Source organism: Coptis chinensis, chromosome 2 (assembly GCF_015680905.1).
Source record: "Coptis chinensis isolate HL-2020 chromosome 2, ASM1568090v1, whole genome shotgun sequence".
In the NCBI taxonomy this organism is placed as follows: Eukaryota; Viridiplantae; Streptophyta; class Magnoliopsida; order Ranunculales; family Ranunculaceae; genus Coptis; species Coptis chinensis.
This window is the reverse complement of record NC_141457.1, coordinates 38,754,793-38,826,881: the sequence shown is the minus strand read 5'-3', so window position 1 is coordinate 38,826,881 and position 72,089 is coordinate 38,754,793. Positions and strand designations below refer to the sequence as shown.

The 72,089-nt window shown below is 38.0% G+C and overlaps 1 protein-coding gene and 2 pseudogenes across 1 annotated transcript; 2 read left to right on the top strand and 1 right to left on the bottom strand.

Moving 5' to 3' along the window:
- Positions 1 to 11,166: 11,166 nt before the first annotated feature.
- On the top strand, positions 11,167 to 11,865 carry LOC147515979 (pentatricopeptide repeat-containing protein At3g51320 pseudogene; annotated as a pseudogene).
- A 29,092-nt stretch (positions 11,866 to 40,957) lies between these two features.
- On the top strand, positions 40,958 to 47,431 carry EMB3142 (nuclear pore complex protein (DUF3414)). Its single transcript, XM_086588702.1, has 3 exons — positions 40,958 to 41,094; positions 41,381 to 41,455; positions 41,599 to 47,431. Exon 3 carries the CDS (start codon positions 41,697 to 41,699, stop codon positions 47,328 to 47,330), a length of 5,634 nt encoding a protein of 1,877 aa, XP_086444828.1. The 5' UTR covers positions 40,958 to 41,094; positions 41,381 to 41,455; positions 41,599 to 41,696; the 3' UTR covers positions 47,331 to 47,431.
- A 777-nt stretch (positions 47,432 to 48,208) lies between these two features.
- LOC147515977 (gibberellin 2-beta-dioxygenase 8 pseudogene) lies at positions 48,209 to 50,766 on the bottom strand (annotated as a pseudogene).
- Positions 50,767 to 72,089: the final 21,323 nt, after the last annotated feature.

Here is a 72,089-nt window from a genome sequence, read left to right as displayed (position 1 = left end):
CTAATCTAGTTCATCTATTAGTCTTAGTATTAGTGTTAGTTTATTTTTATGTTTTGTGCCCTTGAACGCAAAGTTGTTTAATTTTTAAAAACCCGGATTGTGGGCTTTTTAAGTAGGACCTTTTTTGTAACCTAAAATAGAGAACACTCAAACGGTTGGACCTAATTCTCAAATCACGCGCCAACCAATGTCGCCTTCTCCTCAAGCAGCGTGTAAGCACGGCTTGAGAGGTAAATTATAAATCTCCTCGAAGCCCATGTAAGAGGATGCCTTGTGTGTTTAAGCATGCATACGTGATTGTTTGAATTTTAATTTCCGCACTGCAATTCAAATTCACGCATAAGGCTGAACCAGAGCCACATAACAACCATTGAGAAGTCATTCCCCAATGTAGATAATTCGGACGTTGCTTGATTCTTGAAGCACTAGACCAAACAAACAAATTAAATCAATCAACTAAAGCCTAAAGTAGTCACGATCTTCCAAAAAAGGACAAAAATATAGCCACGAGGATTTAGAGTAATCAGTTACCAGATTCTGGTGGACCAACTGCCTTCCTCACTCCCCTCCCCCAGATTCATCGTGAGTGAGATTCTTGGTAGCACACTACTTGGTGAAGTGATTGCTTACTCTTCTGAGCCGTGTAGTAGATCCATCCTAGTCTCACGCCCAATTGTTCCTTTGAACAAGGCATAGTAATTTATAGACCCAGCAAAGATTTTCAAAACTCCAAACTTGCAAAAACGAATTTCGATTGCTTCAGCATACACTGCATAGTTTGCGCATGTTACGATAGTTTTGCTATCTTGCTAAAAGTGCATGATACTACATTCAGGCACTACAAGGTTTAGCGAGAATAAAACTTACTCACGTAAGAGAGCACGTCGTCCTAGACAATCTCCAAATTCTCGTCCTCCACCTACTAATATGGTCGACGAAGTCGTGCAAGCTAAAGAGCCTCTCTCCAACTTCTACACACCGTTGCAAGATAAACCTCCATCTTGTATACGACTCACACCGCTCATGAGTGATTTTCGCATTCCACCAAATGTGTTCAATCTTCTACCCATATTCCACGGGTTTGAACACGAGTTATTATATGAACATCAATGCTGGATACATGAAGTATGCAATACTTTCCACCATCCGGGCGTTACCGACGATCAAATGAAGCTACGAGTGTTTCCTTTCAACCTAGCTGGTAAGAGTCATGCTTGACTTCTTTCTCAGAAGCCAGAATCTTTCGATACATGGGATAATGTTGTGTTCTCCTTCATGAAGAAGTATTTTCCACTGAAAAAAATAGAAGATATAAGAAGTAAGATACAGTTCTTTAGACAGAGTCCAAGTGAGACATTTTCCAAAGCATGGGATAGATTCTCTGACCTACTCCATTCATGTCATCACCATAAACTAGAAAAATCCACTCTTATCCAATGTTTCTTCAAAGGTCTTCTCAAATAACACAAAGTAACCTTGGACATCATGAGTAATGAATTTTTTTTGGATAGAAGTGCAACCGAAGTGTTAACCTTTCTTGAAAACCAAGCTGAAAAGAGTACCCATTGGGGCGATATAAACAATTCTAGAACATCCTAACCAGTACATCTAATGCTAGCGGTATTTTTTAGGTGAAATCCAAACCTGAAATCAAAACTTTAACCAAAACCCCCACAAGAAAGATAGATGCCCTCACAACCAAACAAAAAGACCAAACTCCTCATCCTGTCATGAACATACATACCTCACCATGAAATTTCAATTTAAGCTTAAATCATATAGATACCACCTGCCCCTGATCACAAACCTATCATCACTTCAACCAAAAGAAGTATGTGCTTTCAATGTACCAAATGCACCATGGAGACAACATGCATCCAAACTTCGCATGGACTAATAATCCACAAACCCAACCACCTCTAAGTTTCAATAAACCACCAAATGCATTCAGACAAGGACAAGGTACCTATAACAATCAGAACAGAGCATTGGTTCCATCCTATTTTAACCAGAACTACCAAAACTCACGTATCAACAACTAAAGAGACCTAGTTCCAGTTACACCTGATACCCAGATTTTGATAAGATAAAAATAGTAGTTAAACAATACTAAATCATGCATATCAAGTTATAATTATACTCTCTAAACATGTGTTGAAGAGGAGAGTAGTCGTGTTCGAATCTCTCTTGCTTGTACGTATTTAACACGAATCTAGATTAACTAAACTATTCACTAATAAGAGAGTAATATGTGATGTGAAAATAGTAAATGAGATTACAAAAATAGTATATTTAAAGATTAGAAGGAAGATATAGAGAAGATTAATCCACCATGCAATTCGATTGGTTATCAGTTAGTCATCGAATGATCCCTAGTAGATAACCTACATCTCTATAATCATCGTCTAACTCGCATTAGAGATTAGCACCCCCACAAATCTCTTTGATAGGGTTTCTAATCTTTAGTCCTTTGTTATGAGTTCTATCTCTAGAAACTCACAACAAAAGACTTGAAACTCTATTGCAAAAATAATGAAGAACTAAAAACTAATCATCCTCACATGGCTTTATAAACTTCCTCTAATGGAGGTTTAGCCCTGTTTCATTGGAATCATACTAACTAAATAATAATAGAAAGACATAATATAAAATAAGAGAATTGAATATTAAATAACTAAGCTTTTATTGATGGAGAATAATAGAGGCTTCAATTAAACTACTTAACCTAAACTAAACTAAAACTAAACTAAACTAATTAAAGACTAAGAGGAAGAAGAAGTGAATATTTTTAGCCTTAACCCTCTTTATATAGGAGAGGGTTAGGGTTATATTTTCGTGCATGGGCCAAAAAGGGAGACTTTGTGCCTCTAATGTGAGCCCAAAGTTCAATAGGTTAAGTCTAAAATGGCTAATTATGCTGGAAATTATTTCAGTGCCCTTTTCGTCCACTTTTAGAGCACTGATTGGGGCAAAGTTGGGTCCATTAGAAATCTTATTTCGAGTCGGTCGTTTTAAAGTAAGCCCAATTCTGAGGCCCGAGTCCAAAGATACGCCCATTTGAAGTTCTATTGACTTTTCTGTTCTTTTTCTATCCGAATTGACTTTGACTTCCCAGCTTTTCCTAGGCTTGAAAAAGGCTTTTCTTCATGATTCTTGGGCTTTAAACGTAGAACTTCCTCAACAATCATCTTGACTCGTTTTCCATGCAAAATGACATCTTTAAGCACAAAATCAGCTTCAAGACCTGAAATACACAAAAACACATATACAATATTAACTCTTATTTATTATAAACATAATTGGCCTAAATGTAATACTATTAAGGGGTTTAAACTACACTTTTGGGTGCTTATCACACTACCCCCAAATAGCATTTTGCTTGTCCTCAAGCAAATATGAGAAATAAAAATAGATAAGTGGCCAAAAAATATGGTCCTAACTAATCTCGTTTCGCAGAGTGCAATTGCATTGACCATATACAATAAGGCCTTAAACCAGTAGGAATTCCCTAGTGGACGAGTTATAACCTCGTGAGAGTTTTCCAAGAAAGATACTCACAAACTTTATTTATATTACAACGACTAAGAAATAAAAGTAATTGTCCTCTAATTTTATCTCATAATCTATACATCTTACTAGCAATTAAACAAGGATCATCAATCTAACAATTCTGTTATGTTCAGATAAAGAGGGATATTGTTCGGTGAAAAAGGGTTCTTGGGGTATGTTGGTTTTCCTCTTCGTGGTGCACAACTCTTTTAGAAACTTAGTGTGACCAGGTAGACTTTTTATAGCATATAGAAAACGTAGGTTTATAGTCAAAATTTTAAATACTTCCCTAATCTCATCAAAATTCTCGTCCTTTTTAGACATAACTAGTCTATGGGGAAACGGTGGTTTTTCTCTATATTTAGCATATGGGTCAACATAAGTATTAACCTTGTTTTTATCTTTTGCCATTTTCCAACTAGGTTTCCATATTGGAACCTCTACAGGTATAGGATCATCAATTTTTATTATGGAGTTTTGTAAGGTTTTACCTTTTGGTTATGTTTCAAAAATGTCTTCTGTAACGAACAAAAACCCTCCACCTAACAAAACTAGATGGATCAGTTTCAATGATCTTGTGCAAGCATTTCCTAGAGAACTGCAACTGAAGATATGGACACATATACAAAAAACCATTTCTGGTTTGGATAAGAGTTCATACGCATGTAAGAGATGAGCTATGAGAGAAAGCTGGTGCTCGAACTATCAAACACCAACTTGTCCCAGTCTTCAACCTCATAATGAAAATTCAGTTTTCAAGGTTTTCATGTGCTAGCCACCTGCTCACCGAGCACAACTGAAGAGAGCAATCCAACCATCTAGTTGGGATTGACTCAAGTTTTCAAAAAACTTCAAGGTCTTGGGAATCTGACTTAAAACAACCCACCTTTTAAAATTTCAGTTCAAACATATTCAAAACCCAAAAAAATTAATTTTAAAATTTTTCCTTCTTTTGTTTGTATATATTTCCATTCAGTTCTTTTTTGTTCTTTCCTTTATTTGTTTTTCATCCACCGTTGGATGTAAGCGTACCTTATACCCTTACGTAGCATTTTCGATGTTGATCGTTTTGTTACCTCACGGGTCAATATCAGACAAGTAACAAAGCGCGGATCGGCTGTTGAAGTTGTCAAGGCACTAAGGATATGATCGGAATTACCTGATTCCATTTGGGCTTGGGCCAAAATTTCAAACCAACTAAAAAGGCACGTGCAAGGCATGTGCCATCAAATCCTTTTTAAGCAACGCGACCGCCTAACCGTCTCTCATCTTCCAAAAAATTTCCAAACCCTAGCCGCACTAACCATGAGCGCGCCCACCACCTACCACAGTGCGACAACCCTCTCACCTATACACACCACCATTCTAAATTGTTACAGTAAGCTCCATTTTCAACTCCCATTCCAAATAAAAACCCTAATTTATTTCATCAACTCCTACTCTAAATGGTTCGAGTTCTAAAAATTGTGCCGAAGCAAAATTTTCAAACCCTCTTCAATTCCAATCTATTTGAAGTGCACTTCAAGGCTGAGATTAGAAGAAGAGGTTGGGAGTCGTTGGTTTTGTTGGAAGGTGCGAGTTATTCTCCCTCTCTCACTCTTTCATTTTATAACCACATGCAACGAGTGGAGGATGACCACATCATGGTTGTTAGGGATGGCCACATGTTTGAGCTCACTAAGGAGGTAGTGAGTGAGGCTCTAGGGATTCCTTTGAAGATCTATACTCAGGCGGAACAGTCCCCAGACAACAAGAACAACGATGTTATGATGGCAGAAACGCTTCTCGAGGGTAGAAAAAACCCCACGTCACACTGCGCGTTTCAGAATTCGCTGTGAAGGAATCAGTTAGAAGTATCTCAAAGGATAGCCTTCAACTTGATAGGCTCAGTCAAGCCTTCTGATATCGGTAAGGCGATGCTCCACATCCTATGGATTCTTCAGGAGCAGAAGAACAGCTTCTGCATCGCCACCTTCGTTTGGGAGCAACTATGCAAACCCAGGAGGTCCACCGCCCCTCTACCAGTGTTGGTCACTAGCTAGGATCATGTAGCACTGGGGGTTCGATGCTACAAACGCTCTAGTGGAGGTAAGAGACGTTACTAGAGGTCCTATATATGCCCATTGCATCCAGAAACTCTAGCATCCACCTGCCACCAGAGCCGTCGAGGAAGCACGCCTTACCAAGCTTGTGGACTACTTCAGTGAAGGTGCCACTCGACAATTCACTCAGCCCATGGACGGAATTCATTTCCTCCATGAAGGCCAGAGGATTTTGTGCCAGCACGTCCACCACCTCAAGCAAGGTCAGCAAGTTATTAGAGTGGCTCAGCAAATATTCAAAGAGGAGCAACAGTCTTTCCAGCAAGAGCAACAACGTTTTAAGCACATTGTCACAAAAACACTGCAGAGCATTAGAGATGCACTCCCGCGTAGCAATAGACACCTTAGGACCCGATGTCAGCAAGGATAAGGATCTTCTCGACGTCATGACGAGTCACACACGGATTCGATCTTACTAGGCAGCTCCCTAGTGTCCGTATATGTCACAGCCCGAATTTCTAAACAATTAAAAAAAATGAATATTTGAAATATAAATATCTCAAACATCACTTGGTTCAATTGTCTAAAAACCCAGGCTATGACGGGGTGGATACAACACATGTCAAAACCTAAAACCCACATCATAAACAATCTTAACCACAAATATAATCTCCAAAAATTCTCTTTATTACTTTATGCAAGTCTATCTTCCATCAAAAATCATCAATATAACATTCTAAGAATAACAGGTCCTCAACATCGTATTCTCATGTCATATGAAAAGAAAACTACGTTATTACATCCTTCCAATAAGAATCAGACCTAAAAGAAAACTAACGGACTGCTCCAGGCAAGAATCCCAAATCAAACGCCGCGGTTCCACTGCCTTCCACCTATGTTCCCAAGAACACACCCACGTTGCCAAAACAAAGCAAACATGGGTCAGAAAAAATGGAATTTGCTGGTATGAGTAGACTAACCACATAAGACCATTATCATACTTTAATTATTCAAACAATCACTTTATATTATCCCATAACTTAATCATTCACAGCTTGGAAGACAGGTAGTTCCGTCATTTTAACCGGCATAATTTCTTCCCAAGCAAGACTTCCATTATATAACTCATTATAATAACTCGTTTTAATATCTAAACCATTGAATTAAAACTTACCGATATCCACTGCTGTATAAGGGTAGGACCGCGTCCCTGCACAAAATGTTATTAAGTCCTACCCTCCTGCAAAATAAAGTTATAATTTCTATATAACATATGTAGATATTATGTTAGGTATTCAAAAGTAAACCCAAACACTCGCATAATCAAAGAATACAACTAACCCGCAAGGCGAATACCTTAGTTCCTCTCTAGGACAGTCCAAATAATCTAGTCATTCATGGCACATTGAATGAATACCCCTATATAACGCTAACGGGCCATTTATGGCACATTCAATAAATGCCCTCCTAACATCTCAATCAACAGTCATAAAACTCAATTCCAAAACTTGAGGCGTGGAGAGTTCTAAAAGAGTGTGGTAAATTTGTTTACGCATTATTGAAATTTATTGTATATATTATTTCCGAGAACGAAGGAATATCTTGATTCAAGTAATTTTGGTTTACGCGTTATTAATTTCATGGATATATAAGTGTCATAACGTTGTGTATCGTAAAAGACTGAAAAATCACAAAGCAGTAAATACACGTACATAAGTATATTTAGAAAGGTCCTAGCCTAAAGTCAAACACGTTAATAGTCATAGACTTATCCTAATAGACCGAATCATAATTTTAGGAAAAAGTCAAATTTTGGGTCAACTGGTCAAAGTCAACCCTAGTCAAAAGTCAACTCTGGTCAAAGTCAAAGTCGACCTGCCAAGGGTCAACAGCAGTCAACCAGTCCAAACTTATCTAACCCCAAAAGCCCACAGCCTAAAGCCCAAAGTCTAATACAAAAATCCAAATTTTGAAATCTAAACTAAAGCCCATAACTGAGTTTGGCCCAAGCCCAACTACAAACCAAAAATGCACTGTTCATCTCCTTCCTCCCTCACAGCCTCCACCACCACCAAAACACGCCGGCCACCACCATCTCTCATTTCAACCAGGCGGTTTTTTTTCAAACCCCTACCCATCTATACTAACAAATCTCAATTCCCTTATACGATGAAAACTCGTGATCGACACCATTAATGGCTGCTCAAGCTTCAACAACCCATATCGCGACAACAACAAATCATCACCAACAAACCACCAACAATCTCCCAACCAAATCCAAACAATCAAAAACGCAGGATGGTTTGGTCACCATTGAAGCTCTTCCGGAGCTTCAACAGCACGCCCAAACGCAACCATTTATCACCCTAACAGTTCCAATCTCCCATTCAAACAACAATCCATATCAACTTGATCTACCTCAACACCTCAACCCAAAACCCAATAAAATCGGCTTACCCAAACTCCAACAGAACAAGCTTATTTCCAACGTTTATCAATAATCAAATTTGATTCCAAATCATCTTTTTATTTCTTAAGTTTGTTTACATAGTATAGACTAAGTCGATCACAGTACTGCAAACTAACGAACAGTATGTAGAATAAACAGTATGTAGAATAACATTGACTAATAATTGAACAGAAAGTAATTAACAGATTATCAGATATAAGACATTAAAGTTTTTAAACAGACTTAGAAATATTGGTTCAGTGAAAGATAAAATATCTACTCACCGTTTTAAAACCGAACTGCTTCCCGAAAGCGAAACCCCGAAAGCTCGACGTCTTCATCACAATAAAAAGATAATCTTCCTCGTTCAAAACCTTTTCAGCAAAACTCTCTTCTTTTTTTTTTTATAAACCCTCGCTGTGTTTTTTTTTCCTCCCAGAAACTCTCGTGAGAAAACTCTATTCTGTTTCCTTTCTGTTAAAAACAAAACCCCCGAAATAGGGAAGAAAGTTTATCCCATAAACCCACGTCTCCTATTTCCACTAACATTTATCCTATTTTATTTTATCTATTATATATTATTATTATTATTAGGAAAAATAAAAGAAATAAAACACGGGGTGTTATAGTATACATAGTTTATGTTTTATTTTAGTTGCTTTCTTTTCAGCACTTATGTATAATTATAACTAGTATTGTAATTTTAATATTATCTGCTTGTTTTATTTGTTTCTCTTATGGAATTTGGTATATGAGTAGAAGGTAATACAAATACATCATGCCAAAATTTTCCATTTTTCTTTTCTGCATTACTTATATTTTCAAAAATACAAAAACCCAAAAAGTTCATAGTAGAATAAACCATGAATTTCTCATTTTATATCACACAACCCACGCCCCAAACTTATTTGGGGGTGGCGTATTTTCATCATGAAGAACAGAATACAGGTGTATCACCATTTTTGCTCATGTTTCTATGATAATCTATTTCCTTATCTCTTCATACTTTGAGGACAAAACATATTTCTATTTGGGGGTGGTATAGTAATATTTTGCAAAAACTAGGCATTTCTTATATTAGATATAGTAGTATATTTCTTCCTTTCTAAAAAAAACATTCGAAAAAAGACCAAAAATATTTTTCTGTTTAGTATTAAAAGTCTTCTTTCCTTTTTCTATGATGAATAAAAAGTCAATAAATTGGGCCTAACACCCAATTTTGGAGAAAATGAAGTCTAGAGGACACAGTTTTTGGTGAGTGACTCACACGGACAAATTCTAGCAATTAGTAACTCACGAACCCACGATTTCAAATTTAGTAACCCTCAAGGACAAAAAAGTTGGCCCGACCATTTTACTTTTTTTAAATGCTAGTTATACCCTTTCGTGAAAATAACCCTCAAGGACAAATGGCCCGGATTTAAAATAAATATTTTCCAATTTTACCCTTTTTGTCATTTTACTATGAACAATGAGTGTTCATACCTTCTGTTGGTGTATGAACACTGATTGTTCATATCCAAATAGGTGAATGTACCTTATACAATATATTGATGTATGAACATTGAATGTTCATACCCAAAGGACTATGAACATTGAATGTTCATACCCAATCAATGTTCATACCCAAAGACTATGAACATTGAATGTTTGTACCCAAAGGACCAAGGACTATGAACATCGAATGTTCATACCCAAAGGATTATGAACATTGAATGTTCATACCCAATCAATGTTCATACCCAAGGACTATGAACATTGAATGTTCATATCCAAGGACTATGAACATCGAATGTTCATACCCAATCAACATTCTGTGAACATTGAATGTTCATACCCAAAGGACTATGAACATTGAATGTTCACTATGAACATTGAATGTTCATACCCAATCAATATTCATACCCAAGGACTGTGAACATTGAATGTTCATACCCAAAGGACTATGAACATTGAATGTTCATACCCAATCAATGTTCATACCTAAAGACTATGAACATTCAATGTTCATGCAAAATACACCAAGTCGTTTCGTCTGGGCCAGGCCGTTAATTATTTCGCGTCAGGGGTATACTTGACATTTCATCTACCCGATCCGTTTTTTATTTCGCATCAAGGGTATACTTGAACTTTCATCTACCCGATCCTTGAGAGTTACAAAAATAAAAAGGTGTCCTTGAGAGTTACTTTTTCGGCATTTTTGTCCTTAAGAGTCACTCCCTGATAAAAAGTTTTGAAGTCCCATTATAGCAATATAGTAAGGATTCATTCTTCAAACTTAGACTAATATATGTACAATAGTTTCTACATATTTTCATGAATGGCATGCATAAGCATTTGATTCTATATAGTAGTGAGTTTCTGAGACCAAGGTTAGAACAATTAAGTTCCATATCCAGTGAGAATCTAGCCAAAAGCCTTATCTGAATGATTGTTGAGTGATGACACAAAGGATGTCCAGATAGATAGACCACATGTCCACTTGCTTGATCACCACGCCATATCCTAGGAGAGAATGTAGGCCCTTTTTGAATCAAGAAATAGGGCTGACACCCCTGCTTCCTAGCCTGTTATGTTAAACCTCCCTCATGGCGGCCTAACCCACTTAAACCCCCTATTTTTAACCCCCCCCCCATTAAATTAACTCCCTGTTTTGTGAAACTAATGAATCTCGGTCTATTTTTTATTTCGAAACAAAATTTATTTCCTTTTTTACCCTTTCTCTTTTCAGCCAGACCACTCGTTCGTTTTTGGGTTTGTTCTCAATATTTTTTACCGGCAACAATGGTGAAGAACACGCCGATTTCAACCTTAAATTTTTCGATGCCTTCTACATCAATACTGTACTCAAAGCATACTCTTCTTCTTCCCTTTCCCACCTATTAAATTTGCATCAATACCCACGTCGGACTCATATGTCATTCTCACTCCATTAAATTTGGTTACCACAATGTTGTTCCTGTTCATAATTCTTTGATTCATATGTATGCTTCTTTCGGTTTTATACATTCCGCGTCCCGTTTGTTTGATTCTATGTCTAATAGAGATTCTGTTTCTTGGAACTCAATTATTAATGGTTATGTAAGAGTGGGCGATGTGGATACTACACACCGGATTTTTTATCAAATGCCAATGAAAAATGTGGTTTCTTGGAACATTATGATATCTGGATATTTAAACAAAGCACGCAACCCAGGATGTGGGTTGAGGTTGTTTCGCGAGATGATTAAGATGGGCGTCAGAGGGACTGATACAACTTTTGTTGTTGTGCTTACTGCTTGCGGTCGATCGGCTTGGTTGAAGGAAGGTAAATCTGTTCATGGGTTGATGATCAAGAACTTTGGCATGTCAACTTTGATTATTAAAATAGCTTTGATAGACATGTATAGTAAATGTAGGAGGATGGATGATGCGAGAAGAGTTTTCGATAGTATGTTAGTGAGAAATATGGTTTCTTGGAATGCAATGATATTGGGGTATTGCATTTATGGTTGTCCAGACGATGGCATAAGTCTGTTTCATGAAATGACTGGAATAATGCATTGCGATGATGATTATGGTGGTGGTAGGAAGGAAAGGAAAAGATCAAAGGTAGCAGAGCAACTTGTTATCCCAGATGAGATTACTTTCATCGGTGTTTTATGTGCTTGTGCTCGTGGAGGATTGTTGTCAGATGGAAGAAGTTACTTCAACCAAATGTCATCTGTGTATAATTTGAAGCCCAAGTTTGCCCACTATTAGTGCATGGCGAATCTCTATTTTGGTGCTGGGCTCATTCAAGAAGCAATGCATAATATTTTGATGTTATATAGACACATTTTGTAAAACTATATCTATAGTCACTGAATTTTTATAGCCGTTTTTTTTACATTTGAGTTCAAACCAGGTGACGCGGGTTATGAAAATATGAATTTACATATGAAAATATGAAGTTACATATGTGAATACAAATTTACATATGCAAATATGAAATTTCATAGACGTTTTTTTTTTTACATCTGACAGGTGACACAGGTTATGTAAATATGAATTTTCATATGTAAATATGAATTTACATGTACACATTGATTTTCACATGCATTTTTTTCCTGTCATCTGACTGGTGACACAGGCTATATGAAATGAAAATATGCAAATATGAATTCTAATAAACTGTTTTCTGGCATAGCTATGAAAATTTGACAAACTGACAAACTAATCAGGCTCATTTCTTGCATTACATCCAGAATTCAAAGAGAGTATCCAAAAGTTTCATCCGGAATTCAAAAACAAACTGACATTACATGAAGGATCAAAGATTTACGCCCATAATTCAAACAAAATTAGTATCCCAAAGTGATCCACCAATAAAACGTAACACATCATTTCATGATATTCTTTCTTTGCCTCTTCCTCCCCATTCAACTCAGTCTCTCCAATGTCCTTCAACAAAAACTATAAAAAATTTGTCCAAAAAGAGTTTCTTTCGTCTTGGCGATATGAATATCTCTAATTTTTCATTTGAACTCTTGAAAAAGTGCTAGCATAGGCAAAACAGTATAACAAAACACCTTGGTAGAGCTAGTAGGTTTTACCTCCTGTTGCAATAAAGGGGAAAATAATAAATAAGTCTATTAAACTGACATTTCAAAATTTACTTTCACATATATGAAAATACAAATTTACACAACAAATTCAGCTATGCAAGTAAACATACGAAAATATAAATTTACATAATTATTATTGTAACCAAAACAGTACTGATGAAAGGAAGCATACATATGTAAATTTACATTCACATAGAAATATGAATTTACATTCAAATTTGCACAAGCTATGTAAATTTGATACAAATTCAAATCTTCATATCAACTACAAAGTGTCAACTAATATCAATTTCAGACAACTTAAAATATGATTCTCACCTTAGATTTCGTTTATTTACAAACAAAATTAAAAAAAAAATGATTTTTACCTTCGATTTCTTCTTTTTATCGGTAGTTGCTTTCTTTTTTGTTTGTGACATAAAAACTTTCGATTTTTTTGTTTTGTTGGGTGTTTCTCTCTTATTTTTCAGTTGTTTTGTCATCTTAATTTGGTTTTGCAAGATATCTATGGTTTACAAGAATAAAGGATGCGGCATCATCTTATTTTTCAGTTGTTTTGTCATCTTAATTTGGTTTACAAGATATCTATGGTTTTGTCATCTTAATTTGAGATCTAGGGTTTTATGTGTGGGGGGTATTTTAGTCAGTTTGGGTATCTTAGAAAAATAGGGGGGGTTTTATGGGTTAGTACGTAATGAGGGGGGTTTTATGCTGATTATGTATCAACCAGGGAGATTAAACCCAAAATCTGCTTTTTGAATCAATATAGCCAAAAAAAACATTAAAAACCCAAAAAGATAGTTTTCCTTTAGCTATCTACCACTCTTGAGCCTTCACCAATTTCTAAAAGCCTTTTTATTCTTCACCATAAATCCCTGACCAGTTACAACACAAAATAAAAAGCTTACCCAGCTGACGAGTTGAGAATTGGATGGATATCAAAAAAAAAAAAAAAAAAAAAAAAAAAAAAGACCTTGTACAAAAACAGATCAGTTAGTTGCTTCGAAAAGAAAAAATAAAAAGAATTAGAAAAAATAAAATAAAATAAATAAATAAATAAAGGAAAGACCCATCAAAAACCAAAAGTCCAAAAAAATCAAAGGAGTCAAAAAAATCAAATCTCCAAAAAGTTCAAAATCAAAAGGAGACGATATCATAAACAAAAGCAAAGTTAGAACTCCCAAAATTTCAAATTCATATGGACTCACAAAGCCAAAGGGCTAAAGAATGAATCACAATTCGGAAGCAAAGAACAAAACGAGATTTTTCTCTAGTTACAAGTATCTTGAAGACCCAAGTTCTAAACTTATCAGATTTTTGTTTTGCTTTTCCTTTTTCTTTCTAAACCATCACCCTAGCCCCGTAACTCCTAATACAAGACCTTTAGCTCAATTAGGAATAGGATGGTGTGATAGTAAGTGGCAAGTGTGATCAATTGACCTCAGCTTCCTTTGGACATCATTCGTGTATGTGAGGAATATAAATGTCTGCTGCATTTTAGAGAACGAAACTTTAGTGAATCTATTAGAGAGTTTGTGTTTTAACACATCCCTGTGAGAACCCACCTTAAGGACGCTCTCTAAAAGTTTCAGAAACGACTCTGCTTTTGCATTTCATTACTCATGTTTGCACATTTATTTTTAGATGATTAAATTACTGTACATATGTTATTCTATGTTTAAAGGAGCTTGTCCTTATTCCCCGCTAATGAGATGTATAGACTTCTGAGAATAAATAAGGAGACAAGACCCTTTTGTACTAGATAGAAAAACTTTGTGAGTACCTTCTCTGAAAATCTCTCACGAGGCTTAAAGCTCGTTCACTAGAAAATTTCTAGTGGTTTAAAGCCTTGTTGCATAGAGCCAATGCAATCACACTCTGCGAAAGGAGATTAGTATAATAAATAATAAATCATTCATTTGTGATCTTAGTTTTTTCTCTCATCCTTGCTTGAGGACAAGAAAAATGTTATTTGGGGGTGGTGATCAGCTCACAAATGTGCATTTTATTACATTTACATTACTGTATTACAGCCCTTCTTACGCATAACGAAAAGACAACTCATAGCTTTTATTGTCTTTTTCAGGTTACAAAGCAATTCAGACCACTTATCATAAAAGCTGCATCTTATCACCAAAAGGAGCCTTATTTACACTTATTATGAAGACTCGAAGCTGCTATGAAAAAGTGCTGAAAAAGTCAAAGTCAAAGGTCAAATACTCAAAACCAGATAACTAAAAGTCACGTCCTTAACTCAAAAGACTAAAGATGGATGGCCTTGATACAAAAGAAGGCTTGCTCAAAACCTAGCTTGATCAAGAAGAAATGAAAAAGCAAAACAAAAAACAAAAAGGAAAAGCATAAAGTAACCATGGTGAGGTGTCTTGATTATAGAGGGCAAACCAGACTTTTGTAAAAGTAGGGGTATAAGAACCCAAAAGTAGGAGGAGAGAATACACCTAGACTTATTCTAGTGTCATGTAGGAGTAGTGTAGGATTTATTTTTCAAGTCATTTATATTCAAGTTGTTTTACTTTTTATTCTTCAATTCAATCAAGTTATTTATTTCAAGTTTATGTTTTTCAATTCAATCAAGTTATTTCTTTCAAGTTTATGTTTTCAATCATTCAAATAGCAAGTTCCTTTCAAGTTCTTTTCAATCAATCAAGTTATTTCTTTTCAAAGTTTTCTTTCAATACAAATAGAGTCCATAAAAACAAGTTCTAAAAGCTAAAGAATACTACATTTTCTCATTCAAAACTTCCATTCTATCCAAGTTCTAAATAATTTATGGTGAACCTCAATCAATACTATTGAAAAACTCTCACAACTAAAACTTCGACACACTCTATTTCTTTAGAGTTCCATCATGTTTAATCGTATGTCATCTATGCACCTCTAGGCGTTCTCCATTATCTTTTGTGTCATACAACCACAGATAAAAGCATGTGATATACCGTTGGATAGGATTTTTTGTGCTGGTCGTTTAGATGGCTCGTTTGTCCAATTCTAACTGACAACGAAGTGGGGATTTGCGTTTTACGAGTTATGAGACAGAAAAGGACATCTTGGGTATTTCAGATATTCATTTGGGCTTGGGCTAAAATTTTCAAAACCCTAACACCCAACATCCGATGGTTGTATGTGGGTATAAAATCTAACCACATGAATGCCCAACCTACTTCTTCTTTCTTTCCAAAATCCAGCCCACAAAAACCCGAACTAGGCGTGACCGCGCATACCAAACCCGCGCCCGCCCCTTGATTTTTCACCAAACTTAATTTCCTTCCATCACCTAGTAGCAAATCTTCACCCCTTCTGAACCCAACTTTTAATTTAACAAAACCTCCACTCATGGCTACCGATCGAACGATTGTACCCGAGATGAACGTTTCCTCTCTCTTCGATGCGGGCGCTTATGATGTGTTCTACAAGGCACAGATCTTAATGAGAGATTGGAAACCTCTCATGCTAGACTCTACAGCCCGATACTCCCCTTCTCTCGTTCAAACTTTTTATCGTGGCTTAGCTCGCGGTAACGAGGCTAGTGCGACGGTAGTGGTTGGAGAAGGGTTGTTTGTCTGTTTAAGCTCAACAGAGCAGTGGTTGGAAGAGCAGTGGGCATTTCTACAAGGTACGAGATTCCAGAAAGTCAAGAGTTCTTTGGTTCAGTGTTTGATCTGATGACCGCTATGGTTATTGAGGGGCAATACTCCACCGGTTCTACATGCGCAAAGCAGAGCTCTTTGAGGAAGAACCAGCTGGCAGTAGCTTCATGGATAACCCACAACTTGGTGGGAATGACGAAACCTTCAGATTTAGGTAAGTCGATTCTCCACATTCTTTGGATCTTACAAATCCAAAACAACGGGTTCTGTATTGTTACGTTTCTTTGGGACCAGCTCACACAGTCTAGACGAAGTACTACTCCCCTACCCGTCCTTGTTACCAAGATTATGCTTGCTTGGGGAGCAACAAAACCTACAGACTACGTGACAGTCCAGACTGCCACAGTCATACCTACATAATGTCACTATGTGGCACTCGACTGGTCGCCAATAGAAGAGTGTACCGTAGAGCACGTAGCAAAGGATCTCCCGCCACCACCTCTAGTCGACTACTTCACTCCTGGAGCGATTTCTCAGTTTACGCGCTCGCTGAATGCCATTGCATTCATGTACGAGGTTCAACGACGCCTGCACCAGCATGTCCTTATCATGCATGACAAGCAACACGCTTCCAAAGAGGACCCAGATGCTTTTCAGGATCATGTCACTCGAACTCTAAACAAGTTACGAGATGCGATTATTTCTGAGTACAGATCTCAGTGAGTCCGCCGAGAGCCAGAAGAGGGTAGCTCGAGATAGCCTCGACGTTAGATATCACGCACAGATTCTGACTAGGTAGCTAATCCCTAGTGTCCATATAGATAGTTGGATGTTTATTTTTACTTTTATTTCATTTTGTTTTGTTTTGTTTTTCCTTTTCATCATTTACGTATATAACGTTTAATATTATTTTAATTCTATCTGCTTGTTTAATTTTTCATATGTAGAATTTGGTATATGAGTAGAAGGTAATACAAATACATCATGCCAAAATTTCCATTTTTCTTTTACACTACATATATGTTTTCAAAAATACAAAAATCCAAAAATTTCATGGTAGAATAATTACCATATGTACCTCCCTAGTTTAATAAACCGTGTATTTCTCGTTCTATATCAAACAACCCACGCTCCAAACTTATTTGGGGGTTGGTATATTTTCATCACGAAGAATAGAATACAGGTGTACTGCCGTTTTTGCTCATGCATATTTCTACGGTAATCTCTTTCTTTATCTCTTCATACTTTGAGGACAAAACATATTTCTGTTTGGGGGTGGTATAGTAACATTTATCAAAAACTATGCATTTGTTATATTAGATATAGTAGTATATATCTTTCTTTCTTTCTTAAATTTTTTTTCGAAAAGACCAAAAATATTTTTCTGTTTAATACTAAAAGTCTTGTTTCCTTTTTCTATGATGAATAAATAGTCTAAAAGACTCATTATAGCAATAGAGTAATGATTTGTTCTTCGAACTTAGACTAATATATGTACAATAGTTTCTGCATCTTTTCATAAATGGCATGCATAAGCATTTTATTGTATATAGCAGTGAGTTTCCGATACCAATGTTAGAACAATTAAGTTCCATATATATCCTATGAGAATCTAGCCAAAAGCCTTATCTGAATGATTATTGAGTGATGACACAAAGGATGTCCGGATAGAAAGACCACACGTCCACTTGCTTGATCACCACGCCATATCCTGGGAGAGAATTTAGGTCATTTTTAGATCGATATAGCCAAATAAACATTAAAAATCCAAAAAGATAGTTTTTCCTCTAGTTACTCCTTTTGAGCCTTCAAAAATTTCAAAAAGCCTTTTTATTCTTTGCCATCAATCCCTCACCCATTACAACACAAAATAAAAAGCTTACCCAGCTGATGAGTTGAGAATTAGATGAGTATCAGAAAAAGAGAAGAGAAGACCTTGTACAAAAACATAACAGTTAGAAACTTCGAAAATAAAGAGAGAAAAGAAAAGAAAGACCTATCAAAAACCAAAACTCCAAAAAACTCAAAAGATTCAAAAATCGAATTTCCCAAAAGTTCAAAATCAAAGGAGTCGATATCAAAAGAAACAAAAGCAAAGTTAGAACTCCCAAAATTCAAAATCATATGGAGTCACAGAGCCAAAGAGCTAAAGAATGAATCGCAAATCAAAAGCAAAGAACAAAACAAGGTTCTTCTCTTGTTACAAGAGTATCACGAAGACCCAATTTCTCAACTTATCAGATTTTTTTTTCCCTTCTTTTTTCTTTTTAAACCATCACCCTAGCCCCGTAACTCCTAATAAAATACCTCTAGCTCGATTAGGAATAGGATGGTGTGATAGTAAGTGGCAAGTGTGATTAATCGACCCCGTTTTCCTTTAGACGTCATTCATATATGTGAGGAATATAATGCCCACTACATTTGAAAGAATGAAACTTGAGTGAATCTATCATAGAGTTTGTGTTTTAACACATCCCTGTGAAAACCCACCTTAAGGACGCTATCCAAAAGTTTCGAAAACGACTCTGCTTTTGCATTTCATTGCTCATGTTTGCACATTTATCATTAGATGATTTAATTACTATACATATATATATATATATATATATATATGTTATTATAAGTTCAAAAAAGTTTATCCTTATTCCCCGCTAATGAGATGTATAAACTTTGAGAATAAATAAGGAGACAAGACCATTTGTACTAGATAGAAGAAGTTTGTGAGTACCTTCTCTAGAAAACTCTCACGAGGCTTAAGTTCGTCCACTATGGAATTCCTAGTGGTTTAAGGCCTTGTTGTATATAGGTCAATGCAATCGCACTCCGCAAAATAAGATTTGGATAATAAATCACACAATTGTGATTTTAGTTTTCTCTCTCATCTTTGCTTGAGGAAAAGCAAAATGTTGTTAATTTGGGGGTTGTTGATCAGCTCCCAAATGTGTGTTTTATTACATTTACATTACTGCATTACAACTCTTCTTACGCATAATAAACATACAACTCATAGGTTTTATTGCCTTTTACCGGTTATAGGCCATTTCAGACCACTTATCATAAAAGATGCATTTTAGCGCCAAAATTAGTTTTATTAACACTTCTTATGAAGACTCAAGCTGCTATGAAAAAGTGCTGAAAAAGTCAAAATCTAAAGTCAAGGACTCAAACCCAGAAGACTGAAAATCATGTCCTTAACTCAGAAGACTGGAGATGGATGACCTTGTCACAAAAAAAGTCTTGCCCAAAACCTAGCTTGCTCAAGAAGAAAGATAAAAAGAAAAAGTATAAAGGAAAAAGAAAAAGTAAAAAGTAAAAACCAATTGAGTGAGTTGTCTTGATTGTAGAGAGAGATGGCAAATCAGTCATTGTAAAAGTAGGAGTATAAAAGCAAAAGGTAGGGAGAGAAAACATTATTCAATTTTTGGTTTGGCAACCCAAAAATTGAGATCAATTTTATCATGCTTTCTTAGGTAGATTTACATTATTGCATTTTATTTTCTTGTATTGTTATTTCTTTATTTCAATCTATCTTGTTTCTTTATTGTTACTACTAAAAAAAAGATTTTTAATGACAGCTAAAAGCTGCCATGATACGCTTGTGATGATGGCTTTTGGGTGACAAAAAAACTGTCACTACTGGGGGCATCATAAAAAGTCTACAAAAACCGTCATTGAATTTATGACGGTTACTAGACATTTGTCTTAAAAGGTCATGCTCTAATGACGTTTTTTCATATGAAAATGTCATAATATGGGTGAGTTATTGTGTCACTTTCTCTCTACCCGTCATGATTTCTTAACAAAAAAACGTCAAGAAATGACAGTATTTCCTGACTGATTTTCTTCAATCGTCATAACATTATCTTTTTTTTCCAAAAAAAAATAATAATTTGAATTTTTCAATATATATATATATATAGCCCGACACCTAAAAGGGCCTTAAATAAGGATCTTAAATAAGTACCAAATCTAAAACAACCCATAACTTCACCTACAAAATGATTTAAAACCTAATTTTTTGTGGATATGATCTACTAACCATAAATAACATCTCTACAATAATTCAACTCGTTTGATATCCTCTAACTTAGATAAAAATTGTTGTCCACTTTTGAAAAAATATCTAATGATCCAGAAATGTCTAGTTTTTGCAATCTTCTTTTTCCAATGTTAAAAATTGTCAAACAAGTTGAATTTTTGTAGAGATATTATTTCTGGATAGTAGATCATATCCACTAAAAATATGGTTTTAAATCATTTTGTAGGTGAAGTTGTGGGTTGTTTAGATTTGGTACTTATTTAAGGTCCTTCTAGGAGCTGGGCTATATATATATATATATATATACACACACACACAACACTTGTAGATAATTTATAATAGAAAGCATTTAAGCCTGAACTCCATTGTAGAAACTTGAACCATAACATAATCCATATAAAATTCAAAAACTTTCTCAATTATATAATCTCTTATGCCAAAAGTTGTATGTTAATATATAATTTACATGGTCCAACAAACTCTCATAAACTAATTAAATTTGAACACATCATACAAATATTCTAATAAACTATATATCCATCTAAATGAATCTTCTACCAAGCTCTGATTCTTTCGTTTCTCAACCATACATTGTTCACTCTCTCCTATGCAAAAAGAACTAATGCAAAGATATGAACATTTCATGCATCAACCAGAGTCCACTTCCATTTCCCTGTAACAGAAACATCACCTTTTAGTCTATAATAAGCAATAGAAAAATATACTAACTAGTAGCACTCACATCACCACCTGCACACACTCGCACACTAGCTAGCAGCAGCACCGGGATGTAGTAGTAGCAGCAACAGTACCTGCAGCACTAGTCCACTGCACTACTAGTCACACCACTGCACCACCACACTGCACACCACCAGTCCACTTATCACATACACACCAACTCCCATCACACACTTCACATACACACCACCAGCACACTCACATATATTAAACGAAGATTCATAGTCAAAAGAAAAACTCCCTATATGCATATAATTCTAACAATATTAACAGATTATTAAAAGAAACTAAACTTAAAAAATTCCAGCAAGATTCTAATTTAGATTAAACTATTTACATTATTCAAAATATATCAAGTGCTCCTAACACTTTCAGAGTTGGATTGTCCCAGCAAAACCAGCACATATCTCAATTTTTACCAATAGTATGTGTTACTCGGAACAAGATAACCATACAAATATACAATTAAGTTAATGTGAAACTTTTATTGACGAATGAAAATTTGAGAAAATAGTCAATATACACTTAGGTCATGCATCCATATGCTAGGTTCTTAGACCAAGTAAACAACTCAAAACATATATGTTTAAGGTAATAGGTATCAAGAGTTCAAGGGTGAAATTAATGTAGCAACAAATAAGTAACAAACATAAGATCTATAGTTACCAGAAAAGAGCTATATAGATATTCTAATTGACCAAGCTTGCATCTAAAGTGTTTCACAATCCAATTGCTAGAACTAAGTAGTGGGTGTGACACACATAATTGTGCGTGGCAAGAAAAATTATCATTATTATATGACACTTGGGCAGAGTAGAAATGGATGAAGCTAGCGGCTTAAAAACTTGGTCATGACTTACTAAACCATGGAAGAAATCCTTGTTTAAGAACTGGCATCTAACACCTCATCCCAAACCCATTCTTAAAACGTACACGATATGTAAGAACATGTAGAAGAAATAGCTTACAAGAATGTCGGATTTGTTTGTTCAAAAACTTCAATTTCACATTGTTTCATAAACGAGTTCCTGAATTTCATAACAAAATAAGAAAAATAATTTTTTTTTTTTAAAAAAAACACAAGACAAAAAATCTGTAAATGAGGTAAAAGTGTTGCGCCACAAGGTTTATCCCCAAAAAAAAACAGTAATAAGTTATAATGCTATAGACATAATATTTCAAGATTAAACCATATTTCAACATGTCTATACATCTGATATCTAAAATGTGCCAAGACAATTTCTTATGGACAAGCTTTCTGATATACTAATATAGATCAACAATCAAAATCAAGCCACCGAGAAATTACAATCAAAAATTTCAAATTGGATTGTTAACATAAGAAAAAAAAATCATTTTTTATAAAAAAAAATTTGCCAAGCACTGTAGCAATTAACTAAAAACAAGAGAAAAAATATATGTACCTACCAAATCACACAGTGACTTATCGATGTGCCGAAATTCAGATTGATAAAAACCGACGAATCCTATCACAGACAGACCAATAGCCATTGGAAAAGCAAGCGCTTCGATTCTGCGCCAAATTGAGGCAATAGACCTTGAGGAATTAAAAAAAATAAAAATAAAAAACAAATCATTAGAGACGAATGGATGGTGAGTGAAACAGCTAGAACCTTGTATTTAATCAAGAACCTTTAACTGTACCTGTACCATTGATATTTTAGAATTAAGATGAAGATGAAAGCACTGAACCATCAATTTGGACAGTGGCATCTCATGAAGAGGAAAACGACCTCCTTTGCAGCCTCTCTTGGGGATTCAATAATGGATCCAGTGCATTCATTTGATTAATAGACAAAAACAAATTAATTCAGTTATCGCGCCCCCGAATAAACTAGAGCACTCAAACCAAATTAATTAAAATGTATAGTTGTTAAGACTTGGCTCAGTAACATAGAACCCCTGTGCATAAACAGAAAAGCCACTATAACATGAACCAAGTACAAAGGCATTGTATTGCACAAGTTAACACTTTGTACTACAATGAGATGTTGATAAGAATGTTCATCGCCCTAAATCTTTTCTACTTTTTTACGCAACGGGACAAAATGAACAACCAAAGGTAACTGTGCAACAGACTCATATAGACCTGGTGAACTTGTCTTATAAATCGTGATTGCTTATTGGAAACCCAATCTAGGATATTATCAAACATTTAGTATGCACAAAACAGAACCCCCACATTAGTAAATAATTTCAAACATCTACTCAACAACTCACCAACAATTCTAAGCATCTCACATATGCAATATGTAACAAAGCAAATTTTGTGAAAGTAGATTTTCAATAAATGACCAACTTTTTTCAATCAAAATATTCAAAAGACCAACTTTTCTATATCAAAACATTGATCAACAGATGGAAAACAAGAAGTGACAAACAAAAACTCACTGGTTTGCAAAAAGTTCATCAAATATCGAATTTTCTATTGGAAACGTTGAACTTCAAGACAAGTTGGAGTGATTGAGCAATCTCCCAGATTTTAGCAAGCGGTTTCGAGAATTGAACAAGAGAGACTGAAAGAGATACAAAAGGCTTAGCTAGGTTTTCGAGAGAAGTTGGTTTGAAGAAGAGAGCCAGAAAGGTTTTGCTATGTGTGGGAATATAATTATTTTCTTTTCTTTTCTGGTGACACCTCTGTCTTGACTCATAACGCTTCAATCTTCACTGGGCTTGACTCAAAAAAACAAAAAACTACACAAGTCCAAACGATGCAACCAACCCATTCTACTAACGGTTAACCTAAACCGCGTCATAAATATTCTTGATGCTTGTCGTAATGACATCATAAAATAGGCAAAGTCATCATAACAAAACTGGTCCAACTTGACAATTTTAAAAAACCCGTCATAAAATCATCATATTTTCATGACGCTTGTATCAGACATGACATAATGTTGCAACAATTGTCATAAAAATATCATCCTAACACTTAAAAACCGTCAAGATAGAGAAAAAAAAAACAGCCGTCATAATAAATGATTTTTTTAGTAGTATTGTTTTTTTGTTTTCATTACATTCAATACTTGGTTTCAATATTTGTACGTTGTTTTCAATCTTTTCATTCCAATCAACTTGTCTCTACATTTCTTGTCATTCAATCTCAAGAACACTAGTTGCACTCATTGAAGTCATCAGAGTGCAACTTTGTGATAAAATTATTTCTTTTCCTCTTCATTCTTTCATGTTTTAACCATACACAATTTCATGTTTTCAATGTTTTTATCTCTCAAACACTAGTCTTTTAATACTCATTAGAAATAGAAGAAAAAGATGAATAAAAAAAAGTTAAAAAGTTCTTATTTTCACTCATCAATCATTCCTTCCATCTTAAGATTTAGGATGAACTTCAACTCATAAACACCACACTCATCATATTAATATTTCATTGCTTCAAAAGAAATAGAAAAGAAAATAAATAAGAAAATCAAAGTTAGAACTCCAAAAATAGAATAAAAATGAGTCAAAAGCCAAAACAAAAGGGCTAAGTACGGAACAAAAGTCCAAAATAAAAGCAATAACAAAGGTTTTCTCTAGTAATGTAATTTGAATACCCTATTTTCTCAGACTTGTATATTGTTGTTTATCTATTTCATTTATTCTTAAACCATCACCTAAGTCTTACATAACACCTAATAAAAACCTTTAGCTCAATTATGAATATGTCGGTGTGATAATAAGTGATAGTTGTGTTTGATCAACCTCAGCTCCTTTGAACGTTATTGAGATTGTGAGAAAAAGTGTGCCTACTACACACTTAAGAGAGCAAAACTTGAGTGAAAAAATCAGAGAGACTTGTGTCTTAACACATTCCTTATGAGAACCTACTTAAGGACGCTATTCCAAAAATTTCATAAACGGACCTGCCATTGTCTTTTATAGCATAGTTCATTATATGTATGTTTATTTTTTAGATGATTTGATTATTATACATATATTAATTATTTAGGTTTTGAAATGACTATTCTTTATTCATTACTAATGAGATGTATAAATATCTGAGATTAAATTAAGGGGACATTGCTTTTATTTCTTAGTCATTATAGTATATGTGAAGTTAGTGAATATCATATCTTCTCTGGAAAACTCTCACGAGACTAAACTCGTCCACTAGGGTAAACCTAAAGGTTTGTTACACATGCTAAATGTAATTGTGATTCCTACGAAAATGAGTTAGGATTTTTGTTATTAGTTTAATTAGATTTAGTCTTGCTCAAGGACTAGCAAAATGTAAGTTTGGGGGTATTTGATAAGCACATAAATACTACACATTTATACCCATATTTATATTAAGTTATCCAATTAATTGATATATATTCTTTTGACTAGTTTGTTTCATTGGTTTTACAGAAATCAACATAAACGTAACAAACGGGCTGAGACTTGAGCTTTTAAAAGGATTGCAAAATGATCATAGCTTGGTTACAGAGAGTGTGCTCGATACGAGTACGAAAATATCATATGAAAGATATCCTAAAGCTACTGTACTATAAAAGTCTGAAGTCGTGCAGTCAAATTTAGGCGGTAGCGTTCTCTATTTTTGCCTATTCCCCACTCTTTCTCAATACGCAAACAATAAGTTCTTTTTGCGATCAGATTTCAAACCAAATCACTCAATTAAGATTCCCCCCCACATACAACTTTCCAAAAGGGCTTCCAACACTCACACAACTAGGAGAAAACCAATATAAGCAAAGCAAGACCGAGAGTAAAGGGGATCACATCTTTTGGAGCTATAGTTCAAGTTATTTCTTGCGCAGAGCAGCTAGAGCAGATGAAGTGGAGAAGACGAAAAACCAACATAGTAGTATTGGTTTAGTGATGGCTTTTTCACTTTTAAATTCTATTTGTTTCTAGTATCATGTCTAGCTAAACTACAAGCTAAGCCCTAGATAAACTACAAGCTAGGGCTTAGATGAAGCCCTAGACTTGCATAGGTTGTGCATGTTAGTTAGTTTAATGTTCTCTGACTTAATTTTAATAAAAAAAACTTGTCTGAATACAATGATTTCGATCAGTAGAACCACTTTCATTAATTATATCTTGCGTGTTCAAATTTATGGGTTGACTACTCAATTGTTAGATTAGGTTTTTGTTATATTCAAAGCATCATTTTTATTGTTTAATTGAATTTGTGAGAAGTTGTACTTTAAACAGACAACTTTTGCTAGGGATTTATATGTTAGTGTGTTGAAATTCAATCAAAATTATTTGTTAGAATCATTAGGAAATTCACAATCACATCATTGAGTAAGCAAGGGTTACATTTCCCTCAAGCTTCTCGTATTAAAAAGAGAACTTTAAATTAATTAAACTATAATAATCTACAACGGTCTAGGGTGGATTTGAATGTCTCAGTATTTCACCATTGATAGTATAAACCCGAGTTTTATTATTTCGTAGTTTAATTAAATAGCTTTAGTTAATAGTAAATAAAATCTTTATAAAACAAACCTTGTTCCGATTAGGTTAAGTAGTATTTTTAGTACTCAATTGTCTAAGAAGCAATCCATGTGGAATCAACCCATTTGCCATAACTATTTTCAACGATATCTGTGCGGTTGCGGTCATTATAATTAGGGTTTAATTAGTATATTTGTTTAAACCGGTTAAAATCTTATCAACTCTTCATCCTTATCTTTTTCTTCAGTCTTTATCTTTCATCCTTGTCTTCTTTTGTCTTCTAGAAAGTCCCAAAACCCTAATTAGGTTAGCTAGTAGCCCTAAAAATGATGGGCTTTGTGAGCTAGGGTTTTTAATTTGTGGGCGTGGGAATTTTAATTTGAGAACTATGGTTTCAATTTGGGTAGTCGATTTTGGATTTTGATTGAATAACTTATCTGAGTTCTGAAGTTAGAGAAAAGATGGATATTCGTCTGAACCTTTATATTGGGTTGGGCTTGGTTTTTAATTTGTGGGCGTGAGAATTTTTACTTGAGAACTAGGGTTTCAATTTGGGGGATTTTGGATTTTGATTTCTGAGTTGGTGTTGTCCACTTCCACCTCATCCATTAGGCACGCGCCAAGTAAGAAAAATTATATATGACGTCATCTAAAAAACAAAATACATCATATGTTGCTAACGACATCAAACAAAATAACAATTGCGTCTGGCATTAGCAACTTCAAGGTTTTTTTCACTTAGAGAAACGTTTAGGGGTGTAACTGGTTATCGGGGGCAAGTTCAGGGGTGACTTTTGCCAAAAATCCATTTGTGAAATGAATTGAAAAAGCGAAAAGACCATTATACCCACCATGAATTCCTTTGTTATTGAATAATAGATATTGAATGTTTGATTGGGTTTGATCTAAAGGATGTGGTGTGCTGTCTAGATGCTATGTCATTTGGAGCTGTCATATATATTGGCTACCTTGACAGCTCCAAATGACAGACCATCTAGATATATATATACAGTCTGTTTCTAAAAAGTAAGTAAAACTTTACATAGAAAATAAATTCAATCTTAATTTTTTGTGGATATTGTAGGGGAGTAATATCCTCATTAAGGAATATCACGCACGCGTGAAGCATAAGCGAACTCAGGACATCGACCTCCAAGACCGACCTGTGAGCAGCTCCCTTGTGAAGACATACGCGCGCAGCATAGGTGAACCTAAGACATCGACCTCCAAGACCGATCTGTGAGCAGCTCCTTTCATGTAGGTGGTACGAACAAGGATGTCTCAGTACGAACACACGGCCAGAGACAGAACGCCTCAAATAAAGTCACCACCAGGGGTAATCATTACCAAAATCTTACTTGTACTTCCCACCACTGGGAAATAGGGACTACCGCGCCAACTCCCAATCAGCACACGACTTATACTAAAACCACCCCAACACTCATTCACAATCTCCACCTTACATATGTGCAAGAGACACACGTGGATTGACACTTCCACAAGCCTATAAATACCACCTACTTGAACTACGTGAGACCTGATTCCTCTCTCCCCTAAAAAGAAAAACCAAGAGAGGATACGTAGGCAGCTCGCTCATTAGCGAACTCGGTCTCTCCAGAAAATCTCAACCCATTTCCCTCTCTTCACAATATTTAAAGGGAAACCAAAACGCCCCTTTACATTGGCGCCGTCTGTGGTTTCGATTCCTTGAGAAATCACCTTAAACCAACTCAAAAACCTACAATTCTCAAGCCCACGAAGCATGGTTAGCCTCGAAGCTCATGTTCAAAACCTCGCAGACCAGCTAGGTTTAACAAATGAGAGCATTTCCTTACTCAAACAAGAAAATGCTGCTTTACGAGCACAAGTAGACGCTTACCAACAGCAACCAGTCGGTAACGTTGCGGAGAACGGCATCAACGAGGTTAATCAATAGATTAATGAATTATCACATAGGATAGGCCAGAGTGCAGTCAGAAAGGATGCGACCCAAATTGTTCAAAAGATGCTCAAAACATACCGCGCGTCCCCGTTCAGTGCTGAGGTTCTCAATAAACCCTCTCCTCAAGATTTTATCCAGCCACGCTTCCCAATGTATGATGGCAGCACATGCCCCGGTCAACATGTGGCTCGGTACATTCAAAATCTGGCCCTCTACAGTTCTCCTGAGTTTGATCATCTTCACTGTCGACTATTTCCAGCCAGTCTCAAGGATGGCGCACTTGATTGGTTCTTCTCTCTTGAACCTGATTCTATTAAAACTTTTGAACAGCTTACTGATCTGTTTGCTAGCCAATACGTGCACAACAGACGAAAGAAGGCAGAGATCTTGATTCGATGTTCCAGCTCTCATTCAGGGAAGATGAAACCATTCGCCAATTCTTAGGACGGTTCAAGGCTGAACTGTTGTGTATGGAAAGCGGACTGAAAGAGTCTTTTGCCACATTGGCATTTTCTAACGTCTGTCGAGTGCGTAATACCGACCTCTCCAGATCACTGATGAAAGAGCACCCAGAAACGCTGTCCGAACTGTATGCTCGGGTCGACAAGTATATTAAGTTGCACGAAAGTTTGAAGTCCAGTGGTTTAGCCGAGGTCCAGGAGGTGGCAGCGATCTCTGATCATACCCCGCGTGCCAAAAAGCGATCCAGGTCGCTGGCACCAAAGGCAGGTACCCGGCAGGATAACAACAGAGAGTTCGTTGTCTTGACACGCTCCCCTAGTTACATACTGGACAAGATCCAGCGCGCCTCATACTTCCGACCAGATGTGAGGCAGCCAATAGATCGACCTGACAAGCCCTACTGTGCATTCCACAAAGCAAAATGCCATGAAACCAATGCGTGTTGGGGGCTTAAGCACTATCTCCAGGACCTCGTCGAAGCTGGTCATATTAAACAGTACACCAACATTCCTGACGGTGATTTGCACCATAAACTCATGGCTCGCCGAGTGCGCAGTCGATCTCCACCTCGCCGTCACCACCAAGAGTTTCAAGCTCGCCCCCACAGTAGAGGACGTCCCAGAGACCGTTCTCGTCACGAGCGAAGACAACACTCCTCAGATCGTGACAATGCTAGAATAATTCACATGATTACCTTCCCCGATGATTCCGTCACCTCATCCAGAGAGAAAAGACGTCGTGTCGGCGCTCTTCAGGAAGTGTATCATTTTACTTCTCAAGCAGCACACGCTCCGCGCAGCTCAGGTCGCCATTCAGGAGATATCATTTTCACAGAGGCCGACCTCAACAAGGTCTGCCTTCCTCACAACGACGCACTGGTCGTCCACGTCAAGATTAGCGACTGGACAGTAAAGCGCGTCTTGATCGACCCGGGGAGTTCGTGCGACATTTTATTCTATCACACCGTCCAAGAAATGAGTTTACCCAAGTCAGTTCTTATAGATCCGATTGCCCCTTTATGGGTTCAATGGCTCCAGGGCCGACCCTGTCGGTGACATCATCCTTCCAGTATCAGTAGGGTCCAAAGAGGACAAAGTCAGCTGCAATACACGCTTCAGCGTCCTGGATATCAAGTCGTCCTATAATGCCATACTAGGACGACGATGGATCCACCAAATGCAAGCTGTACCGTCAACATTGCATCAAGTTCTCCGTTTCCCAGGCCCCAGAGGAATGATGGAGCTGAGAAACAATCAACTGGAAGCATATCATTATAACAAAATCTTGTCAGCAGGTAGGATCGACAGTGGACCAATCCACACAAGCAATGAGCCCACCAGTTATACCATGGCCAAAGACCTGATTGCCGAGGTCAGAGCCCAAGCATCAAAACCGCACGCTGGGGGCTCCAGTAAGAAGATGCAGTCGTCTGTTTCCACTCCAGAAGTCAACCCAACCACTGTCGATCCATCAGGACGGATCCCAGACGTCGCGACAGCTGTTGTCAACACAGCAATCACGACCCTAGAGGTCACCTCCACTGTTGTTGCCCCTCCAGTTAGCATCCCAACTGCCTCACCGCCATGTGTCGCACAACAAATCTCAATTCCGGCAGTCACTCCAGCCCCCGCTATCATGATCACAGAGACCATTCCAGGCCCTGTTCTCGTCACTACAGACACCGATCCAGCTCAGGCGACTACTTTCACTCTCCCTCAGATCGCTAAAGTATCACCACACGAAGAAGCATCGCCACCCAAGCCAACACCTCAACAGGTCGACAGAGAGCGAGTGAACTTAGGAACTGATGATGATCCCAAGTTTGTATATGTAGGGGCTAACCTTGACCCTACACTCAAGGCCCAACTTGTAAATTTTTTGGCCATGAATAAAGATGTTTTCGCTTGGTCGTATATCGATGTACCCGGAATAGATCCCAACATAGCATGTCATAGATTAAATGTAAACCCCGATTAATAGAACCCGGTTAAGCCCGACGACCTGCGCCGCTTATCCTTGCGATTTCAAAAAGTCATTAACGACAAGGTCGACAAACTCAAGCAGGTCGGTTTCATCAGAAAGGTCGACTATCCAGACTAGATCACGAACATTGTTGCGGTCCCCAAAAAGAATGGAGCAGTTCGCCTATGTGTCGATTTCACGAATGTCAATCAGGAAACCCCAAAAGATAGTTTTCCCCTACCTCGTATTGACCGACTTGTCGACCAGACATGTGGGCATGAACTTCTCTCCTTCATAGACGCGTACAGCGGATACAACCAAATCCCACTCGCTGAAGAAGATCAAGAGAAGACCTCGTTCATTACCGAGCAAGGAATTTATTGTTACAACGTCCTCCCGTTTGGCCTTAAGAATGCCGGAGCGACATATCAGCGTCTGGTAACTGACATGTTCCAGGACATGTTAGGTGAGACCATGGAGATTTATATCGACGACATGGTTGTCAAAAGCAAAAAAGCAGGCGACCACATCACTCACCTTGAGCAAGCATTCTCCAGGCTGCGCTGCACTCGAATGAAGTTGAACCCAGAGAAATGCCTCTTTGGAGCGTCCTCTGGTAAGTTTCTCGGATATCAGGTGTCACAACGAGGCATAGAAGCAAATCCAGACCAAATCCGAGTGTTCTTAGACATGCCTGATCCACAGACAAAGAAGCAGATACAGAAGTTGTCAGGCATGGTCGCTGCACTTAACCGATTCATATCCAGGGAGTCAGACAAGTGTCGCCCATTCCTACAACTCCTCAAAAAAGGCGAGCAGTTCTCATGGAACGATCAATGCCACCAAGCATTCGCCACTCTCAAAGAATACCTCACCACGCCTCCCGTCTTAGCCAAACCAATAGATGGAGAGACACCGGGTCATATCGGCAATATCGGACTTAAGCCATCAGCTCAGTTCTCTTCAAAGAGGAGAACAACTCAGAAAAGCCGATCTACTTTACAAGTAAGACGCTCACGCCAACTGAAAGGAATTATTCTTTCCTTGAAAGAGCCGTACTTGCTTTGTTGTATTTGGCAAGAAAATTCAGGCCGTACTTTCAAGCACATCCGATCAAAGTACTGACCGACCTCCCCTTGAAGAAGATCCTCCACAAAGAAAACAAGACTACTCGTATGGCAGTATGGGCCGAAGAGCTCGGTGAACACCACATGGAGTTTGTACCTCGCACCTCTCAGAAAGGTCAAGTCGTCGCCGATTTCCTAGCAGATTTCCCTGTTAAGGACCCACACTGGGAACCAGAGATGGAGCTCGCAGACGCCAAGGAACGTGTCAAATCAATCTGGTCTCTCTTTGTAGATGGCTCTAGCAACCCTGGAGGGAGTGGCATTGGGGTCGTCTTAGTGTCCCCCGAAGGGATTATGGTCAAAAATCGGTTCGACTTCGATCTTCCAACTTCGACAGCGGAGTCTGAAGCGTTAATCATGGGCCTTCGTATGGCGCTACAGCTCGGTGTGCAAGAACTTCAAGTCTTTAGTGACTCGCAACTGGTCGTTCGCCAGATTACCAAAGAGTACACTACCCATGAAGGTAACCTTTCGAAGTATCTTCAGGTCGTTCATCATTTATTGCCTTCTTTTAAGAAATCTACCATACATCATTTTTTGTGTGATGAGAACCATCACGCAGACAGTCTAGCTTACTTAGCCACTCAAACACCGAGTTGCGTTCCACGACAACTCCTCATTGAGGTAGTCGACCGACCTGCGTACCAGGTCGAGCATGCCCTAGTTATAACCGATCTGTTCCCTCTCTCCAGATCGGTTCTTCGTCGGACATGGATGCACCTATCATGGACTACATCCACCATGGCACACTCCTGCAGAACGCATTGCAAAGCCAAGCAAATCCCATATCAAGCACATCGATATTGCTTATTGCCGCAATAAGTTGTTCGAAAATCTGGCGGTGGACCGCGACTTGCGATGCATTACTCGAGGCGGGGGCCAATTGATATTTGCGAAATCCATGAAGGAGAATCACGGAAACCATGCCGAGGTCGCTCTTTAACCCACAAGGCAATTTCCCAAGGCTACTTTTGGCCCCATATGCAGATCGATGCCAAAGCATACGTCCTCAGGTGCTTAAAATGTCAAACATTCGGCTACAACATCATTCAGCCCGCTCACGAGCTGATCAATATAGCAAGCCCATGGCCATTTCACATGTGGGGTATGGACATCATGGGACCATTCGTCCCACAGAAGAGCACTGGTTTTCGATTCGTCTTAGCTGCAACAGACTATTTCACTAAGTGGGTCGAGGCCATTCCTTTAGCACATGTCAAAGAATCACATGTCCAAAACTTCATCTAGACTCACATCATCACCAGATTTGGTTTGCCACATACACTAGTGATGGACAATGGACCCAATTCAAAGGCAGAACAGTTAAAGACTTTCTAACCAAGTGGAAGATAATTCATGCATTTTCTACTCCACAATACGCTCAGAGTAATGGTCAAGCAGAAGCCATCAACAAGTCCATCTTAGAAAATTTGAAGAAAAAGATTGAAAAGAACAAGAGCCAATGGCCGAACCAGTTGGAGAACATCTTGTGGGCTCATCGCACCACAGCTTGGTCCAGTACAGGTGAATCTCCATTCTCCTTGTGTTATGGCACAGAAGGTGTCATTCCCACCGAACTGACAGTCACTACGACTCGATCCAAGCTCGTCGAGACGGGACACAATGATTCTATTTTAGCACGAGAGGTCGATTTGCTAGAAGAAGGGCGTGACTTAGCCGCCATCAGAGTCGCATCTTATCAGCAAACCCTGAAGAACTCCTACAATAAACGGGTGCATCCTCGATCGTTCCAGCCTGGCGATCTAGTGCTAAAAAAGACGCAAGACGACTCCAAGTTAGCCCCTACATGGGAAGGCCTATACATCGTAGAACGCGTTGTAGGCAATGGAGCATACTGGATAAAAACTCAAGAGGGGAAATTGTTACCTCGCCCTTGGAATACTTATCTACTGAAAAGATTTTATCAATAAAACCTTTGTTGTTGTATATTCTGTTTTTCAAGCACTATAAGTTCAAGGTTCAATTTTTATGTTACCTAGTACAAGGCATTCCATTTACTTGCATCAAAAAGTCCTACAGTTCGCATCAGAAGCACGACCAGTATACTTACTTGATCCAACTCGCTCAGCGAACCGTACGCTCTCATACACATGAACGCTCTCCGTGAGCAGACAGCTCTCTAGAGCTTACAGGCTCCACAGCCTCTCCAACTCTTGTCACGTCGAGGACCTATATTTCTAAGATCGACTAAACGAGAACGCTCTCCGTGAGCAGACAGCTCTCTAGAGCTTATAGGCTCCACAGCCTCTCCAACTCTTGTCACGTCGAGGACCTATATTTCTAGGATCGACTAAACGAGAACGCTCCTCTTGTCAGACGACTCTCTAGAGCTTCACGGCTCCACACCTCTCCAACTCTTGTCACGTCGAGGACCTATATTTCTAGGATCGACTAAACGAGAACGCTCTCCGTGAGCAGACAACTCTCTAGAGCTTACAGGCTCCACAACCTCTCCAACTCTTGTCACGTCGAGGACCTATATTTCTAGGATCGACTAAACGAGAACACTCTCCATGAGCAGATAGCTCTCGGAGCTCCGCGGGCTCTACAACCCCCGTGAGCCTCGTTAAATCGGCGACCTATACTCCTAGAGTCGACCATACGAAAGCGTTCTCCATGAGCGTCACGCTTATATAGGCCCACACGCTCTGCCTGACCAGAGCATTCCTTTGAGTCTTACTTCTAAGACTCAGCGCAATACACTTAGAGAAGAACTCTTAGTACTAGACTCAGGTTATCTAGCATACTCCTAACGTCTCTTCTCTTATAACATGATAAACAAGAAAGACAACGCTAATCACAGGCACATCATGTGTCTAAACTAAATCTCAAGCTCCTCAATTATTTCAAGCCACATGCATAATAAGCAGGACGCTAGCTATAAACAAGTAAGCAGAAACATGCATTCGGAGCACAACCAGTAGCAATATGTGACCAACCGCCACAACAATTACATCCACCGATCTGCAGGGATTACCCAGAAAATCCAGATCGGTATCTATTACAAATTTGACAAAGTATCGAACTGCCACTTCCGTGGAAACCAGTTCTCTGTACTAAAAGGGCGAACTGCTCAGGCAAGCCTGAAGACATAGTTTTATTGTTAACTCTCATATAAGAGAGGAGAACGTAAACAACACTTACAAATTTTTGCTGATAGAGACAAAGGTAGATCACATCATCAAATATCAGTTAAGACATGCTTATCTTCTGGTGCCGCGCTAGTAGAAGTAGTGTGCCGGGCAGATCTCAAAGATCATCGCGGCGCATTCCTTGTTCCTCGCTCTTCTGATGCGCTTTCTTGAGCGTCATACTTCTCGTCCAGAGCGGCATATCGCGACCGCGGGCTTTGGTATCGCCCGTACTTTTATGGCCACCTTTTGGCATTTTTTAGCATAAGCAGTCACTTCAGCTAATTCCTTTTCTAGCTCAGTCATATCAGTCACTAATGCAGCATTCTCAGCAGCAACATTCTAGTACTTGGCGGTCATCACTTCTAGCTTCCTCTTGTCAGCCCCCCACGCAGCTCGCATACACCCCAGCTCGACGTGAGGGTTATCATCAGTCTCGGTGTTTTGCACAACATCTTTCAATTTATCATACCCTGCAAGAAATTGCACGAACAAAGTTAAAGAACCAGACTCCCCTGGAAACAGACATAACAACTTAGTGTGTCATGAACTCACCAAACAAGCATCCATGTCTATCGTCCCCAACAGCGTCTCCATGTCCTCATCTTTCACCTCTGCCTTGTCACCATCCAACACGATTTCCTTCAGAACGCTAGTCGCTATGGGCAGCGAGTGGAAGCTACAGTCCAAGCGTTTCACCATACGCTTCTTCCCCATCCTCCCCTTGTAGTAGAATTTGCTCCCCACATCACCACATCGCGGGGACGAACTCTCACCAGCGACTTGGCGACCTTGCCCCAGGTCGCTACCCGCTGTGGCATGACGAGCTCTCTTGCCTACCCGCTCTGGCGACCTAAACACAATGCCGCCAGCCGGACGACCAGCTCTCCTAGGTCGTTTATGACCCTTGGCTCCTACAGCAGTAGGCTTCCTCTTACCACGATCACCATGCACATGAGGATCAAATTCCATCTCCTCCATTATCAGAGGCGACATTTCCCTCATACTCCCTTCTCCTCTCACATATGGGCGACACCTTGCCATGGTCAAACCTAGGAACAGAGATATTACTGAATGAGTTACAGTTATACACCAAATCCTTCTCAACGGAGTAACACTCACAACGGAAAATAAACGTACCTGTAGAAGCAGCGGCGAGGGTAGTGCACAACGATAGGGCAGAGCGACAGGGCAGAGAAGAGCTACGACAAGGAGCCAAGCAAATTCCTTTTGGTATTCTGCGCACAGTTTATTTATATAAACCGTCTTTTCCCTAAGCGCCTTATAATTACCTTGAGACGCGAAACGCCATCTGCCCGCCATCATTATGTCCTTTGAACCTCCCGTTTTCTTACACGTGTCACGCACATGAGGGCATATTGCCGTCTGCGGCACTGAACACAACACGCTTCGTCCTGCTCTATGTACGAGATCCCAGCGATCTCGTGGCATCATTCCGAGCGTCACCAAACAGCTGAAGACAAGTTAACAACAAGACGCTCATACAAGCTTACCAGTTATTGGCAACGCAGTTATCACCGCAGCACAACAGCCATGCATAGTTATAGCAGTATCATCATTCGTAAACACAATCAAGCAAGCGGTACACACGCACAGTTGAGAAACAAACAATAAACATGGCATATACGCATACAACGACCTGTTCTAACAGACCTGAACTACCATTCGTTCTTTAGCTGAGTTGTTGAGACTACTCAGGAAATCCAACTCGGCTAAACAATTTTCGTCATCACATGGTGACCCCAAACCAGAACGGGGTACCAGATCGTTCACAGTAATAGCACATAAAAATAAAAAGACGAACTGCCCAGGTTACCCCTGTGAAACCAAATTTATTGTATCCGCGACTTATAAAGGCCGACAAAGATAACAAACCAAATTTACAGCTCGTCCTCTCTAGGCACAACGGTTAGTTCTCCAGGCACGAGCGATTCATCAATTTCAGCATCCCTCCCATCCACCACAACTGACACTCCATCAAAGTTCAAACTCATTAGCACATCAGACGCAGCAGCTTCAGCTCACGGTACCACGACTTCTGGAATGATCACTGAAGAAGCGAGCACACTGCTAGCATCTCCCTGCACCTATTCCACCACAATCCGAGACGTACAGCGTGCATGTTCCTCCTTCAAAGCGTTATAGTCCGCTTCCAATTCAACAAAGTCCGCATCCAGAACGTCATAGGCCTTGGTAGCGTCCTGAGCAACCTTCTTGCAGTGTAAGGTATACTCGTTCAGCCTACCAATTTCCACAGTCGTTGCCAGAACATTCTCTTCCGCTCCCTGTAGTTTTTGCCTCAGCTCTTCTTCGCCCGGTATCTTTCAAAGATCTTGGCGGACTTCGAGCTTGATGTGCTTTCTTCAGGTTTTCCAGCTCATCACGCTCCATCTTCGCGGCCTCCTGAACATTTTTTAGCTCGTCGGACAGCTTCACCACAACTTCTCTATCTGCCTCTGCGAACTGAGCAATCTCCTTCAATTTCTGAAACCCACTTACCAGCTGCAATTACACACATATGTTATTAACCAAGTCACAACAACGTGCATAAGTGAACAGTTACATCAAAAGAGGACAAACTCACGTACCAAACATTGCGTGATTTCCATTCGCTTCAGGTTATCAGCCAGCCCTTTCTCATCCAGCTCCTTACGGTTGCCGTCCAGATATATCTGTTCTAACAGACAGGCCGATACCTTACTCGACCTGAAGCTACAATCACTTCGCTTCACAGTTCGTTGCCCCCCATTGTCGTCCAGATACACAAACTGTGCCTCTAGGTCCTCAGCAACCACAACAGCTTTTCCACTCGCTTTGCGGGGAGCCTTCGCTTTCACCAGCGGACTGGGTTCACGCCCCAGTCGAGACGGACTAGACCCTCCCTCAAAAGTGGCCAAGTCCATGACCTGCTCCGGTCGCGCCCGACTCCGGCGTGTCACTGTAGCACCAGCCGGCTCACCACCAGACCAGCCCCCCACGCTGGAGCTTTCCCCAAGAGTGTGCCGTGCTACCTTGGCAACTCGGGTAACGTCTTGCTCAGAGGAGTCAGGTCGTCTCTTCTCCGACCTGCTCCTTGCGCGAGGATTGAAGACCACCGTCTCCAGCTCCACAGGCGCATCGATCGACCCCCCTTCAGGTCGGGAGCTCGACCCACCAACCCCTGAGGCACCAACTCTAGCGGGTCATCTCAAGCCACCACGAGCCCGATTCCTATCTTCTCGCGTTACCAAGTCGCTCGTACGCGTCTCCATCACTTCTCGCCTTGTCTGACCTCGAGCTCAGTCTTTTTGAGCTTTTCTTTTTTCCCGAATCGCAGGCCCACCCCTTTCCACAAAAAATTGCGCAACCTCGGGCAACTTCGCTTTGTTTTTCTCTTTCGAGTCGGTAGCGAATCTCTCTCTATCTCCCTACGATCAGTTCGCGTCTTCACAGAAAAATCTACAGACAAAGCAAAACTATGGGCCTGTTAGTATAACTGTCGATCATTAAGTAAAGCGACAAAAGAAAAATATTCCTACCCACCGGATATGTTACAAATCCTAGTTTTCAACCTACATCCGTTAGCCGCGGTGGTTGCCAACTAGCGGAAATTTCTCTTTGTCTAGGCCTCGTTGCTTACACAGTCGATCACAGCAGAACGCGTCGTCATCATTTGCAAGCTAAAGTTCAAATTACCAGATCGCCTCACAACATAATGCTCAACTATGTCGGATACCCCAATGTCGTATTCCCCACTCGCATTCAACAGGTCAAACACCTTAAGCAATCGCTAGGTGTTACCAACGAACTGACAAGGAGACTTCCAACAATGGGCCAAGAAGTCACACACCAGTTTCGAGAACGGTATTTGCATATGCGCTCTCAGTTGGCCCTCACAGATGATTACCCCCCCCCCCCCCCATTCGGCGGGTTGTACTCTTCACTACGTACATTTTCACTCAACCGTGGCTCATGTATCTCCAGGTCGGGAATGTTGATCTCATAAAAGGCGCCCTCGGTTAGGGAACGAGGCTTCGCCCGCCTGACGATCTACTTCTCTAAGGGGCAACTCACTTGATGACGACATCTCCCCTCGACCTGACGTACTGGCCACGGCACCTTCTGACCCAGATCGAGTGTTACCCTCATCTACCCTAACTTCCTCATCCAACTTATTCTGAATGCCAACACTCACCGATTCTTCATTATCATCTTCATACTCTCCACAACTTAATGAAACCTCACGAACCTCTTCCGATCGAGTATCATCAGAATTAGACATTATAACATTTTCTTTTTATCAATTACTCAAGTTTAAACCCTACAATCTAACACTGGCCTACCTACTTAACAAATCGCACTTGAGTGAGAAGAAAGCAAATTGAAAATGCAAAAGTAACAGCAGCAGAAGCACTCACCTGAGAAACCCTAGCTTGCGTTTTTGCGGAGAAGGAAAAAGAAAATACCTTTTTGATTGTCCCAAATTTGATTTTGTACAAACCCCCCGTTCAGTTACCAAGAAGTTATGATTACAGCCTATGCCCTAGCCCGCACACGTGTTCCAAGGACCTGTCTTTTCAAGACTTCCGAATACTGCGGCGACACGTCTCTTTACCAACTGCTACGATTCTATCACGTGCCAATCACGGACTACCTTCCCTTTCCCGCCAAATCAACTTGCCACATGATTCAAAGTTTACGGCATCCCAGTCGGATTGTCCACCACAACTCACTCATGCTCCACACGTTCTTTCGTTTTTCTCTCAGCAGATCGTTTCCCGGGACATAAACAATCTACTGAGAGGGGGTTGTATAGGGGAGTAATATCCTCATTAAGGAATATCACGCACGCGTGAAGCATAAACGAACTCAGGACATCGACCTCCAAGACCGACCTGTGAGCAGCTCCCTTGTGAAGACATACGCGCGCAGCATAGGTGAACCTAAGACATCGACCTCCAAGACCGATCTGTGAGGAGCTCCTTTCATGTAGGTGGTACGAACAAGGATGTCTCAGTACGAACACACGGCCAGAAACAGAACGCCTCAAATAAAGTCACCACCAGGGATAATCATTACCAAAATCTTACTTGTATTTCCCACCACCGGGAAATAGGGACTACCGCGCCAACTCCCAATCAGCACACAATTTATACTAAAACCACCCCAACACTCATTCACAATCTCCACCTTACACGTGTGCAAGAGACACACGTGGATTGACACTTTCACAAGCCTATAAATACCACCTACTTGAACTACGTAAGACCTGATTCCTCTCTCCCCTAAAGAGAAAAACCAAGAGAGGATACGTAGGCAACTCGCTCATTAGCGAACTCGGTCTCTCCAGAAAATCTCAACCCATTTCCCTCTCTTCACAATATCTAAAGGGAAACCAAAACGCCCCTTTACAGATATAATATACTCACCATAAGGATCATCTCCACAAAATTTTCATATGTGATAGGATCCATGGTCTAGTCGAGATGAACCCGATTGAAAATTCTAGCCTATATCCACTCCATTTGTTTAATTTATGCCTTCATTTGATATAAGTACGTGTGACATGGTTAAGGGGAAAACATACATTACCATCTAAAGGTTCAGAACTAGAAGTAGAATTAGAGTGTGAAGAGGAAGCCCATGTATGGCGAAGAGGATGCCCTGGTCTCCGGATATGGTTACTTCCTTATGAACTGGTTTTCTTATATACCGAGCGGGAATTGATTTATATATGCCATGCCATGATTTATCAAAAGCCATTCGTCCAATTAATTCCAAATCAAAGGCGCTTTTAAACTCGCTGGCTCGGCAGAATATTAAAAAATGCCGATAAATGAAAAAACAGAATCTCGACACAAACAAAATCGAGAGTTACTTTGACGCTCTGTCTCACTCATTTTAAACTAAAAAAACTCTTAAAATATATAATAACAAAATTAGATATACAGTCTAGTAATCTGGTTCAATGCCCCAACCAATCTAATCAAATTCTTTGTCTTACTATAACAGAGGTGAGTTCACTTCTTTCCATTGGCTAACTAGTTTATTTAAGCTTGTTTGTATTGTTAAGGTTACGTAAAAATGTTTCTTGCTTTTTAATTTAAGTAGATGTGGAAATAGAGTAAAACATAATAAAAAGTTAAATTTTTTTTTTTTTTTATTTTATTATTATACTACTACAAATTCTCCTTCATTTTAGGGTTTAGGGTTTAAGGTTCAGTAAAAATAAAATAAATTTGGGCATTACTATTCAAAATGGTTACTTATGGTATTCCTCTTTGTTGTTTTTGATTTCAGGTTCACTGCACTTTCTTTGACGGATTCGGGAGTATTTGTTTTAAAACAAAAATGGGCATTGGGTGTGTTCTAATGGTATGTCTTGGAATGATTTGTTTTTGTTTTTGTTCACATGTATTTACCAAAAAGGTTTTTTTTGTTTTATTATTATTATTATTATTATCGGTATCACATTTTGTTAAGTTGATGCCAATTTTATGCCTGGAATCTATTTACAGGTCTGAAACTTCGCTCAGTGCTTGGTGTGTGGTGGTATACGAGTTTACGACCTTCTTTTTAGCTACAAAAACAGCAGCTACGCAGAAGATCAAACACCATGGATTCTCCAAAGCACCTTCTCTCCACAATCGAATCAGCACTACTTGGCCCATCGCCTCCATCTCCTCGTGAGAGAATTGAGCTCATGCACGCTCTTCGAAGTATATCTTCTTTGTTCCAGTCACTCCTCTTGTATCCCCCTCCAAAGGCAGCGGATCGATTTCAAGTTCAATCGAAAGAAGTCAGGCTTCCTGATTCTCCACCTATATCGCTCGACGACCAGGATGTGCAAATTGCTTTGAAATTGAGCAACGATCTACATCTTAATGAAATAGACTGTGTCCGGTTGCTTGTCTCTACTAACCAAGAGTGGGGCTTACTGGGAAGAGACCCTTTGGAAATTTATCGTCTTGCAGCAGGAATATGGTATACTGAGCGAAGGCATTTACTGGACGCACTTTATACTCTATTAAGGGCTGTTGTTCTTGATCAAGATTTTGATGTTGATCTTGTGGCTGATATTCACAAGTATCTGGAAGATCTCATTAATGCTGGACTTAGACAACGGATGATAAGTCTCATGAAGGAACTCAATCGCGATGAACCAGCTGGTAGGGGTGGGCCTCAGGCTGAGCACCATATACGTGATTCTAAAGGTGCTCTCGTGGAACGACAAGCTGTTGTTAGTAGGGAAAGACTTGTCGTTGGTCATTGTGTTGTCCTTTCTGTCCTCATTGTGCGGACAAGTGCCAAAGATGTGAAGGATGTGTTTTCTGTTCTAAAAGATTGTGCAGCTGAACTAAATGGTAGCAGTGGGACTATAAATTGTCAGGCTGTTTTCAGCCTTCTTTTTTCTCTCGTAATTGCTTTCATATCAGATGCCTTGAGCACGGTGCCAGATAAAGCTTCAGTGCTGTCATGTGATGGTCATTTCAGGCGGGACTTTCAGGGACTTCTCAATATTTCTGGAAATGATCCAAAGGTTGATGGTTTTGTCAATGTTGTAAGATTTGCGTGGGCCATGCACCTCATGCTAACGCAAGACAGAAGTACTGCAAGGGATACAAGTGCAAGTTCTTCACCCAGCGATCTGGAAAATATATATTCATGCTTGGAAGTTATATACTCAAAAAATGCATTCCAGTTTTTGCTGGATAAGATACTTCGAACTGCAGCTTACCAGAACGATGATGAAGATATGATCTATATGTATAATGCTTATCTGCACAAGTTGTTGACGTCCTTCCTTTCTCATCCACTTGCCAGAGACAAGGTTAAGGAGATGAAGGAGAAGGCTATGGGTGCTCTTAGTCCCTACTCTGTTAATGAACCATATGAAAACAAACATGACACTGAAATGGATTCTCAGAAAACGTCTGAATCATGTTGTCAACCTTTTGTCTCTCTCATGGAATTGGTTAGTGAAATTTATCAAAAGGAACCAGAGCTTTTGTCCGGCAATGAAGTGTTGTGGACGTTCGTCAACTTCGCTGGAGAGAATCATACTAATTTCCACACTCTCGTGGCTTTCTTACGGATGCTAAGTACTTTGGCATCTAGTCAGGAGGGTGCTTCAAAAGTATTTGAGTTGCTTCACGGTAAAACATTCCGCTCTGTTGGGTGGAGCACTCTTTTTGATTGTTTATCAATATACGAGCAAAAGTTTAAACAGTCTCTTCAGACTACTGGAGCTGTATTGCCTGAGTTTGAGGAGGGTGATGCAAAGGCACTTGTTGCATATTTATGTGTTCTTCAGAAGGTTGTGGAAAATGGTAATCCTAGTGAGCGAAAGTCCTGGTTTCCTGACATTGAGCCATTGTTCAAGCTTCTTAGTTATGAAAATGTCCCTTCTTATTTGAAGGGTGCTTTGCGGAATACGATAACCATTTTTCTGAAAGTCTTTCCTACACTGAAGGATACTATATGGAGTTACCTTGAGCAGTATGATCTACCAGTAGTTGTTGGATTTCCTGTTGGGGGTAGTGCGCACCAAATTTCCACACAGGTTTACGATATGCGGTTTGAGTTGAATGAAGTCGAAGCGAGGAGAGAGAGATACCCTTCCACTATATCGTTCCTGAACTTGTTAAATGCCCTTATTGCAGAAGAGAGAGATGTGAATGACAGAGGGCATAGATTTGTTGGTATCTTTAGGTTTGTATATGATCATGTCTTTGGACCTATTCATCAAAGAGCCTATGCAGATCCAAGTGAAAAATGGCAGTTGGTTGTTGCTTGCCTTCAGCACTTCCAGATGATACTTAGCATGTATGACATTAAGGATGATGACATTGATAGCTTTGATCAATCTCACCCTTCAACAGCAGCACAATCTGCTTCGCTGGAAACGCAGCTTCCTCTGTTGGAGTTGCTGAAAGACTTTATGAGTGGTAAAACCATTTTCCGCAACGTTATGAGTATCCTTTTACCTGGAGTCAATGGCTTACTAGAGGATCGAACAAGTCAAATTCATGGACAACTCCTAGAGAAAGCTGTGCAGCTCTGCCTGGAAATTATAATTCTTGTTTTTAAGAAGGATTTGTTTCTTGCAGATTTCTGGCATCCTCTGTACCAGCCTTTGGATACTATTCTTTCTCAAGATCATAATCTAATTGTCTCTTTGTTGGAGTATGTACGATATTATTTTCAGCCACAAATTCAGCAGTGCTCCATCAAAATCATGAGTATTCTAAGTTCTCGCATGGGTGGCCTCATACAGTTACTACTTAACTCAAATGCTGCTAAGTGCTTGATCGAGGACTATGCAGCCTGCTTAGATTTTCGTGCAGAAGAGTGTCAAGTGATAGAGAATAGTAGGGAGGATATTGGTGTTCTTATAATCCAGCTCCTCATTGATAATATCAATCGGCCAGCTCCAAATATTACACATTTGTTACTCAAATTTGAGGTGGATATGCCAGTGGAGCGGACAATATTACAGCCAAAATTTCACTATAGTTGTTTGAAGGTTATTCTTGACATTTTGGAAAAACTTTCAAAGCCTGATCTAAATGCTTTGCTGCATGAATTTGGTTTTCAGCTTATTTACAAGCTCTGCTTGGATCCACTGACATGTGGTCCTACAGTGGACCTACTTAGCAATAGAAAGTATCAGTTCTTCTTGAAGCATTTGCAAACAATTGGTGTTGCTCCTCTTCCCAAAAGAAGTAACAATCAGGCCCTACGTATTAGTTCGCTACATCAGAGAGCTTGGCTTTTAAAACTTCTAGCATTGGAGTTGCATGCTGGTGACATGACTGTATCCACACACCGAGAAGCGTGCCTCAATATTCTTGCTCAGGTTTTTGTTGGAGAAATCAGTGAAGTTGGCGATGACACTAGTATTTCTCATCCTTTGACTCTCAGCAGAGATTCTGACCATACTGGTGTCAAGACCATCAATAGGAGTAAGGTGTTAGAGTTGCTTGAGGTTGTCCAGTTCAGATCTCCTGACACCTCTTTGAAGTATTCTCAACTTGTATCTAATTCGAAGTATGAGCTACAGGTGGAAAATATACTTGGAAATCCTGCAACAATCGAAGAAAGTGGTGTCTATTACTACTCAGAGCGTGGTGACCGTTTGGTTGATATTGCTTCTTTTCGTGACAAGCTCTGGCAGTTGAGTTCGTATGACAGTGAAGTGGAGCTCAGAGATCTGAGAGAAACAGTCCAGGTTTTATTAAGATGGTGCTGGAAATGCAATAGGAACCGTGAGGAACAAGCTGCTCAACTTCACATGTTAACTGGCTGGTCTCAGATTGTAGAGATCTCTTTATCTAGGAGAATGTCGTCTCTTGAGAACAGATCGGAGATTTTGATTGAAGTGCTGGGCGCCTCTTTAAGTTCTGCTGCTTCTCCAGATTGTTCATTAAAGATGGCTACAATATTAAGTCAGGTCGGGCTTACGTGCATGGCCAAACTAAGAGATGAAAGATTCTTATCCTCTAGAGGTATCGATTCTGACAATGTCACATGTCTTGATGTTATAATGGTGAAACAATTGTCTAACAGTGCTTGTCATTCTATATTGTTTAAACTTGTCATGGCAATTCTGAGACATGAAACTTCGGAGGTCCTGAGGAGACGGCAATATGCTTTACTTCTTAGTTATTTCCAGTATTGTCAGCATATGCTTGACCCAGATGTCCCAGCATCAGTGCTCCAGTACTTACTTCCCGAGGGGCAAAATGGCGAGGAGTATTTGGATTTGCAGAAGATTGACAAAGAGCAAACAGAACTATCCAGAGCAAATTTTTCTATTCTGAGGAAAGATGCTCAAGCAATCCTGGATTTGGTCACCAAGGATGGCATTCAAGGTAGTGAGGCCGGAAAAACAATATCCCTCTATGTTTTGGATGCATTTATTAGCATTGACCAGGATAAGTTTTTCTTGAGCCAACTCCAAAGCAGAGGTTTTCTGAGGTCATGTCTTGCGGATGTTAGCAATATCTCCTATAACGATGGTTGGCGTTCTTCTGATTCACTGCAGCGGGTGTACACTATAGAAGCTGAACTTGCAGTAATGTTGAGAATAAGCCACAAGTATGGGAAATCCGGGTCGCAGGTTCTGTTTTCCATGGGTGCCTTGGGACTTCTTGCGACGTGCAGATTGGGCGGTTTCATGCCGGTTGATGCTAATAAGATGTGCAGAGATTTAGCTGGCAATATAGACAAGAACCGTCTCATCATTTGTCCAATTTTAAGATTGGTATATTCTCTGACATCCTTGGTGGATACATCCAATTTTTTTGAGGTGAAGAACAAGATTGTCCGTGAGGTAATAGATTTTGTAAAGGGGCACCAGCTGCTATTTGATCAAATTCTTAGGGGAGATGTTTCTGAAGCGGATGAGTTGATGTTAGAACAAGTCAATCTTGTTGTTGGCATACTAAGCAAGGTTTGGCCATACGAAGAGAATGATGGGTACGGTTTCGTTCAAGGGCTTTTTGGTATGATGAGCTCTCTATTTTCTTTCAGTGTGGACTCTTTCTGTCGTGCCCAATCCTTATGTCCTTCTGAGAATGAAAGGAATTCGGAGCTACTCTCGTTTAGACTATGCTTTAGTCTGAGTTCTTACCTTTATGTACTGGTCACAAAGAGGTCCCTGAGGCTGCAGGTATCAGACAGTCCTAATGATCTTCAGGCATCCTTCAGACAAACGCAACCTAAATTGGCTTCACTTGTCTCCCTTCTTAACTCTGTGACAATGGCATTAGAAAGAGCTTCAGAAGAAAAAGTTTTACTGCTCAACAAGATTCAAGATGTGAATGAGCTATCAAGACAAGAGGTCGATGAAATCATCATTATGTGTGCTAGACAGGACTGTTTATCGTCATCTGATAATATCCAGAAAAGGAGGTATGTCGCCATGGTTGAAATGTGCCAGATAGCTGGAAATAGGGACCAGCTTATTACTCTCTTGCTTCCACTTGCAGAGAATGCGCTGAACATTCTCCTCGTTCATTTTCAGGATGGTTCTGCCATCCCTGTCTCAAAAGAAACTACAGAATTGATTGCATACGGTGTGAAGCCCGACTCTGGATGGGATATTTCTTCGTTATGCGGGAAGTTGCTTCCAATCTTAGAAAAACTTGAATTACTAAGTGAGGAGAAAGTCGGACACAATTTAAAGGTTTTCCGTAGGCTATTGAGTTCACTGAAGGAAATGACAATTCAGAATTTAGCTGTCTGACGTATTATTTCTGTTTTTTCGTGGCAAGTTGTTCAATGTGTATTTGAGACTTGAAACATTTGAGAATTGAGAAATCTATCAAAGTGAGCAGTTTCTGTAAATCTTAGCACAATGCTTTGCCATTACATTTTCTTTTTTCATATTGATGATTACATCTGTAGGCTGTTCATCTTTATTTCTTCTGTAATTGATTAAATTTTGTTGTGGCTGGCATCTAAAATTTCCTACAGAAAGACATGACTATGCTGAGTTATATATTTACCATAAAACCCAAAAAAAGTTGGGGAGTAAACGAAAAGGAAGTAGAAAGGGATTGACAGAGAAAAGCAGTATTGGAGAAGATCAAAGAAAAAGATACGAAAAAATAAGAAAGAATCCGTTTGATCAATCTTTTGAGCATTTAGGCATCACACATTTCCACCCTTTTTAAGTCCTGAAAAGCATGATACAGTCTACACTCTTGAGCACCTCGGAAGATTTTATTTTGTTCTGACTTCCGAGGAAGGCAGGAGAATTAGTAGTGATAAAGCAAAGCAGCTAGCAAATGAGCTGTTGTTATCTTCAAAGGGAGCTCAAGAAGGATCATAGAGATTATGAAAGACATCATTTGATTGTCGGATGTCATTAATTCATTTTTAAACTCTCGTATTTCCATTATTTCTAGCCGTTCTAGGCTTCTAATTTTGCTAGCCCCATTAACCTTTTTTCTATCCTCCAAGCAGTATTTTACATTTCTAGATTATTGGAACTTCGGAATTTCGTTTAAGAACCAAAAGTACAAATAAATAATTAAAGCTTTTTTATACTTCAATACGAGAGGAGTGGGTATTGGAGAGTGCACTTCCCGTTTTTTTATTCTAATTATAAGACTAATAATAAGACATGTTCATATGTTCCATATTAAGTGAATAACTAAATGAGTGCAGAGTGCAGAGTGCAGACCACCCCCTTTATTGGTGTTACAGGAATTCCTTGGGCTCCCAGCAGTTATAATCAACCGACTGCAAGGAGTTTACTAGGAAAGGAGGAAATCGCCTCACAGCAAGAACCTATCAAGTCCTATTTTCTGCCCCAATGCTTTAACATCCGTCATAATTTGAAATTTGTATTCTCCAAAGCTGAACTTCCTGTAGACAGATGGTTGTTTGCAACTCTCAATCACTGTGTTGTCTGTAGGACAAAAGAAGTATGCCATTGAAAACCTTTCAGTGTGTCTATTGGCCATGACTCGATGTTCAGCACTTTTATAAGCTCCATTGCTCCATGACTTCATTGTAAAGCATATATAAAACCAATTAATAAAGGAAAAAAACAAAAACAAATAAGTTTATAAGTTCCTAAAACAACAAATAAGTGAGAAGTGTAAAAAATATGTAAAAAATAAGTTTATAAGTTCCTTAAAAGAACCCAGAAATAAGTATATATTAGAACTTGAGAATTGAACAGACCAATGTACTATTTCCCTCCTGTGCTGTACCTAGCTTCAAGGGCATTTATGTCCACATTGGCAAAAGCAATTTGGTCCTAAGTTAATGCATTTTGTAGAACGTCGCCCTCAACTCCTCATTTATGTAGTTTAGTGAGATGTGGTTTGGACCCCCAAGACATCCACCCCATCATCTGAACTAAATTCAGTATCTCGAGGAAAAAGAAAGAATGTACCAAATGACTTAGACACCGATTTAAATTTTATAAAGTGTTTTACTTTTCTAAAAACAAGTATCCATGCTATTTGGTACAATCTTTAGGTACTCAATAGTATTATTCATTCAAAAGTACATCGATACAATGATAATGATGGCATCATCCTCAAATCGTCACTAGGAAAAAACAATTCGATAGGTTGATAGATAAACAATTTTATGAAAACTTTAGTATTTACCTGAAATAAGTCTCCAACATTGATGATTAAGGCCTCTGGAATGGGTTTAACCGTGACCCATATCCCATCTTTTGCCACTTGTAACCCTTCAACTGATTGGTCTTGATATAGTATTGTCAGAAAATTAGTATCAGTATGTTTCACGAGCCCGTAGACATTGTCATCTATTAAACATTGAGGATATCTATTCATTCGAATGAAGGAATTGCTTGGCAAGCAACTTTCATTGAAGAAATTCGATTCACAACTTGAACTCTCGCCTAATATCTTGGCTATTTTTTGAGCCAATTCAAACAATATTTTTACAAGTTCTTTGATAGTTGATCTGGGAAACAAAGAAGTAACTAAAAATTATAAGAAATTAAGAATATAAGCGAATATATGCGCATACAGTCTCAAGAAAATTTTGAACACGTACACATTACATAGAAAGAAAAGATTTACAAATAAATGTGCATGGTGAATTGGTTTTAACTTTTTTAATCATGTTTTCGAAATAAATGATCAAAAAAGAAATGATGAGTGCCAATGAGATTGGCACCAAGGGGAAAAAAACCTTCACATGAAAGTTATACCTATTATGATATTAAATATATCTTTACTAGTGAAAGAGAAAATGAGGGCAATGCTTTTGGAACTGTATGTCCCAAGTCCCACCAATGTCGATATACACCTTCCATTGTTGGATGTTGTCAAGCTCATTGGGTGATAGGACCTCTCATTGTCAAGGAACTGAATATTTGGTTTCGATGAATGTTTTGAGGACAATGAAAAAAGAAAGTATTTAGAAAAAGCGCGTTATGCATACAACACCTAATGTACACCACCAATTAAACATGATATAATGTACGTACATGAAGTCCACTTTACTAAATGAATTAAGACTTAATTTACTATCAATATAACCTTTCCACCATGGATTTATACCTTTATGATTTCAACATGTCTAACATTCTCAAAAGAGGGTTGCTAAGCAGAAAACATTGGATATATATACTTCAAGGTATTGTTATATGAACTACACTTACACGAACTCCAAAAAAAAACTCCGCCACTAAATATAATAAATTTGAGGCTGATTTTTTGGTGGAGATGTTCTCCCTAAAATAAAGATCATTCTCACAAAAAATCAGTTCATTTGAAGAAGTCTAATCTTGTCAAAAGTTGTTTAGAATTTTATACATGCAAATGACTAGTTTGTACTTTCGAAACAACTTGTTGTGGTAAAGTTTATTTAGCGTCTATCTAGGTTGGAGTTCATATAACCATCACAATAGTAAATAATTAATTTAGTATAGCAACAAACCTTGGTGTATCTAGTGGCCCCTCTAAAACGACAATGTCCAAAGGAATATGAAAAGCCTCAGACCACGAGAAGTCACTCAATCGAGTAGCTGTTGGTGTTCCCCAACGGTACTCCGAATTCAAACTCTTCTTTTCAAATGGCTCTCTAAACATATTAACTATCTCACAACGCATACTTTCTAAAACTTTTGAAGGAACTCCATGATTCACAACTTGAAAGAATCCCCACTCCATTGCAGCTTTAACCATCTCTTTCTTACAGTTTTCTCTCTGTAAATTACCTTGGTTCAATTGGTTTAGATCAATTAGAGGAAGTTTAGAGCACTCTTCATTCGAAGGGATAATCTTGTTGTCCTTGTTCATTTGATCTTGTTTAGAATTTTTTAGTAGAGTTTCATAAAATTTCTGAAGGGGAGGCTCTGATTGTAATGCCATCTGAGAAGGAATAATATAACATATTTATTAGAGAAATTTAATAGTCATGAATATATTTCAGATTATGGAAAAAATAAAATCTTATTAGTTAAATATCACGACATCACATAAACACCTTCGTAAAAAGAAAAAAGAAAACAAAAACCAAAGTTACTTGCTTCATACCCATTTTATATAGCAAAAAATATGTTTGACTATTAACGACAACTATGTGTTACGACTGGAAGATAAATGATAAAATTCAAAGAATCCAATATAACCTTTGAAGTAGGAAATATATATTTATGATTAAAAGAACCCTTTTATTAATGTTTATGGACATATACAAATGAAATAGTTAAAAGGTGGTTTTTTCGAATACCCAAACCATTTGAAAATGAAACAAATATTTGATCATGAAAAATAATATTTATGATTAAAAGAATCCATTTATTCATGTTTATGGATATATAATTTTTGTGTGAAATGAGTTAATGCAACATTGTGTTGATAATTGTGGTGAATGCCTTAATAATATGTATAGTTAATTTGACTTTTTCTATAAGGTGCACAATGCACCTAACATAGAGAGTGAGCACAAATGCACAATATTTCTCATTTTCAACAAAACTAGTGTTGTTCTTTTTTAGCTCCATCTTATATTCCTCTTACCAGATGATATTTAGCCAATATAATATGAATTGTATTCCTACAAAATATATATGAAGTACCTTTAAATCAAATTAGTAAGAATCAACTATATATGTTTTTCGTAAGAAAAAAGCTGACAATTTTATCTGGTTAAAAAATTATATCTAAAGTTTACTTAACCACAGGAAGAAGACATCATCTACGTAAATATGAGGAGAAATATATGTAGTTTACAAAGCTCACTTTTTTCTTCGCAAAACCAATGGAGGCAAGCACAACTTGATCTTTAGCTTCTTTGTTAAGTAGTTGGTAGACAGTACAACATTCATATATATATTGGAAAATGCATGTACAAATTTGGAAAAAAATTGGGCCATAAATTTTAGGAAAATTCTTTAAAAAAAAAATCTTGAAAAAAAGGTATGTTCAATTTCATTTTGTAAAGAATAGAAAGTAGAATTACTTAGAAACTATTTGTAGCTTGAATTAGAGATAAGATTCTTGAAGGACATTTTTCCATATTTGCAAGGAAAATTTTCCAATCAATATAATATTAATCATCACTTCAAGGCTTAAGGTTGCTATATTTGGCTTAATTTTTAACATCATTTTTAGAAGTAGTCATGAAAATATGAAATCCATAGTTGCATTTCAAATAATGGAAATATGAACTCCAGATCAAACAATCCCATTTTTAGAAGGACGGTCCATTTATGTACAGAAGAGAAACACCAACTCATCATATTTTTAGAAGCCTTACGTTTTCAGGCTCATCATCTTCTATTATCCTTTGGGGCGAGTGTGTTCTCACTACTGCCAAAATATTATCAATAAACTACACTCTCCTTTGTAAGATGGAAAATCACAACATGAAATCCTATTAGGCACACCACCCATTCATACACACCTTCTTTGGTTGGTTATGTTTTGCTCATTACACTCATGCTAAACACAAACTTGATCAAAGGATGGTTATCCCCACGGATATCAAATTTTTAATATTTCTTTTAAGAAAATATATATTTCCCGGCCCATGACATCATATTTCATTAAAATGCTTTTCCTTATCAACATGTTTCTCCCTCTCCATCAAACTTGTAGGTTCACCCTAATTACCCCTTACAGATGATGGTACATTTAACTAGTGACCATCTACTCATGCAGATAAGGTTGTAAAAGGAGTGGGTCAGAGGTTGGTTTGCAATCATCATCACCATCCTTGATTTCAATTTCAATTCCCATACCCGCCCCATCTATCCCCACTTGAAAAGCAGTCAGGGATTCTCCATACCCGCCCCATACCACATTCCTCATACCCGCCCCACCCATCATTATCTAACTTAACAAAAGAAAACCCTTGTATATACTCAATTAATAACTAAACTATTTTATTTGTTTATTTTTATTTTATTTTTTTATCTATATTTATTAAAGACATTTCATGAATTTGGCATTAGCTAGCCTAATGGAAAGATGGTTGTGGTTTCAAAAATGAGGCCTTGAGTTTGATTTTAACTCTTACAACATTTTATAGATACAGTTAATTACTATATGCATATTACCTATACATACACTATATTCTTTAATGGGGTGGGGTCAGTAGGAGACTTTATTCTCCATCCCCACCCCATCCTCATTTTGCTTCTCCAAACCTGCTCATCATATCTGTTTGGTGAAGTTGTAGTTGTTGTGGTGGATACTTCAAAAGAGTTTGTTTTAGAAGTGAGGTTCATCCTAAATTGTTTAGAGTTTGAATGTGGGAGTTGCGAAGAAGAAAGGTAGACTCTTGTATGAATTAGATTGGTTTTGAGCTAATGAAAATATTGAAAACTTTAGTTGTTGGTATTGAAATGACTTGAAAACATTGAAAGAAAGATTTGTTGAAGATTGAAATAAGAACAAGTAAACAATAAAATTGAAATAAGAACAAGTAAACAAGAAGATTGAAATAAAATAAAACAAACAATAAAGTAAAACTTGAATTGAAAAACTAGACAATAAATTAAACAAACCAATTGGTTTGGATCCTAAGACAATGGATGTTTTCTCTCTCCCTTGCTTTTTGATTATATACCCCTACTTTTGCCTTTTATAGATTTGCCTTTCTCCATTACAAATTAGACAACTCACACTTTACTTTTGCTTTTGTTTTTGCTTTTTGGTGTCTTCTTGACCAAGATAGGTTTTGGGAGAATGTCATATTTTGAGATAAGGGCTTCCATCTCTGGCCTTCTGATTTGATGGTTTTGACCTTTGACTTTGACTTTTTCAGCACTTTTCCATAGCAGCTTCTAGTCTTCATAATAAGCGTGATTAAGGCTCCTTTTGGTGTTAAGACGCAACTTTTATGATAAGTGGTATGAAATACTCCATAACATGAAAAAGGCAATAAAAGCTATGAGTTGTCTTCGTGAAGCATAAGAAAGACTGTAATGCGGCAATATATGAGTAGTAAAGCGCACATTTGGGAGCTGATCACCACTTCCAAATAGCATCTTGCTTATCCTCAAGCAAGGATGAGAGAAAAACTAAGATAAAAAATGAATGATTTATTATAAGTTATACTAATCTCATTTCACAGAGTGCGATTGCATTGACCATATGCAACAAGCCCTTAAACCACTAGGAATTCCCTAATGGACGAGCTTTAAGCCTCGTGAGAATTTTCCAGTGAATGTACTCACAAACTTTTTCTATTTAGCACAAAAGGTCTTGTTTTCTTATTTATTCTCAGAAGTTTATACATTTCAGTAGCGGTAAATAAGGACAAGCTCCTTTGAACCTAAAATAACATATATACAGTAATTTAATCATATAAAGATAAATGCACAACACATGAGCAATGAAATACAAAAGCAAAGTTGTTTTCGAGGCTTTTGGAGAGCGTCCTTAAAGTGGGTTCTCACAGGGGTGTGTTGCAATCACAACTCTCTGATAGATTCACTCAAGGTTCGTTCTCTCAAGTGTAGCGGGCACTTATATTCCTCACATACTCATATGACGTCCAAAGAAACCGGGGTCAATTGATCATGCTTGCCACTTACTATCACATCATCCTATTTCTAATCGAGCTAGAGGTATTTTATTAGGAGTTACGAGGCTAGGGTGATGGTTTAGAAAGAAAAATGAAGGGAAAACAAAATCTAATAAGTCGAAAAACTGGGTCTTCAAGATACTTGTAACTAGAGAAGAATCTCGTTTTGTTCTTTTGCTTTCGAATTGTGATACATTCTTTTAGCACTTTGACTTTGTGACTCCATATGATTTTGAATTTTTGGGACTTCTAACTTTGCTTTTGTTTCTTTTTGTTCTTGATATCGTCTCCTTTTGATTTTAAACTTTTGGGAGATTCAATTTTTGACGCCTTTGATTTTTTTGGAGTTTTTGGTTTTTTATGGATTTTTCTTTTCTTCTCTTTCTTTTATTTTCTTTTTGAAGCAAATAACTGTTCTATTTTTGTACAAGGTCTTCTCTTCTCTTTTTCTGATATCCATCCAGTTCTCAACTTGTCAGCTGGGTAAGCTTTTTATTATGTGTTGTAATGGGTTAGGAATTTTTGGTGAAAAATAAAAAGGCTTTTAGAAAGGGTGAAAGCTCAGGAGGGGGTAACTAGAGGAAAACTATATTTTTGGGGTTTTAACGTTTATTTGGCTATATCGATCCAAAAAGGGCCTAAATTCTCTCTTAGAATATAGCGTGGTGATCAAGCAAGTGGGCGTGTGGTCTTTCTATCCGGACATCCTTTATGTCATTACTCAATAATCATTCAGATGAGGCTTTAGGCTAGATTCTCACAAGATATAGAACTTAATTGTTATAACTTTGGCTTCGAAAACTCACTACTATACACAACAAATGCTGATGCAAGTCATTCATGAAAAGATATAGAAATTATTGTACATATATTAGTCTAAGTACGAAGAACAAATCCTTATTTTATTGCTATAATGAGACTTCTAAACTTTTTATTCATCATAGAAAAAGAAAACAATACTTTTTAATACTAAACAAAAAAATATTTTTGATCTTTTTCGGAAAAAAATTAGAAAGAAAGAAATGTACTATTATATCTACTATATAAAAAATGTCTAGTTTTTGCAAAATGTTACTATACCACCCCCAAATAGAACTATGTTTTGTCCTCAAAGTATGAAGAGACAAGGAAATAGATTATCATAGAAACATGAGCAAAAATGGCGATACACTTGTATTATGTTCTTCATTATGAAAATACACCACCCCCAAATAAGTTTGGGACGTAGGTTGTTTGATATAGAATGAGAAATACATGGTTTATTGTACTAAAGATATTTATTCTACTATAAAATCTTTTTGGGTTTTTTTTTTGTATTTTTGAAAACATATGTGAAATGCATGAAAGAAAAAATGGAAAATTTATGCATGATGTACCTGTTTTACCTTCTACTCATATACCAAATTCCACAAGAAAAGCAAAATAAAACAAACAAATAATATTAAGTATATAATTAAACTTATACTACGTTGTACACGTAAGAAAGAAATAGAAAAATAAATAAATCCAACTATACGGACACTAGGGAGAATCCTAGTCAGAATCCGTGCGTGACTCGTCTCGATGTCTAAAAGATCCTTCTCCTTGTTGACGTCGGGACCTAGCATATCTATCACTACACGGGAGTGCATCTCTGATGCTCTGCAGTGTTCTAGTGACACTGTGCTGAAAACGTCGCTGCTCCTGTTGGAAGGACCACTGTTCCTATCTGATGGTCCACTATTCCGCTATAATATTACCCTGAGTTTCCCTGAGCTGGTGGAGATATGAATGCAGACTCTTCTGGCCTCCATGGAGGAAGTGAATTCCGTCCATGGGCTGAGTGAACTGTCGTGTGGCATCTTCAGCGAAGTAATCCACCTTCTCAATCGGACATGCTTGCTCAGCAGCTCTGGCTTCAAGTGGAAGCCATAACTTCTGGGCGCACTGGGCATAGATAGGACCTACGGTAGCATCCTTGACCTCCACTAGGGTGTCTGTGGCCTCGAACCCTAGTGCTACATGATAAAAAAGACGATGCGGAGTTGGTCAAAGATAAAGGAGACGATGCAGAAGCTATTCTTTTGCTCTTGAAGAATCCATAAAATATGAAGCGTCGCCTTACTTATATCCGAAGGCTTGGCTGAGCCTAGCAGGTTGTAGGCTATCCACTAAGATACTGCTAGTTGGTTCCTTCGTAGCGAACTCTGAAATACATAGTAAGACTTGGGGTTTTTAACCCCCTCGAGAAGTGTCTCTACCATCACCACGTCGATGGTTTTTCTGTCTGGGGACTGTTCCGTCTGAACATAAGCCTTCAGAGGAATCCCCAAAACTCCACTCACTACCTCCTTGGTGAGCTCCAGCGAGCGGCCATCCTTGACAACCGTGATGCGGTCATCTTCCCCTCTAAGCATGCAGTTATAAAACAAAAGAGTAAGAGAGGGAGAATAAGCCGCACCTTCCAACAAAACCAAGGGTTCCCATCCTCTTCTTCTAATCTCCGCCCTTAAGTGCATTTCAAACAGATCGAAATAGAAGAGGTCTTGAATTTACTCTGACACGACTTTAAGAACTCAAGCCATTTAGAGTAGGGATTGATAAAATAGGGGTTTTGAGTTGGTTAAAAATAGAGCAGGCTGTAAAAAAATTGGGTGAAGGTGTGTTGAGGTGTAGGGGAAGTCGCGAGTTAGATAGGGGCGATCGCGAGCTGGTGTGGGCGGCTAGGGTTGGGAATTTTCATGATGGAGAAGATGGAATGCGGGCGGTTGCATGGGCTAAAAAGCTTGATGGCACGTGCCACTTTATAGAAATTGAAATTTTGGGCCAAGCCCAAATGAAATTAGGAAATTCCGATATTGTCCTCAGTGTCTTGCCAACTTCAAGAGCCAATCCACGCTTCGTTACTCGTCCGATCTTGACCTGTGAGGTACTAAAACGATCAGCATCGAAAATGCAACACAATGGTATAGGGTACACTCACATCTAACAGTGGATGAAAAACAGATGATGAAAAAAACTGTATGGAAATATGTACAGATAACAGAAAGAAAATTTTAATTAATTTTTTTGGGTTTTGAATAAGTTTGACATAAATTTTAAAAAGGTGGGTCGTTTTAAGTCAGATCCCCAAGACTTGGAAGTTTTTGAAAACTTGAGTCAATCCCAACCAGATCGATAGCTGGATTACTCTCTTAGACCGAGCGTAATGCACTGGAGGGTAACACATGTAGACTTTATAAATAGAATTGTTATGAGGTTGAAGATAGGGGAAAGTTGGTGTTTGACAGTTCAAGCACCAGCCTTCTCTCTTAGCTCATCTCTTACATGCGTATGAACTCTTACCTAAACTAGGAATGATGTTCGGCATGTGTGTCCATATCTTCAGCTGCAGTTCTCTAGGAAGTGCTTGCACACGATCATTGAAACTTATCCATCTAGTCTTGCTAGGTGGAGGGTTTTTGTTTGCTACAGAAGACATTTTTGAAAAGTTTTTTTAAAAAGAGAAATTGAGAATGGGAAAAGATTATAAATGAAAGGGAAAAGATTTTTAAGAAAGGAAAATTTTGAAATTTTTTTATAAGTTTGAGTCTTTTAACGTCATATTCTCGAGACAAAATAGAGAGGTGGAGGCAAAAGATAGAATTAAATAAATAATAGTATCACTTTAGGTTACTTTATTTGCTTAATTCTCATTTTGAGACACCTTTTTTTTTTTTTTTTTTTTCTCATTCAAAATATATCTCTATCCATTTAGAGGTTTTGCCAGGAAGATAAAATTATACGTTAATCTGGTATCATTTTGGTTACTCCGACGTATAATTTTCATTGTTATATCTTCTGGTTTTGAAAACTATAGAGAGATGTTTTAAGAAACTCATACTCAAAAGCTGTGATTCTAGATGTTACTACTTGAAAACAAATCATGACAAATAATCTTAGGCAACTTTCGTGTCGGCTCTGTGGCGAACCCAATCTAGACAGACGGAGCTTCAGCTACGCGATTTGGGGGATTTACTGCGCAAGACATGGAATATCCTGACCTAGCGAATAGCTTGGTGATATAGGCGACCCTTAGTAAGCAAAGCTAATCTCAAACTGCCCTTAGATTGCATTATTCTAGGGGTTGGTCTGTGTAAAATCCATTGCCCGTTTTGAAAAATCACTTAACCATTGATGTATCGAGAATCTATCATTAACAGCACAAAGAAAACACAATTTTTTGAAAAAGAAGTGTAAAATAAAGAAAAGAAAAATTGTATACTCGCTCCATAGGTTCACACTTACTCCAACGACGAGTAAAAAATGTTTTATAAAGAATATGCGAGATATATTGTGGACTAAGGCTCCGGCACTTACAACCACAACCTCCAAGTGGAGAGGTCTGGTTACCTTATTGATGTATCCTCTTTAAAGGAAAAGATGGAATGGGAAAGGGAAAGGAATACATCGGAAAAGAGGAGTCAATCCTCGTAGATGGGATCTTGGAGAAGGATTTCTTCGACATCCGTAGACCGTAACTCATGAAAATGTTTGATGCGCTAACCATTTACTTGCATTGTGCTATTATCTTTGTGGTTCTTTAAAGTAATAGCCCCATAAGGGGTGACTTCGGTTATGTTAAAAGGACCAGTCCATCGAGTATTCAATTTTCCTGGAAAAAGATGCAATCTAGAGTTATAAAGCAAAACTTTTTGATCAATTTTAAATTATTTTCGTAAAATATGCTTGTCATGAATCCTTTTCATGTTGGTTTTGTAATTTTTTGAAAGGTCATAAGCATAATTTCGAATCTCTTCAAGCTCGTTTATTTGTTGTTTACGCTTTTCACCTGCTGCATTGAGATTATAATTAAGGATTTTTATTGCTCACAGGGCACGATGCTCTAGTTCAACTAGCAGATAACAAAGTTTTCCAAAGACAAGCCTATAGGGGGATATACATCCCTATAGGTGATTTAAAAGCGGTTCTGTATGCCCATAGTGCATTGTTCAGACGGAGAGACCAGTCTTTCCTATTTAGATTAACTATTTTCTCCAAGATATGTTTAATCTCTCGATTAGAAACTTCTACTTAACCACTTGTTTGAGGATGGTATGGAGTTGCAACCTTGTGGGTTGCTCCATATTTTTTCATGATATGTTCAAAAACTCGATTGCAAAAATGTGATCCACCATCACTGATGATAACTTTTGGAACACCGAATCTTGAAAAAATGTTTTCTTTTATGAAACTGATGACTGTTTTGTTATCATTGTAACGACATGATATTGCCTCAATCCATTTAGATACATAGTCTACGGCTACTAGGATGTAGATGAAACCATTAGAAGTTGGGAAAGGTCCTATGAAATCGATGCTCCAGACGTCAAAAATCTCCACTATGATAATGGGATTTAAGGGCATCATGTTACATGCAGAAGTACGACCGAGATGTGGGCAACGAGCACATGTCTTGCAATGAAGAAATGCATCGCGAAAGAGTGTTGACCAGCATAATCCACATTGTAAGACCTTAACAATGGTTTTATTGGCACTAAAATGCCCTCCACAAGCCTGCTCGTGGGAAAAGGAAATAACAGCAGATTGTTCCCATTCTGGAATGCAACGTCGGATGATCTGATCTGGGCAGTATTTGAAAAGATATGGGTCATCCCAATGATAGTACTTTACTTGAGCCATCAGGAAACTTTGAAAAGATATGGACTTCCTCTGATTTCTATTCCACAATGGCGGAGTCTCTTTAATCACCAGATAATTCACAATATCAACATACCAGGGTGCAGAGAGGATTGCATAAAGGTGCTCATCAGGAAAAGAATCTAAAATGGGCTCGGAATCATTGTCACTATCATTAGTTAACCTAGACAGGTGGTCAGCCACTACATTTTCAACTCCTTTTTTATCTTTTATCTCCAAGGTGAATTCTTGCAGGAGGAGAATCCATCAGATCAACCTCTGCTTAGCATCCTTCTTCGCGAGAAGGTACCTAAGTGCTACATGATCAGTGTAGATTAAGGTTTTTGATCCTATTAAATAGGGACGAAATTTGTCTAAAGCATAGACAATGACTACGAATTCCTTTTCAATGGTCGTATAATTTCATTGAGCCTCATTTAGTGTTTTACTTGCATAGTAAACAATTGTAGGTCCCTTATCATGTTTTTGACCTAGAACAGTGCCAACAGCGTAGTCGCTGGCGTCACATATGAGCTCAAACGGTTTTGACCAATCAGGAGGTTGAATTATAGGTGATGTTATTAAGGTGGCTTTCAACTTTTCAAAAGCCTGCATGCATTCCAAGTTAAACTCAAAGGGTGCATCTTTTATAAGAAGATTAGTTAAAAGTTTAACAATTTTTGAGAAATCTTGGATGAATCTTCGATAAAATCCAGCATGGCCTAGGAAGGCTCGTATGTCACGGTTGTTCTGTGAAATAGGTAGAGTAGAAATTTTGTCTATTTTAGCTTTATCTACTTCTATACCATTTTTAGACACAATGTGACCTAACACTGTTACCTTTTTTACCATGAAGTGACATTTTTCCCAATTAAGAACCATATTTTTTTCCTGACAATGCGCCAATACTTTAAATAGGTTGGATAAGCAATCATCGAAAGAATCTCCATAGTGGGAAAAATCATCCATAAACACTTCCATGAATCTCTCCACCATATCACTGAAAATGTGTAACATGCTGCGTTGAAATGTGGCAAGTGCATTGCAGAGACCGAAAGGCATACGTGCATAAGCATATGTTCCAAAAGGGCAAGTGAAGGTAGTCTTTTCTTGATCTGCTTCATCAATTAAAATCTGGAAGTACCCTGAATATCTATCCAAGAAACAGTAATAAGCATGTCCTGCTAAACGTTCAAGCATCTGATCTACAAATGGCAGGGGAAAATGATCTTTCCTTGTGACGGCATTCAACTTTCGATAATCAATACAAATCCTCCACATGATGGGAATATGTGCTGGTATTAACTCTCCTTCCTCATTACGGACTATTGTAATCCCATATTTCTTTAGCACCACATGAATAGGGCTGACCCATTCGCTGTCAGATATTGGGTAAATGATTCCAGCATCTAGTAATCTTAGGATCTCCGCCTTTACTACCTCTTTCATAGCTAGATTTAATCGGTGTTGTGGCTCTCTAGAGGTCTTGGGTGCAAATCTTTGGATCAATTCCCTCATACCATTTGAAGCTGTAGTTGTTGTGGTGGATACTTTAAAAGAGTTTGTTTTAGAAGTGAGGTTCATCTTAAATTGTTTAGAGTTTGAGTGTGGGAGTTGTGAAGAAGAAAGGTAGACTCTTATATGGATTAGATTGGTTTTAAGCTAATGAAAACATTGAAAGCTTTAGTTGTTGGTATTGAAATGACTTGAAAATATTGAAAGAAAGATTTGTTGAAGATTGAAATAAGAACAAGTAAACAAGAAGATTGAAATAAAATAAAACAAACAATAAAGTAAAACTTGAATTGAAAAACTAGACAATAAATTAAACAAACCAATTGGTTTGGATCCTAAGACAATGGATGATTTCTCTCTCCCTTTCTTTTTGATTATATACCCTTACTTTTGCCTTTTACAGATTTGCCCTTCTCCATTACAAATTAGACACCTCACACTTCACTTTTGCTTTTGATTTTTGGTGTCTTATTGACCATGATAGGTTTTGGGAGAATGTCATATTTTAAGATAAGGTTTTCCATCTCTGGTTTTCTGATTTGAGAGCTTTAACCTTTGATTTTGACCATTGACTTTGACTTTTTTAGTACTTTTCCATAGCAGCTTCTAGTCTTCATAATAAGCGTAATTAAGGCTCATTTTGGTGTTAAGACGCAACTTTTATGATAAGTGGTCTGAAATACTCCATAACCTGAAAAAGGCAATAAAAGCTATGAGTTGTCTTTTCGTGAAGCGTAAGAAAGGCTATAATGCGGTAATATACGGGTAATAAAATGCACATTTGGGAGTTGAGCATTTGGCCATGTGAAATTCTATAGTACTTGACCATGTTAGGGTATGGAAAATTAGTGGTGGCTACTCCAAAAGTAATTAGCCTTGAAACTGTTTTGGGTTTTTTTTAAAGAGGGAATGTCTCTACTATTTTTCATTTTTTTTCCGATCTCACCAAATGGAATGAAAATCCCATCAAATTTTTTGGTATATGTGTTTGTTATGGGTTTTGAAGACCAAACCAAGTTTACATACCAATATTTCCCTTTCTATCTCAAGTTGTAGTGAAGAGTGGGAGTAAAAGGTCATACCACATCCACGAATAAGACTATTTTGAACCTACATATTTAATCTAGGAGAAAATCATGAGAGAAGGGGTTTTAATTTGTTAAACTACTTTGATGGTTGAAAATAGGACTTGGAGAAGAGAAAATGTTGAAACTTTATGAGTTTTATAAAAGGGAAAGATTGAAACTTAAAGAGTTTTATAAAAATATTTATGAGAAGAGAGAAATCCACCATAGAAAGAATTGTGTTTTCATTTAAAAGGTGAATCTTTTAACTTGCTTAACTTGGCCCTTTTTTATTCAGAGACAAATCAAGAAGGTTTTAAGCCGTTTTGATCCCTAGCTAAAACCACTCCATGTTGATAAGTGTCCAAAAGTGCTTGTTTAGCCCCTAATAATGGCTCATTTTGACTAACTATGTAAATAAATATCATAAATAAACACTATTTCTTTGCTTTTGTAGGTTTCATCCTTCATTTCGTGAAATTACAACAAAAATCTATATTTTGAGTAGAGTGGTCTTTGCATTACTAAAATGTAGACCGGTAGCATGAGAAAATGATGCCAAGATATCTTTCATCGCCAATAGAGACTCCATATTGCCTTTACAGAAGAGCATGACATCATCTGCAAAGCAAAGATGAGAAATAACAATCTTTCTACATTTTGAGTGAGCATGGATAACTTAGATCTTAGCCCTTGTTGCAACGTAGCACTTAACACCTCCATCACAAGAACAAAGAGATACGGGGAGACTGGATCGCCTTGCCTGAGTCCTCACTTTCCTTCAAAATAACCTTAAGGTGTCCCATTTACTAGGACTGAGTAAAAGGGGGACGAGTAGCACATATTCAATCATTCAATGAACAAAGACGGGAATTTAAACTTTTGTAGGATCACCAACAAAGATTGTCTGCTAATAGAATCATAGGCCTTCTTGAGGTCCTATTTTATTACACACCTTTTTGGTCCTCTCTTTCGGCCATAACCTTGCAAAAGTTCATGAGCAAGCAACAAATTATCCTGTACAAACCTCCCAGGAATAAATACCGATTGTGCACAAGAAATCAAAGAAGAAATACATTATTTCATTCTAGTAGTGAGTACTTTAGATACACATTTATAAATAATATTGCAACATATAATAGGTCTAAAAGTATCAACATTAGTAGAAATTATACTTTTTGGAATAAGACTAAGAATACCTCTTGGCATCTACTTTTGTTTAAAAATGTGTTGGATAGCTCTAATGAAGTAGTTGCCAACAACACCCCCAACAATTTTTGAAAAAGAAAGCATTAAACCCATCGGGGCCCGAAGCTTTGTTATCGTCCATATATAGCAAAGAGAGCTTAATTTTTTTGCATCAGTAATAGGGAAGCTAGATGTAGACTTGTATGTATGATTGCCCACTTCAAAGATAACTAGGTCATTAAAGACTTCATGACCACATGTAGAAGGCGAGGTGATTCCCAGTAGGTCCTTATAGTACTCAATAAAAGAATTTGCAACCTCCATCTGACCCTCTCTAAGAATACCCTCCTTATCTTTTATACACCACAAGAAGCTCTTGATCTTCTTTTCCTTTAATGCATTAAAGAAAAATGCATTACATTTATCCCTGAAACAGAGCCACTCGATATTAGTTTTATGAAAAAGATTTGCCTCCTCCATCTTGATAAAATGGCATAGTTTATTCCTTGTGACACTCTCTTGACAGCATACAGAAGAGTCTCGAGGGTTAGCATATAATCTCTCATAAAGGTGTGTCAGCTCTTTCTTTGTTTCCTCCACTGGTCTGTGGGCATCATGACAGAAAGAACAAGCCCAACCATTAAGAATAACTTTCAAAGCTTTAAGTTTACTTGAAGGCATATACGGTGGGTTACCATGATCCTATATGCTCTAGCACTGAGCAAGGGTATGTGCAAAGTCCTCATGAAGTCTCCAAAAATTGCAAAACCGAAATGGACATCTACTTATTATTTTATTCAAAAAAGACATTACCATTGAGCAGTGATCAGAAAACTCCTATGTAAGAAATTCAACACTCGTAGCCAACTACAAGGAAGACCAGAAATAGTTAACCAGGCATCGATCGAGTTTGGACCATTTTCTAGCAACCTCCCCACCATTATTCCATGTGTAGAAACATCCAGTTGTTATATGATCAAATAATCCATAAACATATAAGCAGTTTACTAGGGGATCAGAGTTGTTTCCCTAGGGTGGACTGCCACATCACCTATTCTTTCATGAGAGAATAGTACATTGTTCAGATCACCCATAACATACCATGGTCCTTGAATGCTAGTGCTAAGAACATTTAATTCCTCCCATAGAAGCAATCTATCTACATTGTTATTACTTGCATATATAACTGTCATGGTAAACTAAAGAGCATATTGTAAAATATAAACCTTACAGTGGATGAATTGAGCTGTCTGTACCTCTTTTGTAATCTCCATAAAATCCGGATTCCATACAAGCCAAACTCTACTGCTATCATCACTTGCATAATTATGCATAACTTCCCAAGAAGGACAAACTATTCTAGAGATAACTAGGATTGATTAGGGATTTACAAGTTTAAATCTTTATTCTAGAACATTGCGGGACATTGTAAAGGCTAAAACTTTAATACAATAACTAAGGAAAATAATTGTAACAATCATATAGGTGGATTAGACTTCTTCTATATTTTCATCATTCATCAAATTTATCTTTCTATTGCTTAGTTTAAGTTAGTATACGTTTAAATTCGTAGTATAATCATAGTAGTAAAATTCACATTACAAATATTACTCTCACCATTGTTCCTTTAGATTTAAATCTAGTTGAATTCAATATCGTCTTATTCGTTAAGTGTGGAATGAATCCATTCTCTAATATATTGTATGATTATGTTTTGAGAGTAGAAATTAAATTGATTTAAACATGAGAATTGTTAGATTAAATATTGGTGTTTATCATTAATATTTTTAGTTTTAACGTTTTTGCATTTATCAAATGGCGTCATTGCTGGGGATATATTTGTATTCATTAGACTATGAAATGGCGTTGCTGCCATCTGAAGTGATTCAAGACGAGAATTCAACCGGTGAAATCAATGGGAAAGCCCCCATTCTCGACTCAGCCACCATTTTATTTTCATTCTTGCATTTTTAGTTTCCTCCAAATTATTCACTGGAATTCATAACTGAGTTTTCTTTGCTGAAATAGGTTCATGCATATGAGGTTCAAAAACATCTCCAGTCGATATTGTGAACTGTCTGGAAAAATTTGGAGTCGTGCAGTCTAAGTTTAAGGGCGTGCCCCCTATTTGCATTCGTACTGTCACACCTCGAATTTCCAGACAATTAAAATATGGAATTATTCAATATATAAATATCTCAATCGTCACCCAATTCAATCATCTGAAAAACCTAGGGTGAAACGAAAACCTAATACCCTATTATCAAACGCAACATTAAAAAAAATTAAATTAAATTAAAACCAAAAGGTACAATCCTTCAATCACATTACTAAATTAAAAAGAAGCTAACCAACTCTATTACATCTGTCTCAAACAAAACCGTATGTACACTTCAGAAAACTTAAACTAGAAAGACTCTAAGAGCGGATCCAAATCAAGTGTTCTCATCCACTGCACTTGATAAATATAAAATGAATAGTCTACCTACGAAATGAAGCGATTAAACTTCGAAACGCAAGTAAAACTAAAACTAGACTTTTTTCTTTCTTTTATCAATTCTTCTACTCTCGATCAATAGACGATAGTGGAGTAGAGTGATTCGTTCCACTCTTAGTCCTTCCGTATGCTTGTTTTCTAGTCTCAATACTCTACTTAAAGTCAATGAGAGATTTACGAATTACGAACTAGACTACGATGCAACTACCCACGAAATGCAACTAGTCGATTATCAGACAACTAAGGGAATGCTACGTTGATTCGATGATAAGGAGTTAGAGGGGGATTGATTCCACTTTAACTCAACTTAATCCACTAGCGGCGAGTCGTTAAGTAATCCGAATTGAACTGCTACACGAAACAATCGGTTCTTCCTAATCCCTAATTACACATGGCATTTCTACCAATTTATAACTAGCATGTGAACAATTAAACCCATTCTCATGGTGAACTAATTATTTTACGTGGAATAGAAATTACGGCGACTCTACGTTAAAAACGGAATCAAGCTTTCATCAAGGCTTCTCAACCCCCTCTAATGGAGGTTTAGCCTTGAATCATTCCATAATCATTTCCATTTAGATTAAAACTAAACATAATATAAAGCATTGAAATTTACTTAATTAAACAATAATGGAATCTAATTAATAACTAAGAATTGAATGGTAACAAGAATTGAATTTAGATCTAATAAATTGTAAATGACAAAAACGAAATTGATAAAGAACACTACTTTATTGATCTAATCAAATTTAAGAGCAAGATTCAAATGTTTAATCTAATACAATAATTTAAATGGAACTAAACTTAATTAAAACTCTTAAATAAAACTAGATCTAGAAGCTATTTTAATGGCTACTTTCTATTCTAAGCTACCTCTATTTTCTAACCTAAAAATCTACCATTGACTGCCATTAACACTGAGTCAAGCTTTTGTTTTTATACATCCAGATCCAAAAATCATGCATGGGCTTGGAGCCATGTTTTGGGCGAGAGAATCAGGCCCAAAACCCAATTCTTTCAGTCCAAAAAGGCCTCTTCAGCTGCAGTTGGCTTCCACAGACTTTTCATCCACTTCTGCTCCTCTGATTGGATCAAGACTTGGATCATTGCAAAGCTCTTTCCGAGCCGGTCGTTTTGACATAAGGTAGGCCTCAATCCGAGGTCTGAGTCCAAAGATATGGCATTCGGAAGTTCTGCGACTTTTGCTCCTTTATCTCGCTAAAGTGGCACATTTACGCACATAATGGACTTTGAAGCCCGAAATGCATAAAACACACGTAATCAGTATTAACTCTTACTTATTATTCACATAATTGGTCTAACAGTATGATTATTAAGGGGTTAAAACTACAGTTTTGGGCTCTTATCAAACCACCCCAAACAAAGATTTTTTGCTTGTCCTCAAGCAACGATGAGAAATTAGAATAAGTGACCAAAATGGAGTTCTACCTAATCTCGTTTTGGCTGAGTGCGATTGCATTGACCATATGCAACAAGGCCTTAAACCACTAGGAATTCCCTAGTGGACGAGTTATAACCTCGTGAGAGTTTTCGATGAAGGTACTCACAAAACTTCATCTATCTTCAAACGACTAAGAAAATAAAACTATTGTTTCCTTATTCATGCTCCAAATTATCTATCGTCTCACTAGCTATGAACAAGAATAACCAAGTCAAAAACCTAAGCTAATATATGCATAATAATCTATCATCTACAATAAACATATACCTGATGAGTAGTACTATAAAATGTTTAGCGGGGTTTGTTTTCGAGAACTTCGAATAAGCGTCCTTAAGTAGGTTCTCACAATAATAGTCAAGAAACAACACTCTAATTTTTCCACTCAAGTTTAAGCTACTCCGGTGTATAGTGGGCACACTTTACCTTACAATCTCAATGACACACGAAGCCGGTCGATCAAACACATCTGCCACTTACTATCACACTAACCTATTCCTAATTGAGCTAGAGGTCTTTATTAGGTGTTCACGGGGATTAGGAGATGGTTTAAGAAGGAAGGAAATGGATATTCTAAAGGACAAGTCCGAGATAATAGAGTCTTCATATTATGTAACTAGAAAACCTTGTTATTTACTTTTGCTTCTACAATTTGTTTCCATCCTTAGCCATATTTTTTTTTTCTTTTTCTTTGGCTTTTTTACTCCCTTTTTATTCTATTTTTGGAGTTTTTATTTTATTTCTATTTTTTTTTTTTTTTTTTTTTTTTTTTTTACGAAGCAACTAACTAATTTTTGTTTACCACGGTTTTTCTCTTCTTCTTTCTTCACTCATTCTATTTTCAGACTTATCTTAATTGGGTAGGTTGATTTATTATATATATATATATATATATATATATATATATATATATATTTTTTTTTTTTTTTTTTTTGTTTTTGTTTTGTTGTGGTAAAGGAATTGTGGTTTATGGAAGGGCTAATGAAAGGCTCAAAGGGCTTACTAGCGGAAAATAATTCATAGGTTTGAATTTCGGCTATATCGATCCAAAAAGTGGCCTAAATTCTCGATTAGGATATGGTTTAGTGATCAAGCAAGTGGGCGTGTGATTTCTCTATCCGGATTTTACTTCTCCCTTGTGTCATTTCTCAATTGTTTCACTCATATAAGGCTTTAGGCTATATTCTCACAGGGATTTATAGAATAAGTACTCTAGCCTAGATTTGAAACTTCTTGCCAAACAATCATAGATACTCATGTAATATATTTATAGATAGATGCAAAGATTATTACCTACATATTAACCTAAGTTCCTAACAATTATTACGATGCAAAAAAGCTATGTGAGACTTCTAGATTGTTAAGAGCATAGAGAAAGAAACAATACCAATATTCCTAAGTGTATAGCATAACTTATTTATTTATATTTATAAATTTTTGAAATTTTTACTAGAAAACAAATGCATATTATACATATTTATATCCTAGCGGATGTCTTAATTACCGTGTTTCTATGCCCCCAAACAAAAACATGCTTTGTCCTCAAAGCATTTAAATAAAGAGGGTAGTAAAAAATACCATTGAAGCGTGGAATTCGGGAACATCTGCAAAAAAGGTTAGAACGTGCTAATATAGGAAATAAAACTAACTCAACTCTATCACGAGTTCTACCCATTATGGGGTTAAAAGAATGAAATTGCTTGGGACATAAGCAGACACTACCAACGAAAACTAAAACTTACCTCCACTCCCGCTGTTATTCGTCATCTTCGTCATCCTCCACTTCTATAAAGAAGTGAGGTTCCTTCGCGTCCTGCCATGCTATGATAATTTGCCAGGCTTCACGCCATTTATCATCTATGGTTGCTAACCTATTAAGTGCCACTTGGTCTGATGGGGTGTAGGGTGCAACTGGTGAGGTTGTATCCGCCACCCTTGCCAAGTCATTGCGGAAAAGATCGAATAATACTATTGGTGGGTCGCACCGTGTCTACCCTAATCCAATCCGTGAAGCGTGTACAAAAAGCGGGGAAAGAAACATAGCATAATCGTGAAACTAGAACGGGGCATAAGAAGGTACTTATGCCTCATGGTATGGGCTCGTGCTAAACTAGACATCAAAGTTAAGGGAAGGTCATAGAACCGGGCCCATTGGCTAAAGCAAGGAAAAAACGCTGCAAGTGGCGTCATTCACCGAAGAAAAAAATGCATTCCCCAAAATGTTTAGCATAATCCAAAACATAACAGTTCCTATGTTCATGGACCCGGGCTACCAAGAACAACGTTATAGTCCCCTTTGGTCCTCAATCTGGAAAATGCACTGCCCCGAAGCCTCGTGCAAAGACTCATAAATGTAGACATGCATATTATCGACCCAATAGCACCATGGGTCTTGTATCTCGGCCGGGCATAGCAAGTCCAAGAACAAATGCTAGCAAGAACACGGTAATTTCCATTGGTTCATCGTCAATGTTGATGGAGAACACTTGTTCTCCGTCCGGTCTCTCAAAGAAAATGCAGTTATTATAAAAATAAGATGCAAGTCTTTGGAGAATAAAGTTCACCCGGTCTTACCATAAGAGGTTCCCAGCCAACGTATGTGATCACCTCATGAAACCAAGCACCGTAAGTAGTGCTTTGGAACAAATCTTGAAAAACTGTTCGGTATCAATGTTGGAGATGTCATCTCAAAATTACGCTTTGGAATAGCTGCGAAAAGATCCGGATACTACGCGAAAAACTGGAAAATTTCTGGTCCACGGAAGTCGGTGCCGCGCCTTCAACTAGGGCGCTGAAGTCGCTCTTTTGTAATTTGGAATTCGATGAAGTAGCGAATCGCTGCTTTTGACTTGACTTGGGCGGCCTCTCTTAGTATTTTGGAATTCCGGTGTTTTAAGCGAGTCGCTTCTATATGTAGGCGCCTTCGAGTAAAATTTTCGAGGAGAAGTGTAGGCCAGCTTATTACTCTGAAGCGGCGCTCCGAAGTTCTTGATTTGCAAAAATGAAGTCGAAACGTGGGAATCGCGGGTGTGAAGGGTGAGTGATGGAGTTTAGGTGTAGTGTGAGTTGTGAGAATAGTTTGTATCAAGTTTATATAGGTTTAAAGTTGCTAAAAGGAACGGAAAGTTGCCAAAACTAATTCTGGCGGTTCAGGAAATCCTAAAATTTCCAAACTCAAAAACGGAAACAACTCATAACACGGATTCTAATTCAAACCCAATTATCTTTTAGGTTGATTTTATGATAGAATGTACCTATTTAATCTAGATTTCATCCTACAATGATACTTGATCATATTCTGCCCTAAACAACCATATTTTCACCTTGACTCCGCAATTAATTCTAATCACGAGGGTTATACAAAAATCATGCTTGAATTGATAAAACCACCCCCAAACAAGTTGGGAAGGTGGGGTCAATATGAAACAACCATGCATCATGAAAATAGGCCCTTATATTAAAATTTCATTGAGTACCGCTACAAAAATTCAAATTACGGAAATAAAAGTTAAATTACAATAAAAAACAACAAAAATAAATAAAACAACAACTACTATCAATCCTCGGACTCTCTAAAACGATTTCGCCCGGGTGGCGGAGGGCACACTCTCTAGTGGTGGCTCTGGGGCTCGAGAAGGTCCAGCGGCGATTCGTCCTTCGTCGGCGGCGCTCATGCCTCCGTAGGCTGTGTCCTCGGAAGCCGAAGTCGTATGAGGTGGGAAGCGTGCAAGCATATCCACTCTAAAATCGGGCCTTTGGGCTTCCATCTCATCTCGCTTGCTCCCATCTCTCATCCTCTCGTGGGTGCGGATCTCGAAGTTGTGATGAATAGTCAAGTCGAGTCCGGAGGTCTGCAATGCAGATAGTGTTTAGTGAACGCGATGCCCCCTATGAAGCATAGCCATGCGTTACTGCGCGTCGAACCAACACCTCGGAAGGCATCTGCATCAAAGCAGTCACGTCCTCCTCATCCTCGGAGGCATCCTCATCCTCCTCCTCTTCATTCTCAGCTCCTCCATCCTCTTCTTCTTCTTCTCTATCCTCAGCCCTCCTCCAAACTTGTTGGACACACTCCTATATAGATACGGC

Coding starts and splice junctions, on each gene's coding strand:
- EMB3142 (XM_086588702.1), top strand. CDS start 41,697: ATGGATTCTCCAAAGCACCTTCTCTCCACAATCGAATCAGCACTACTT.